This window comes from Argiope bruennichi, chromosome 11, assembly GCF_947563725.1.
Source record: "Argiope bruennichi chromosome 11, qqArgBrue1.1, whole genome shotgun sequence".
Classification (NCBI taxonomy): domain Eukaryota; kingdom Metazoa; phylum Arthropoda; class Arachnida; order Araneae; family Araneidae; genus Argiope; species Argiope bruennichi.
In genome coordinates, this window is record NC_079161.1 from 91333436 (window position 1) to 91399536 (window position 66101).

General features: G+C 30.5%; 2 protein-coding genes across 2 annotated transcripts; both read left to right on the forward strand.

Moving 5' to 3' along the window:
- Positions 1–6265: 6265 nt before the first annotated feature.
- Positions 6266–29456, forward strand: LOC129956461 (uncharacterized). Its single transcript, XM_056068346.1, has 4 exons — positions 6266–6558; positions 9055–9298; positions 12286–12418; positions 19745–29456. The coding sequence occupies exon 4, from the start codon at positions 22376–22378 to the stop codon at positions 28736–28738; it is 6363 nt and encodes a 2120-aa protein (XP_055924321.1). The 5' UTR covers positions 6266–6558; positions 9055–9298; positions 12286–12418; positions 19745–22375; the 3' UTR covers positions 28739–29456.
- A 17643-nt stretch (positions 29457–47099) lies between these two features.
- On the forward strand, positions 47100–60686 carry LOC129957148 (uncharacterized). The gene is made up of 3 exons (XM_056069316.1): positions 47100–47329; positions 48323–48365; positions 56552–60686. Exon 3 carries the CDS (start codon positions 56822–56824, stop codon positions 58295–58297), a length of 1476 nt encoding a protein of 491 aa, XP_055925291.1. The 5' UTR covers positions 47100–47329; positions 48323–48365; positions 56552–56821; the 3' UTR covers positions 58298–60686.
- Positions 60687–66101: the final 5415 nt, after the last annotated feature.

The following is a 66101-nucleotide window of genomic DNA, read 5'->3' on the forward strand; positions in this document are numbered from 1 at the left end:
AAGATTGATAAGAATCGAGATTTTTCGAGAAGAAAAAAAAAAAGGATTGATTTGGAACTTCAGCAGATTAAAAAAAAGAAAAAGAATTTGATTGTTTCTTAAGAGTTACTAAACAAATTAAACAAGATCAGATGAACTAATCATCTATTGACTGAGAAAAAATAATTTACACAAAAAAAAATTACGTAGGAAAGAATAATTTGTAGATGAATCACTGGTATCTCTACACCATTTAAAATCGTTCTACCTTAAGATATCGTCGGTATTCAAGGATTACTTTTTATAGCTTTGGATATGTCAACTCTGTCTGAAAATATCTGGTTCTTAAAATAAAAACAAAATCGAAAAACTGTAGATGAATAAGTTTTTTCCCCCATTGTATTTACTCTCCTTATTTGTATTTTTATTTTTAAAAAATGACTGTTTGAGGAATTAAAATTTTATTTGAATCGGAGTACAGTTTTTAAGATTGTTAATAAATGAAACCAAAGAGGAAAAACATTATTCATGAAGCACACGGCTCTATATCATGGAATTATTTCGATGCGAAGTGAGGCCTTGAAACGTTGTGAAGCAATGTGGATAGCCTTATGAAAAAATTAATTTAAGCTTCGAATGAAATGTAAAGAATTCATTTTAATTTATATTTTCCTGAAGATTTTATTTCTTCAGAATATCTTCCTTTATTCTTTGTTTGGACTGTTTATTGGCGGAAATGTTTGGTAATCTGTCGCTTGAAATTAAATAAATTTGAGGTCATAATTTAGCTAATTATATTTCTCCAAAGAAAATTGTTAGAAAAAAAATTAGGCCAAAAAATATTTTTCAATTATTCCGAGAGTCATATAGATTTATTTTTGCTAATAATCTGAATTCAGTTTGCAGCTCATAAAAAAAATTATATAAATTGTTAAATTTTATTGTATTTTTATTAAATATTTTCTTTATATCAATTTAAGGGAACAAAAATTTCAATTTTCTGTTCATTTGGTTTCTGTTAAATAGGATATAATAGTTGAATAATCCATATTTTTTCAGAAAAATAACATTTTCGTTAATTATTAATGAAATATTCGTCACTTTGTTGGATATTTATTTAGTTAAATTAAATGCAAGGAAATATTTGCATTCATTTAAAAGAAAGCAATTGTTTAAAATGTGTTTATTTATAAAATAATGGATAAAGAACTAAAGTTCTCTTCTGATGAAATGAATAAAGTAATGTTACTAATTTAATCTTTGAATTGAAATATTTCTTCGTTTTTCATAATCATTCTAGAAAACAGTTTAAACATAAAAAAATGTTTAAAAAAATGAAATCTGCTGTCGCAAGTCACGTAGTATCGTCTCAAGGCCAGATTTTTTTGGCGTGAAAAATTAGTTTAAAAACCGGTTTGAAACAATCACCTGATTATCACAGTACGAATGTGCCGATATTTAGAAAAGCGATGAGGTGGTTATTTTTTTCTCCCATCCTCGAAGTTAGATTTTGAGGGGGGGGGGGGGGAATTCAGTTTTAACTTGTTTAGTATGATCACTTGAATATTGTATTGCTCAATCGTCAACTTTTAGTAAAGCAATCTTTTTTTTTTTTTTTTTCGTCCTAAAATCGTTGGAGCTCCCAAACTTTTTTTTGCCAGCTTAAAAAATTGAAAAATTCTTCTCGTGGAGCTCTGGGACGCACCATATTCTTTATTTTCTGCCCGTGCATTTTGTGGTTTCGAAAACTTCAAACCAAAACAACATCATGTTCTTACATAATAATTAAAAAATACTATATTTTCCTCAGAAAAAAATAATAATATTGAAATATGAACTTGGATGAATTCTTTAAATAAATTTCCCTCTGCATAATTAGAAACTCCTAACAAACAAGTAAGAAAAAAGAATGAGAGACATTCTTATGAAAGCCATCCGCAGTCAAGTATAGACTAAATTAACTCTTTGAATTTTATTGAAAGCAGAAAATAGTTTATTCATTGGGGAACTCGTATTGCTTTATAATATACCATCCCACGTTGTGTATTGTAATAACTCCAAGATATAAAGATACGTTTTTAATAAAAATTTTCTTTTGATTTTATTTATTAATAGTCTCAAAAACTGTAGCTGGATTGAAATAAAACAGTCATTTTTCTAATATATAACATACAAATGAAATGAATAAATATAGAGTTAAAAAAATCGATCCATTACTTATTTTCGTTTCTTACTTTCTCGAATACGTATTGTAGAGAAAATAGAGTAATCGTCAAAAAATTCGAACTTTAGATTTTGATGAATATCCACGTTTTAGATCTCCCTGTATTCGAAAAACCCATTTTTTTTTTGGGGGGGGATATCTATTTGTGACAAAGATAACTCAAAAACTCTTTGAACTAGACGGATGAAATTTGCTCTTCGTTATTTATTCCAAATTTGTAGATTTTCCTATCACATTTTGAGCAAAATTGGTTCAGAGAAAGTCTTTCTGTCCGGCTGTTCGAATATAATTTAACACGATAACTATAAAACGAAGAAAGCTAGATAGATAAAATTCGGTATACATATTTAACATCTTAATATAGACTTCTTTCAAATTTTGAGCCAAATCCAACAATGACTTAAACATATCAAATTTGGTATAGGATTTTGCGATTTCCAGTGCAAATTTCCGTTAAATCTTTGTTCTAATGGATTGAGAAAAAAAATAAGTATTAAGCGCAAATTAGACTTTCAAATAGTATTAACAGCATGCCAGATATTAATCAGAAAAAAATAATAATTAAAAATAATAATAATAAATAAATAATTAAATTAATAATTAAAAAACTCAATGACTTAAACATATCAAATTTGGTGAAGGATTTTGCGATTACCAGTGCAGATTTCCGTTAAATCGATGTTCTAATGAATTAAGAAGAAAATAGGTATAAAGCACAAATTAGATTTTTGAATAGTATTAGAAGCATGCCAGAAATATCGCGATTTCGTGATTTTATTCGCCAAAAAAAAAAACTCGCCAAGGATAACACGATAGATTCATTAAAAACGCTGAATTCACGCCAAAGGTTAATATTTCGTAAATGCCATGCAAGGCGTTCTCTGGAATAACTAGTTTATGAGAGAGTATGCTGGAAGGTTTTGTGGAGACCATGTTTCTCCATTGTAAACGTGATCATTCAAAGACGCAATGACTTAAATATATAAATCGAATTTAGTATGAGATATTGTTACTGCAATTAGAGTTCTATATCAAATTTTTGTTTCAATCGGTTGGCGAAACTCGTCTAAACCGCAAATTCGATTCTCGGATATCATGCTTGGAGTTGATCGTCTATAAAATCGCCAAATAAATTCAGTAAAAATGCTAAATTTAAGGTTAATGTTTCATAACTATTGTACGCCAATATCAGGAAAGGCGTTCTCTAGGATATCAGCTTTATTATTAAAGATAATGCGAGAAGGTTTGGGGAAGGCTACGCCGAAAGTTCTGTTTTGGGAACCAGATTATCTCCTGCTTAATTTGACAAATATGAAATTACAAAAAAATTATTTCTGGTTGTTGACGAAATTTTAAGAAAGAGTCACTTTAAGAGGTGTCGAAGTTTCAAATGCGGTATTGACCAGTTATTCGATCCAGCGTGAATTAACCTTTCTTAACCAATAGATGACGCTTTAATTACATCCTGCTTATCTCTCTCTCTCTCTCTCTCTCTCTCTCTATATATATATATATATATATATATATATATATATATATATATATATATATATATATATATATATATATATATATATATATTGTTACGAAATTTCTGGGTTCGTTCGGATAGTGGAAGTTATATGGTGTGGAGAACGCTCAACCAGCAGGCGGCAGTAAAAAAAAATAAAACAATGACGTTTATTTACACGAAGACAGGACAGCACAGCACAAAGACGACAACTATTTACAGCATAGAAGACAATTATCTTCAGCCGAGACGTGCACACAACGAGACTCTACTGAAGACAGTAGCGCACAGCTTGGTTCAGCACTAGCTTGACTCCGTCGCTGCTCTGCTAAGCTCTGGAAGATCCGTTGTTTACCGTCGACTCCGACTACTCTCGCAGCTGCAGACTGCCTCCTTTTATAGGTCTCAGGAGGCGGGGCTAGAAGCCTCTCAACCAATCAGGAACGTTTGAGGCGCATCTCGGTTCCTAATGGACGGATCGGGAAAATTCTTGATGCTTCGGGTATAATCTACTTCGGCGCCAAAGTCGCCAAATTCGTTGCCAAGCTCTGGGACTTCCGACGCGACACCCGGACTCCGTCCAATACAGATGAATGTAAAACAGTCTTACTGATGATGGAACCAACTATGCTGGGAAGCAGCATCACAGATTCGTAACTATATATATATATATATATATATATATATATATATATATATATATATATATATATATATATATATATATATATATATATATTATAGACTAATTAGTAATAAATACCAAGATAAAAGGAAAAATTGAATCAAAATTAAACCAAATAAAATGAGAATCCAGCCTGACGACTTTCTCAAGGGTCATCCTCAGACAGGTATTCATAATAAGGGATTTCTTTTGTGAGGTATCAGCTTTAGTCTAACAGTATTGACCCCTCGTGACCCGAAAATCACCTGAAATTAAGGCCTAAGAGATACACCAGTTTTTACAGAAAAGAAACAAAACAATAAATTAAAAGAATATGACCACCAATTAAGCAAAAATACAATAACATAAAATAAACTGTATAAGAACACGCATAACCAATTATTAAAACAAAAAGGAAAGAACATACCAACAGCAGGTAAAAAATTTTTTACAAAAAGTGCCCCAACTTGTTCATTATGGTTCCCCGCGCCTTATACTGTTTCTGCTAACACCATTCAATGTAAAAATAATTGAAGAGTCTCAGCGCCATCTATTGAGTTAGTTAATAAGCAACGGAAAGTCTATTTTTATATTAGGCAAAGGATTCATCCCAAATCATCTCTTTTTTTTATTAAAATATCAATATTGCAGTAGTTTCTGGAAAATTCATAATTAGTTAAATTTTTAATGAGATTATTTGTTGCTTCAATATAGGAAATTTTGTTATTAAAACTCTTTTAATCCTGTTAAATTGTGAGAAAAAAATTATATAATATATAATACTATTGTACATGGCACAGAAATTGAGATTATTACTAACTGTCAAATGGCAACAATCAATTACAAACAAAACATCACACGAATTTCAGACCGCTTCATTTATTGAACATTTTTGCAGCTGTACTTAGCTAGTGAATAGAGATTCAAAGTATTATTAGAAAATTTCTGGTTTGCCATGTCACCAAAGAGGACATTCACTCAGAGTAAAGAATACATTAAAGAAATTAAGAAATAGGCTTCAAACAAAAGTTCAATCGAGTGTAAAAATATGCTTAATCGATGCCGAATAAGTTATCATGGTAAGATTTAAAATGAATGTACGATTTCTCACCATGCACGTTAAAATCGCGCCTGTCGTCCAAAAATACTCTAAAAGTTTGCAATCCTGAGTATATAACAGAAACGACTTTTTAAGTTGCAATAAAAAATTGCCACGATTATGTTTGACGAGAAATCTCTCCAAAGTTTTTAAATTTGGTGCTTGTATATCAATATTAAGCCTAGCCGTAATTGTCTTGTCTTGCCTACGGAAATTGATACTCATATCTTCCAAAACAATTAGCTTACAAAAAATGCTTTTCGTATTATCTTAAGACAAAAAAAAAAAATCTTTAACTATATAAATTTCATTTTCGTGCAATTTTTCATTTAACTTTAATAATATTTTTAATTCAATTTAATGCACCATCTGAAATAATATTTTCAAATGCTGTGATGGGATTCAAACTCTCCATCAAAACATTCAAGCACGTGTTTTTCCAATTATAGTAGGACTCTCACTTTGAAATTTGAATTTAACTGTTTTAATCTGTTTCATGTGTTTTAATCGTATTAAATCGCAATGTAAAATGTAATTTAATAATCGAGGCGCACAAACTAGTCGCCAAAGGCGTCAATTTTATTTAATAATTCTTAAAAAACAATAGAAATTCATTTTTTACCTGTCAAAGTCTCAACTCATTCTTTCCGTTTCTTCCACAGACATCTCGAATTTTATCAACCACTTATGTTATCGGTTTTCCTAACGCTTTCTGTTTTTGCCTCTACTCGAGAACTGATAGCAAGATTATATGCACATATCTTACAACGCGAAAAAAACATCTGGACCCTGTTTTCAAAATAAAATGGCTATAATTTTAACAAAATAAGACGAATTATCTTAAACTTTTGCATCTCAGCCATTTCTTCGGGATTTCAAATTTTGAATATATTTTTTAGTATTAATATTAAAGGTGTTTTAAATGCTGTTAGACGTTGCATGGTTTCACTTTCACCATTGCCATTTCAGAACCTTTGTCCCATTGGAATCGAGATATCAAATAATGAGGCGACTTTATTTTCCATCAGTACGTTGGAAGTATAGGTTTGAATGTTACAGAACCGATGTGATGAAACTTCAAGGTAATGATATCTGTTATTTTTAAAAATCTTCTTGAAAAGAGTTTAAATGCACTCGAATTTAGCATTAATTCCAAAATATTATATAGTACATTCTTCTCTTCCGATTAATGTAAAGTAAGTGACTACTTTAAAAATACGCAACTACGCAAAAATAGCATTTTTTTTTTTTCAATTTAATATTCTTAATGTTTGAACAAGTTCTTTTTTTATATATATAAAACCGTTAGAATTTTGTTTCTACGTCTATTTTCTGGGAAGTTAAACGGATTTTATATTTGCATTTACATACGGATTTATGTATATTTAAGGTAGATGAGTAGGTTAGAAAGTCGCCTTTTTGTGAAAATGTGATTTTTTTTTCAATTTAACATTCTTAATGCTTGAACAAGTTCTTTTATAAATATATATATATATAAAACCGTTAGAATTTTGTTTCTACGTCTATTTTCTGGGAAGTTAAACGGATTTTTATATTTGCATTTACATACGGATTTATGTATATTTAAGGTAGGTGAGTAGGTTAGAAAGTCGATTTTTTGTGAAAATGTGATTTTTTTTTTCCAATTTAACATTCTTAATGCTTTAACAAGTTCTTTTATAAATATATATATATATAACACCGTTAGAATTTTGTTTCTACGTCTATTTTCTGGGAAGTTAAACGGATTTTTATATTTGCATTTACATACGGATTTATGTATATTTAAGATAGGTGAGTAGGTTAGAAAGTCGACTTTTTGCGAAAATGTGATTTTTTTTTTATTTAACATTCTTAATGTTTGAAAAAGTTCTTTTTATATATATATAAAACTGCTAGAATTTTGTTGCATTTACATTGCATTTTAATGCTATTTTGCAACTATAGATGTTGTTTTCTCAAATTGTAATCTTTTGTAGAATTTTCTTTCGAAAAATCTCATAATTAAAATCTTATGCCTGTATTTTGTTTAAATTGGGTATAATAATTTCTCAATATGTTCTCCAGTTTCTCAACAAGAGAATAAGTATTCTGTTAATTTAAAAATATTTTATGTTTGTTTTAATGTTTCACAATGTGAAAAAAATTGAATTTTTATTTATCAGTTGAATCTCGATATTTAAAAAATGATTAGAAATACGATTTATTTTTTTAGTTCAGGAAGTAGATGATATATTTCTTAAGCTATCCGCAAAGTTTTAAAAAAAAATTTCGGAATTCGAAAAGTTTTGCTTCATACCATGTTTTAGCCAAAAACGGCACTTTTTGCCAACTTTTAAAAACACTTTTGCCATTTAACTGACATAATTTTTTTTTCATAGATGTTTTCACAATCTCTTTTATGTAAGTATTCAAAAATATAACCATTTTTGAAGGCTTTTCAAAAAATTCATCCCGGATGTAGACGCATAAAAATCGGAGTGAAATGAAGTTTTAAAAGCACACTGTTATTAATATATTAAAATACAGAAATTGATATTTTTGATCAAATATCTGGAATTCAAAATAAAAGCATAAAAGTGTTATTCACTGATAGAAGTACTTTAAGCAAGTTAAAATTATAACCTCATTAATAATTTGCTATAATTTCTAATAAAGGATTAAGAAACTACTTTCTTTATATATCTATTCCAAGTTAATTTTTTTCTTAATTTAGAACACTTGAAAAAACTAGCTCTTTAAAAACTTCTTCGTTTATTTTCTACCTTTTAGTCTTTATTTATACTTCAAAATGAATTGTTAAATTTTTCTTAAATTTATAAATCGGATTTCGCTTCTTATATTAAATCAAAATTTAATTAAAATTAATCTTTTAAAATTATGATTGAATTTTGAGAAACATTTATTGGGTTATCATCGGAAGTATGCACTTGTTCAGAATTTTAGCACATACGAAAACAAAAAAATCAAAAATCCATTTTTTCCATCATGAAACTTGTCAATAAAGGTGTGTCAAAAGTGGCGTAACGAATTAAATTATTGGTAGTTAAAATTTCTTTATTAAAATTCGATTTCTCATTTCATTCGAAAAATCATTAAAAAAATATATTATCGCCGAAATGTACAGGATTCTAAATTAATCATTGAAATCTAGAATCCTGTATATTTCATCAGTTATATAAATAAATGCGTGTCGAAATTAAATCTTGAATTAAATAAAAACATTTCAAAATTAGTATAGTCCTTTTAATTATCGATTGTTAGGAGTGCTCCATTGGAGATTCAAATCCATTGGCACATTCTTCAATTATCCCATTGGTACGTTTTATTAAAAAAACAAATAACTGAGAAATAACCATAGTTCAGAAAATATTAAATGAATTCTCAAATCTAGAATGTTGTACTTTCGCTTCGCCAAATCGCCAAAATTGATAACTTTTCATTGCATTGCACAGCGCGCGCTCTATTCAACAGTTTTTATTCGTAACATATTTTTGTAAATTTCAAACAAATAAACTTTAATTTAATAGTGTTAATTCATTCTTTTTAATGGAATTATTGCTTTATTTTCTTTTTAGATACCTTTGGAAATATGATAAGTCAACTGGAACTTTGAAGTTGATGCCTACATGGAGATAACTAAATAAATATTGATTTATTTCTCCTGGAAAACCATCTAAAAGTATTTTCCAGGTTTTAGTGGCAACGTCGGAACTTTCAAGGAATCTGAAATGGAAGCAACAAAGTCGTCAACAAAGATGAAATGGTGATTCTTCGTTGCTGCATAGACGAAGACTCGACTGAAAAACGAATATAATAGAAGTATTTTGAATTTTCATTTCGCTTCAGATATTTCTGTATGCACATTTGGAGTTTCATAATTTTAAGAGAGTTAGAGATATTGAGAGAATTTTGTAAATTTAGTTTAGATTCTTCTATATTATGTGCAGTTGAAATTCTTTTTCTTCTTACATTCAATATTTCTCATTTTAAAATACAATACAGACGTGGAATTCAAAATAAAACTAATAGCAGAAATGAGGTTAGTATGGATTCTTATTCGAAGATAAACGGGAAACAGTTTTAAGAAACCTTTCAAATCTTTCACGTAACTGAAGAGGTTGTTTGTTGGTGAACCGGTTAAACCAGTTAACTAGTAGACTTATCACGCCTCAACCATCATACCCTTGCGAATCGAATTATCGCTCTTCAAACTTCAAAGCTAATAATCAAATCACTCGGTGACACTATAATTTGATTCAAAAATGGCTCTTAATACAAACACCTCAGTTGTTCAATGGATTCTTTATTTAATCAGTAGAACAGAATATTTTGGAAACGGAAAATTTCGTTTAATTAGATAGTAAAAAAAACAAAGCAATTAAATCCCGATACTTTTTAAGATCTCATTTGCGAATAAACATTTAAAAATATTGACAGTGACAAAACGGTAATATTATTATATAGAGACAAAGATAACATTATTATTCCAAGGCAATATTTATTGCTTATGCAATTTATGCCCACGTTGCAAATATTTTAATTGCAATATTTACATTCCAAGAAAATATTCAATCCCCTCATAATTTTAAATCCAATCTATTAGGAATTTTCTCTTTTTCTTCCACATCTAATAACTGTAGATAGAGATGCTATAAACACTTCTTCATTTCAATTCCTACTATTAGCTCATGCTCTCTCTCTATGTATCTTGTTCAAATTTTCAATCGTTAATAAAATACTTTTTATTCACCCACTCAAGTTCAAATACATTTGTTTAAACTTGTAGTGGATGACACTTGATGTTAATACAGTTTTTTTCTCAAATATTAATTAATTAATTAAATTTGTTCAGTAATTTCTGTTTGGTTACCAAAGTCGCCAAATCCCTCGCCATGTCACCAAATGGTCGCCAAGCTCTATTTTGCCACTTAATATTGCAATTCTGTCATATGTATGTACATATTCATATTAATTGTAATTATTTAATGAAAAGTAACTAAAAATAAAAAAAAAATTGCTAACCTAATTTGTTGACTTAACCCTTTAAAGGGCCATTTCTTTCTAGTCATATTATGTTAAAATATTTTTAGGCTTGAAATTAGAATAAGAAAAGGGATTCATTTAGCTTAATAGATAAAATTAATTTGTTTAATTAATAATTAAGTAACACATCAAGACACATCATTTTGTCTGAGATATAGAACAGAAGCATCTAAATTTCTGGCTTACTAAAACAAATTGCCAGAACTTATGCCAACCTACATAATTTCATACAAAAATTGATTAATTTGGTGGGAAGCATACTTCCCACGGCCCTAGAAAGGTTTAAAAAATTTATATATATATATATATATATATATATATATATATATATATATATATATATATATATATATATATATATATATATATATATATATATATATATATATATATATATATATATATATATATATATATATATATATTTTTTTTTTTTTTTTTTTTTTTTTGAGGAAATTTACCTTATGTTGCAAACATAGTAAATTCTTTATATGCTTTTGAAATGGAGGACAATTATTCATTTTTTTTTTTAAGAATGGCAGAAATTTCTTGATCGGATTGAACCACCTACAATTTGTAAAGTCTGCACTAGGTTTAGTCTTTCTCTATCTGCTGTTTTGAGTCTAGTGATTTGTGAGTTTAAAACAAAGATTTTAAAAAGCTCAACCAGGTCCAAAAGTTACTACTTTTTTTACTTTCTCGTAAAAGTAGAAAAGCATAGTAATCGTCAGGGAAAATATAGTAATCGTCAAAAAATTCTACTCAAGATTATGACAAATCTACACATTTTAGACCTACCTCACTTTGAAAAACATATTTTTAGAAAATATCTCTCTGTCGATGACAAAAATAACTCAAAACTGCTTTGAGTTAGAACGTTGAAATTTGATACACGATCTTTAAAAAAGATTTGCATATTTCTATGCAATTTTGAGTAACATCTTCAGAGGAAATCCATTTGTCTGGTTGTTCGAATATAAGTTAATACGATGATTACAAAACGATGACAGATAAAATCAGGTACACATAATTAACATATACAGTGCAGACACATATCAAATTTTGAGCAAAATCCAACTCTGACTCTCTGTACGGGTGCTTCCAGAAAGATATAAACGCGGTAATTCAAAAACACAGTGATTTAAGTATATCAGATTTGGAATGGGACTTTGTGACTACAAGTATAGTTCCTTGTAAATTTTTGGTTTCAATCGGTTTGGAAAAAACGCGTCTAAAACACAAATTCGATTTTCGGATACTCTCAACCGCGTGCTAGGGATTAATCGCCAAATAACTCGCCAAGGATGATACGATAAATTCAGTAAAAATGTTATATTCACACCAAAGGTTAATACTTCGCAACTATTGTATGCCAATGTCATGCAAGGCGTTCTCTGGCATAAGAGATTTATTAGAGAAGATGCGAGACCCCTCCAGCTAGTTTTAATTTTAAATCTTCAACATAGCCCTGGTAAAGCAGTTTCGTTACATAATCATTATGAACTCCAGATCCCAACCTTTCCCGCTATTTCAGTAAATGTGCATATGTTTTACTGTAATTTGTATCATAAATAATATCCAAAATCAAAATATAAAACTGCATTCAACATTATATTTATTTATCGATGTTATAAATATTTGGTACGGGAATTTTTAATTGCGGACCAAAAGTAAAAGTAAAAATAAATTCATAAACTACTTTTCATTATTTATGTCTCTTCCAAATATGATAAATAATGCATTTCATCTTCTTTTTTTAATAGGCTGAAATTCACCGGCTACGGCTTCAGGAAAATAAAAAGACGACGTTGAATTCATAGAAATTTACCAAATGCTGCTAGAGTAATGCTAACAGTGCCTCACTTCTCATGCAAAAAAAGAAAGAAAGAAAGAAACGTAAGTACTGCATCGGCCACTGTATTCTCTGCTTAATGATTTTTTTAATGCTTTTTAAACAATTTATAGGAAGAAACCATTTAAAAAATATTGTATTAGAAGTGTGCTGGAGTCGAATTCTTTAGAACAGATTAAAAGAAAATGAAGATGAAAAGAAATGAACTATAGTTTAGGGCTAATGTTTCAGTCTATGTAAAGTAGACTTTCTGACATTTTTGTTGCTGAGTTTTAATTATAATTGAAAGGATCTTGAAATGTCTCACAAACTTTGAGTATTTGAAAATGCATGATAATTTCTCCGAGAAAACATTAAATTTTTTATTCTCTCTCAAGACCTGTATTTATAGTCAGCGAATTCCATTCCTACAAAAGGGGTTGACATCCACATACCGGCATATGTTTCACTGTTGAGGTTTAAAGAAAGGCCGAGATTTGGTTGTACTGTCCCAATTGGCTATTCACCTCTCATCATGAATATTTAATATTAAAATGATATTCTAGGGTCTTAAACTTTTGTTCGCTTAAGAATTTTAGGAATTTTGCTTACATCTCGTATTTTTGAGCCTATGCAAAAACGTAAGTAAATCGGGAAAATTTCACTAAATTTATTTTGAGGTGTATCAGATGCACTGTCGAGTGTCAGAGTTAAAACTAAGAAATGAAAATGCAGAAACAATACTTTTTCAACGAATCCAATATTCAACGAATCGACAAATATTTGTTGATCAGATTTCTTAAAGGTAAACAAGAACACAAAATCAATTTAGTTTCCAAGATGTCGAATTATTAAATGTGGAAAATATTTTTATCTTTTCCAATTTCAATGAACTTTAAAAGGGTCCCTTTTCCACATAATTGAATGTTTAAGTCTAGAGTCGCAGCAAAATATTTTGAGAAAATATTAGGATTATATTAAATATATTTATATATTACTTATTTTGATTTTAATAATCTTAATACATTAAACTCCGTAAAACTGCCAATTATATGTTCAAATACGGATTCTTGTGGATCATAAAGAGACTCCATTAGAAACTGAATCAGACTGTCTTGATTTTATCAATCAGCTATACAATTGTTCGGAAACAACAATAAAATTTGCTGCTGTTTTCCATTCAACGAACATGTATTACGGGCATTGTATTTAGCCTGCTGATCTACATCCCTGCTCCGAAAAATGATTCTCGCCAAAACAAAAAAATATTTCCAGTTTTAAAGTTGGAATTCAGAACAGTTTCATCAAGTTTGAGGTGTGAAATCATGTTGATTACAATACAAAGATCCTAGATTTTACTACAGAAGAATAACAAGATTTACTACAGAAGAAACAATATTATAATTGTTTTTTAAACGAAGTAGGCAAACATTATAGTTGAAGGAAATTCGAAGACTGTAAGAGTATGAGCTATTAATTCCAAGCTAGAATGTGTCATATTCACCTAAAAAGCTTGAGAATGAAGGTGGTATTGAAATCAAAGTTCCATTTCTAGTTATAAGTATGGGGATAAATCAGTTAGATTGGTTTATGTCACTTCAATAGAAGATCTTCCAAGATCTTTTAGATGCAGGTTTAAAAAGAAGACTGTAAGAGTATGAGCTATTAATTCCAAGCTAGAATGTGTCATATTCACCTAAAACGCTTGATAATGAAGGTGGTATTGAAATCAAAGTTCCATTTCTAGTTATAAGTATGGGGATAAATCAGTTAGATTGGTTTTTGTCACTTCAATAGAAGATCTTCCAAGATCTTTTAGATGCAGGTTTAAAAAGAAGACTGTAAGAGTATGAGCTATTAATTCCAAGCTAGAATGTGTCATATTCACCTAAAAAGCTTGAGAATGAAGGTGGTATTGAAATCAAAGTTCCATTTCTAGTTATAAGTATGGGGATAAATCAGTTAGATTGGTTTATGTCACTTCAATAGAAGATCTTCCAAGATCTTTTAGATGCAGGTTTAAAAAGAAGACTGTAAGAGTATGAGCTATTAATTCCAAGCTAGAATGTGTCATATTCACCTAAAAAGCTTGATAATGAAGGTGGTATTGAAATCAAAGTTCCATTTCTAGTTATAAGTATGGGGATAAATCAGTTAGATTGGTTTTTGTCACTTCAATAGAAGATCTTCCAAGATCTTTTAGATGCAGGTTTAAAAAGAAGACTGTAAGAGTATGAGCTATTAATTCCAAGCTAGAATGTGTCATATTCACCTAAAAAGCTTGAGAATGAAGGTGGTATTGAAATCAAAGTTCCATTTCTAGTTATAAGTATGGGGATAAATCAGTTAGATTGGTTTATGTCACTTCAATAGAAGATCTTCCAAGATCTTTTAGATGCAGGTTTAAAAAGAAGACTGTAAGAGTATGAGCTATTAATTCCAAGCTAGAATGTGTCATATTCACCTAAAAAGCTTGAGAATGAAGGTGGTATTGAAATCAAAGTTCCATTTCTAGTTATAAGTATGGGGATAAATCAGTTAGATTGGTTTTTGTCACTTCAATAGAAGATCTTCCAAGATCTTTTAGATGCAGGTTTAAAAAGAAGACTGTAAGAGTATGAGCTATTAATTCCAAGCTAGAATGTGTCATATTCACCTAAAAAGCTTGAGAATGAAGGTGGTATTGAAATCAAAGTTCCATTTCTAGTTATAAGTATGGGGATAAATCAGTTAGATTGGTTTATGTCACTTCAATAGAAGATCTTCCAAGATCTTTTAGATGCAGGTTTAAAAAGAAGACTGTAAGAGTATGAGCTATTAATTCCAAGCTAGAATGTGTCATATTCACCTAAAAAGCTTGAGAATGAAGGTGGTATTGAAATCAAAGTTCCATTTCTAGTTATAAGTATGGGGATAAATCAGTTAGATTGGTTTTTGTCACTTCAATAGAAGATCTTCCAAGATCTTTTAGATGCAGGTTTAAAAAGAAGACTGTAAGAGTATGAGCTATTAATTCCAAGCTAGAATGTGTCATATTCAACTAAAAAGCTTGAGAATGAAGGTGGTATTGAAATCAAAGTTCCATTTCTAGTTATAAGTATGGGGATAAATCAGTTAGATTGGTTTATGTCACTTCAATAGAAGATCTTCCAAGATCTTTTAGATGCAGGTTTAAAAAGAAGACTGTAAGAGTATGAGCTATTAATTCCAAGCTAGAATGTGTCATATTCACCTAAAAAGCTTGAGAATGAAGGTGGTATTGAAATCAAAGTTCCATTTCTAGTTATAAGTATGGGGATAAATCAGTTAGATTGGTTTATGTCACTTCAATAGAAGATCTTCCAAGATCTTTTAGATGCAGGTTTAAAAAGAAGACTGTAAGAGTATGAGCTATTAATTCCAAGCTAGAATGTGTCATATTCACCTAAAAAGCTTGAGAATGAAGGTGGTATTGAAATCAAAGTTCCATTTCTAGTTATAAGTATGGGGATAAATCAGTTAGATTGGTTTATGTCACTTCAATAGAAGATCTTCCAAGATCTTTTAGATGCAGGTTTAAAAAGAAGACTGTAAGAGTATGAGCTATTAATTCCAAGCTAGAATGTGTCATATTCACCTAAAAAGCTTGAGAATGAAGGTGGTATTGAAATCAAAGTTCCATTTCTAGTTATAAGTATGGGGATAAATCAGTTAGATTGGTTTTTGTCACTTCAATAGAAGATCTTCCAAGATCTTTTAGATGCAGGTTTACAAAGAAGACTGTAAGAGTATGAGCTATTAATTCCAAGCTAGAATGTGTCATATTCACCTAAAAAGCTTGAGAATGAAGGTGGTATTGAAATCAAAGTTCCATTTCTAGTTATAAGTATGGGGATAAATCAGTTAGATTGGTTTTTGTCACTTCAATAGAAGATCTTCCAAGATCTTTTAGATGCAGGTTTAAAAAGAAGACTGTAAGAGTATGAGCTATTAATTCCAAGCTAGAATGTGTCATATTCACCTAAAAAGCTTGAGAATGAAGGTGGTATTGAAATCAAAGTTCCATTTCTAGTTATAAGTATGGGGATAAATCAGTTAGATTGGTTTTTGTCACTTCAATAGAAGATCTTCCAAGATCTTTTAGATGCAGGTTTAAAAAGAATCTTTCTGAACTACTTGATTTTAAAAAGATGAAAACGCAGAAACAATACTTTTTCAACAAATCACTTAAAAATATTTTGAGACCTTGGATTAGATTCAGCATATTCATATATTGTTTATTTTAATTTTTTAATATCCCTTACTAAACTCGCTGAATTGGATAAACTTTCTTAAGGATCATTAGAATGCTTTACTGCAAGGGAATCTCATGAAAAAAAAAAAAAAGCACAAAGTCTGTCAGCTGTCCGCAGATAATCTACGTCCTTGTGGTGGAAAGTAATTATTTCAAAAAGCTAGGGAATCTTGAAATTCTGAAGTAATTTATTCTGAAAAGAGTTTCGTCAATTTTGAATTGTGAAAACATTTAATCAACATACAATCCGATAATACAAGATCTTTTAACAGAAAAACCGTAGGAACATACCGTTCTACACACATATCAACTGCCTTGGTACCGATTGATTTAATGCAGCCATATTGTTTACTTATTTTAAATTGGTTTCATTCCACGTCGATTTGATAAAATCAAAGCATCTTATTTATTAAAAGAATGAATTTGTTTCATGGTAAATGTATGTTCTTATTGATTAATATTTGGGTAAACCATATAATCGTGTCATTTTCATCAAAGATCCTTACTTCTATAGAATCCAACAAAACTTCAGATACAGAATTTAAATTGTCCCGGTGCCATCCTACACCGCCATGAAGTACATATTTTTTCCCCCCGTGAAAACGGTTTTCGAATTAAGATCCGAGTGTAGAACTCCATATTTACTTTTGTGCATAGCGAAACATCAGAAATTGGTTCGTAAAATGTTGAAGTACATTCGAGATCTTTCAACTTCAATCGATTCTATTGTGCTTTCAGATTCTGAAACTTTTTGCTTCCACTCAGGCTATAGGTAAATAATTTACAATTGAACGTTTCGACTCATTTTAAAATAGGTAAAGGAAAAAATTTTTTACTTTTATCTTTAAAGTGTTATTCATTCTTTATGATTTTTATTTAAATTTAATTATTTTAGTATTTCTAATTTACTATCGTCTATTCCTTACTTCAAAATTAAACGCAATTGCATTGCCATTGGAAATAAGATTGCCATTGCAAAATGACTTTCAATTGTATTCCTTTTTAAAAAATCGATAATCATCTCTTCCAATAAGTTACTGTTCTGTAGTTTTCAAATATTCATTTTTCTCAATACCCATCCAACAGCTTATCCATCTGTCCGGAACAGTGTGCCCCTTTTAACAAACATAGCCCCCATACTTGTAAAATTTCGGTCTTCGCGCACTTTCTAAACCAACAGCTTATTTCTGGATCCACCGGTTAAGTTACACTTTTGATGAACATGAAATTGGGATTTTCTATGCATAACTGTGCACTTCTTCCTTTAGTATGTGTACGAACTTCTTTCTCCCCACAGTGTGTGTAGTGGTAACATCAAAAGCCAGTTAACAACTTCCGGAGAAGAGAGTACTCTTTTGTCTAGTGGTTATGTTACTCGGCTATGAACCCTAACGTTGCGAGTTCGAACCTCAACCCGCACATTGGTGACCCTGGTTCTGAATAACCGCATCCTTCATTCAGCTGTCGTGGTTCCATCTACCGGCAGCAACCACTCACACACGCTCGCCGTCACCCGCCATAACACTTGGCGCGATAACAACGTTCGTCGCTCGCCATAACGCTTGGCGCGATAATCACGTTCGTCGCTCGCCATAACTGGCGCGATAAAACTCTACCGACTCACTGGTGGGGGACTATTGTAGTGGTAACATCAAAAGCCAGTTAACAACTTCCGGAGAAGAGAGTACTCTTTTGTCTAGTGGTTATGTTACTCGGCTATGAACCCTAACGTTGCGAGTTCGAACCTCAACCCGCACATGTGTTTCGAATTTCCCCCCGGCGTTTGTGCGGATTTCTTCCCCTGCCTCCCCCGATGTGTGTGCGGATTTCTTCCCCCGCCCCCCCCCGATATGTGTGCGGATTTCTTTCTTCCCCCCCCCCGGTGTATGTGCGGATTTCTTCTCTCTTCTTTATTTCTTATGCTTAAAAAAATACTCTGATTATCTTAGCTAACTGAAGTACGGGCTGACAGTTTGGGAAGCGTGTGAAGGCATGTATTCTAAAAGAATAGCCATCTTTTTTTATGTGAAAGACAGCTCAGAATCGCTGAGAGATGGGTATACCATTGGAAATCGTGATTCTGGTTCAAGCGCGCATTTGAAAACTACATAATTCAGAAAAAAAATTCAAAGAGACAGCTACCGATTTCTTTAAAAGATATGCGACTTCATTCCATAACACGCAATTAAAGATTCCATAGTTATCCACGAAACTAATCTGACTGCAATCTCATTGTCAATAGATTTTTAATAATTCATTGCTGGGTCACAAACACATAGATAATTTTTGCTTTGCTATCATCTATTTAATTTTATTTAAAGTTTAGAAGGAATGTATAGCGTTTTAACAATAAAAACGAAGTTAAAAATTTCTCTCTGCTTTTGCTTTCTAATGAATCGAATTGTTCAACGTTAAAGTGAGCTATTAAGCCTAAACGGAAAGATGCAAGTTACAGAATCTGGAAGTACTTTGAAAGATTCCAAAATTGGAAGATTCATAATGCGCTTTAACATTTTGCAAAAATATTTGGGGAACTAACTCTCAAGGGATAGTTGCCGATTGTTGCTATACTCGAAATTCATAAAACTAAATATGGAATTTTGTACTCTGACTTTATAGTGCAAAATGCCTTGAGGAGGGGGGGGGATATGTACTTCCTATGGGAATCAGGGACAATTTAAATTCTGTATCCGAAGTTTTGTTAGCCCCTATAAGTAAGGTCCTTATTTATTGAAAATGGCGTGATTATATGGCTTGTTCAAATAATAAATATTATGAACATACAATTACCGTGTAACATGAATGCATTCCTTTAACAAGAAGCTTTGCTTTTGAAAAATTGATTTGAAATGAAATTAGTTTATGATTAAAAAATATGGTTGCATTTAATTAATCGGTTCGAAGGCAATTGATATAAGCGTGCAGAACGGTATCGCATACCAGGATGATTCTTCTGAAAAAAGATCTTGAAGCGTCGGATTTTAGGTTCATTGCTGAGTTCTTAGTCTTCTACATTACATACTAATGCATCAACATGAATATAAATTTTAAATTATACTTGAATGTTATTTTATTACAATAAATTTGTGTCATAAATGTTTTGTATTTCATTTTTTAGGGTTTGCTCTTGCTTTTAAGTGCTTGGAAAAGGTGTTTGGTTCCTGTTTCAAATCCTGATACCTAGAAATGAACGTTGTTGAAGAAAACTTCTATCCTAAAACAGATATAAAAAAAGGCATTAATTGGAAAATTCAAGTAAAAATTTTATCCTTGAAATTTCCTCAGATTAAATTTTTTATGGAAGAGATTAACTTCGAATATTCGTTAGAATATTTTTATACAAATTAATTGAGTTTTCCATTAAAAAAAAGAAGAAATCACTATTTAAAATGTTATATTAATGCCCTTGCCGAAATGTTGCAAAATTGGCATAACTAAATCAGAGAGGAATATTGGATGTGTTTCTAAACCTCCAGAGCATCGCGCATCTCTCGCTTGTATATTTGGAAAAAGTCTCAAACGATACATCAACAAATATCAAATAGTTTCACGGTGATAAATCTCGGCTGCAAACACGATCATGAAATTGGCGATATACCACAGATCTGGAACCAGACGGCTTCTATCATGAGTGAAGTGCATAATTAAAGAACATTTGTTCTTCTTGCAGATCCGATGCCATCAGATAAGACATAATATCTAAGAAAATTCTTCAGCTTACCAAGCGCTTGGATATTGCTTATTTTACCTAAATCAGAAAACAAGTGCAGCTACGGATTAATCTCAACCAGGTCCGTCTGGTTGCAAACACCTGTGACTGCATATATGAAACATAATGAAATTATTCAGTCACGTCAGTTCGAAAGATGCGCAGATTCCTGTGTAAGGCAAGTTATATATTCAGAAGAATCGTTTTCTTTGTGTAATCCATTGTAGTGTGATGGTAGCTTCATAAGCCAGTTAACAGCCTCCGAGCAGGGGCGGTCACTTTTGTCTAGTGGTTATGTTATGCGGCTACGGACTCTCATGCCGCGGGTTCTGTCCTCGGGAATGCAAGCACCACAGTAGTACATTTCAACACGTAGATTGCATTTCAGTGTTTTGTAAGGGCATTTTGGCGGCCAACTATGGTTCACTGATAGGTGACATACTTAGATAAAAAGCTATGGATTTACTCCCATATTAGATGGTAATGTCATCTCTTGCATGGACTTTCTGAAAAGAGTTCGTCTGACTATTTCATTATCACGGTTTAAATCGTATTATACATTGCACAGTTTGTGTCAGATCGGAGAACATGAAATTAATGTCCAGCAAAACATAGTGGCAGCACACTTGAATAAACCTATTGATTTTTCCTGGAATGTTGTCTAAAAAAAGTACATCCGTTTAAAAATACTGTATATAAATGTGAACTAAATATTCATTTGATTAATTTCAGTTGACTAGTGTATATATATAACTGGTTGTAAAGCAGTCTTAATAATGATTTCATATTTCAATTTTTTTTTAAATAAGTACTTTCTATCTGAATCTAACCTTAACCCCTCAGGGGCTCGTCTTCTTCAGGCGAGTACGGGTTTCACGCTCCCGAGGTACCCAAGTGATCTGTTCTCTTTTCCTCTTTCTAATTGAGATACTCTATAACACACTTTTCTTTCCCTTTCTTTTCTGTGACCAAATAAAAAATTATCTGTCCCCCTCCCACCCAGTGGCATACTCAATAGTCAGTCATAAAAAAGGAATGTTTTTCGGACTTTGTTTTTGATTAAAAGGAAACTTATATTGCAATATTGTGTTCTTAATAACATCAGAATTTATATGGCTAAAATATGATCACCTATATTGCCTTTTATTATTATTTCGCAACATATTTGTTTTTCCTTTAATCTGCAAAATAAACTCTCAGGCAATCTTACTTTCCTTTTCCCTAGACAATTTTTTGAAGAACTTTTTTTCCAAGATGACACAATTTTAATAAATAATAAGTAAATTCATCCAAAGTTATATTAATTTTTAGAACATCTTAACTGAAGCAAGAAAATAATATAATTTCAAAAATTAAAATAATTTAATTTAATTTCTGAAAATAAGTATTATTTGTTTACGAAAGTAATGGCCATTTTTATTCAATATATAGTAATAAAATTTACCTGCATTTTACGGTAAAAGCAATTTGATTTTATACTTACGGTCTTCAGATATTATATATATATATACTAATGTTACTCCTTATTTTATTACTTTACGAAATTTTAAAAATTAAAGTAATTTAAGTTTAATTCGTATTCTCAAAAATGTCGCTAGTGTATTCTCAAAATTACTTGTGACGTCAGCTAAACTGACCCATACGTTTGCCGTGTATGGCGTCCCGTAAGGAGGAAAATGGAGTCCTGGGGCTCCTGCGGCGTTCCATATCGGGCTAGGATGTCAATGTCCGGGAATACTGCTGCGTGCCCTTTGGTCCAGGCTTCTCTGTAGACGGGCGGCAGGAGTGAGCCCGTTCCTGTCAATCGGCTGGTGGCGTGCCCTGTGGGGATCAGAGACTGCCGCTATAGGGCTAGTGCTGCAAACCAGGAGTGCCTCGGGTGAACCGACGGATACACACTCCGATCTTGTAGCACTATATCCTGGTGTTACCTCTGGGACAAGTGCCGAGGCTGGTAACTTCCAGAGCCGGTAACTGTCCCCCCTTGTTGGGCTCCGTGGTGGGTGGAGGCGCATCGGGACGAACAAACATTTACCCAAAATGGATTCATTTCAAACTCAGCGCCCTGGCATAGGCCTATATTTGCCAAAAAACGCGCCAAAAAGCAAAAACGAAGCATTCATTAAAGCTACTTTCGAACTTTTGGACAAAGTAGATAAGGAAGTCAAACTGAACGATAATCATAAGAATATCATATTAGTATTCAGTAATTCGGGGAAAGGAGATAGCACCATCCCGCAGTGGATGTCTGGAGAGAATACCAAATTAATATCTACTGAGACAAAAGAGACGGAGGAATATATGAGTGAAAACAGAAAAAAAATTCCGAATTCGAACAAGGAATCTTTACCCGATTTAATTGTAGATACAAGGGCAAACATCGCGTATTACGAGTTTCCCGGTGTTATGAAAGCAGAAAGAAGTATAAGTAATCGCATAGTAACAACCTATTTTACCAAAAAAGTCTTGGATCACGCAGAAAACATTAAAATTATTTTATCTTTTAGTTACTCGTCTCTTATCAAAAAGGACAGACAGAGTTTTTTGCAATTAGTAAGTTATATTATCGAACTTGTTAAAGACATCGAAAAGTTTCGAAATAGTATCGCCATGATAGTGAGCGAAGTTAACAATGAATACGAGAACAAAGGCAACGATTCTCTTTCAGTGGATTATAACAAAATTAAAGAAGGTGTTGTCGATTTTCTTCTTGAAGCAAAGAAACTTTGCGAAGAAATCTTGAAAAATCCAGATATATCTGAAAAAGACAGGAAATACTATTCCAGCACAAAAACAATTATTGATATAATTTTAGAGAAAAATAGCGAATGTTACCCAAAGATAGAATTCCTCCGAACAAAGGCTGAACCAAAACATATTGGCAAAGTTACTCTGATACAAGAAGGTGAAAGAAATTTGGAAAAATTGTTAGTCAGAAACCTTCAATATACAAGAAAAGATCAGAGAGATTTTAGTTATAATGCACCTGATAAGTCTAAGAACGAAATTACTGACTTAGTGAGAGAAATAAACAATAATGTTTGGTTTTATTTTAATGAAGTTTCGCATCATATTCTAAAACATTATAACGATTTAACGGAACGAATACGCAGAGAGATAAAATTAGTGACCGACGATGTATTTCTTGACGACCTCAGCCTATCGACTTCAAAAGAACTGTCGACTGAATTCTATAATGCGTATAATCTAATGTCAAATTTGATGGAAGAAATTAAAAATTCAACAGACACAGGGGATATAGCAATGAAAGTCAAGCATAGTGTTTCCAGTTTCAATATAAATATCTCGAACCAATCGGTAATGCAGTTAGCAAAACAAGAAAAATATTTGAAATTCTTAGTCACACTAACGGGTGCAGAATTAAACAGAAATCCACTAGAGGACGTATTCAAAAATACATTCACACATCTTGCCTATTTAAGAAATACTGTTCAAGGTGAAGTAAGAGAGGCAACTGAAAAATTAAACTTTAGAATAGTGTCGAGCCTTAATGGAATTGCGGAAGCTTTTTACAAACACTACGCCAACAAGGTGAAATTGTCAGATATCCAACAACTTCCCGATGAATTATCAAAGGAATATAACGTCATAATGAAAATGATAGGAAAAATTGGGAATGCAAGGACTACAAATGAACTAGTGAAAACAATACATGACTGCGCAAATATGCTGGATATTACTGTGCTTAAAGAAAATATGCTTAGCATTACAAATCAAGGCAGGTACCTTGAATTTTTAAAGAACGCGAGCAAAGGAGAATTGACGTCGCATGAGTCAACTGCATGGGCAAATCCTTTTGAAGCTGTTTCCAAGTATCTTCAACAAGGTCAGAAATGGTACACATTTTTAAATGCATTGTATGATAAATTTTCAGAGTACGAGATACAGAAAAACAAACAGTTGTACGATGTCGCAAATCTAGATGACTGGGGAAAGACAAACAAGCCACAAGGAATAACGATAACAGCAACATCATATCATGAGTTTTTAAACAAAATAGACAAATTTAATATAACTGAGCAAGATAGCGTCAGAAACATCACACTTACAGATACGCAGCTGGAAGAGCTCAACCATGCGTTAAATTTAACATTAAAGCACACAGTTAGCGCAAAATGTGAAGATTCTATGCTTGTATTCAGAGGAAGTTACATTGTAAGTGGAGAAAGCGCTAGCAATGGAGACATAGATGAGGACTGTTTAAAATCTTTATTTGCCAAAAATACATATCCTTGTGGTTTTGTTTTAAACGCACTCTACATTGATAGTAATGACTTTCTTGCACCATTTATAATTGCGCCGAAATGGGAAATTGCAGATCAAGTGACTATCGATTTAAGCGGACCTGAAGGAGAGTCCCGCATGACACCTTTCAGTTTCTTCGAACCAAGAACTAGGTTAAAAGCTGCAAATGGAACTCAGCCTGGAGCTAGAGGAGCTGACGGAAAACCAGGAGGGCCGGGCGGCCCTGGCATAATCTTTCTTGGCATCGCCGATAACATCGTTAACGGAAAGAACCTAACCATAAAAGCGAATGGTGGTGACGGTGGTGCAGGTGAGCATGGAGGAGACGGTTACAGTAAAAATAAAGCCTTTAGTGCCGTATCACCTTGGGACTCGGATCGTTGTCAGAAGAATTGCAAGCCAGTGTTTGGTTTCAAATGTCAAACGCTTTCGTACGAATTCAAACCAGGGCAATGTTCTGGTTCCGGGAAGCAAAAGAACTGCACATCTGATGAATATTCTTGCAAGTACAAAATTTTCGGTCGCACTGGAAGTGGAGAAAAGTGGAAAAGTGATGGTGGCAATGGAGGAAGGGGAGGCAAGGGAGGCCCTGCCGGAAAAGTAGCATTATTTGAGCTAAGTGGTGATTCGGGAGTTGTGAAGGTCGCAAACCGAGGCAAAGAAGGGGAAAATGGGCTGGGTGGTTATCCAGGATGCATTGATTGCAACGGAGACGATATAATTGTGTCTTTTGATTCGAAAGTATCTTCAAAGTGGAAACTGGAAGAAACAATCAAGCACGGAGGTAAGAAGGGTGTCGACGGTGGAAATACTGCTGGCCTGTTGGATCCTAAATCACCTTATACCATGAAAGATCCGGCAAAGGTCGTGAATAAATATAAAAGTTTTTTAAGAGAAAATATGATAGATCGTTTTACAAGAACTCGTCACTTTCAGTTTCTTGAAAAAATGAACAGTAACGATGAAATCAACAGTCTTTATGACACAACGGGATTTATAGATGAATTTGAAGAATTAGAAAAACAATTTCATGCCTTGAATAAAAAAATTAACTTCATTCCTTTCTATCAGTCACTATTATCACGGATAAGTGAATATTCCAAAAGTCCTAAGAGCGACGAAAAGTCCAATCAGCACAAAAAGGTTCTTAATTACTTGTATACCGCTATTTTAGGAAGGATGTCTGATCTGAAAGATGATTCCGAATCTAACCTAATTATAAACATCAGTAGTTATCTGGATATCGTAAAAAGAGAGGTCGAAGCTCTGAAAGATTTACAGAAATTAAATAACAAGGCCGAAATAATTAACAAATACCAAGAAAGATACAAAGATAACCTTGATAAGAAGATAGAAGAAGCTAAGAACATTATAGAGAAGATGATAACACCAGAAATGGAAACCATAAGCAAGGCCATGGACAGCAAAATAGATTTGTTGATCGACGAAACGATAGAACTGCAGAGAAAAGTAGAAAAAGATAAAGAGGCACTGATTAAGAAGAAACAAGAGCTGGAGAGAGCAATGGCCTTGAGGGGACTGTTTTCTTGCCTTAGCATATTTGGTCAAGTCCTGAGTTTCTTTGGTCCAGTAGGAGCTGTCGTAGGTACAGTGATAGGAGCAACATCTTCTGTCGCCGAATCTTTAGTTCTAGACAATCAACAGCAAGATTTGCAAATAGCCCCTGATATAGTGCCTAGCCTCAAAATATTAGGGAATCAAATCAAGAGTATCAGAGAAAAAAAAGTTAACTATCTCAGCAAATTACTTGAAGAAATAACTCAAGAAATCGGGAAGAATCCTAAGAAGTTAGGCGATATGTCAGAAAAAATAGCTGACCTAAAAATCAGATTAAACAAAGTGAAGGAAAATAAATATGACTTTAAGGAAGTCAAAACATTAGAAAGTGAGCTAAAGCAGGAAATCAAAAATAAGGAAGGGCAGTTGAAAATAGAAGGAGTCGTACCCGATGACAAGACAAAAGGTGCTTTAAAGGTTGTAGAAAGGATGACTCAAGCAGTTCAGCTCGGTTCTTTGTTGGTCGACATTTATAACAAACACAAAAACGACCAAGAGAAAGTTGACACGATCACCGATGCCATACAAAAAACAGATGAAAAAATTAAAAAGTTGAAGGAATATGAAGAACAGATTTATGAGGTAATATCACCAACCCTGCACAGTATGGAAAACAATCTTCAGGACGTAGCCAGCAAACTGGAAGCAAAGTCACAGGCATCTCTAGAAGTAACCAAGTGGAAAGTACAAAGTGCTTTGAGAGACATGAAATTACAGATGCAGCAACTGACAGAAGGTTTTCAAGTCAAGGATAGTTTGGCACGTTGCATCGAAAAGTTAGAAGAGGTTATGACCACGCTCATCAACGTGTACGACCGCATACAGAACTATCAGGACCAACAAAATCTGGCCAATTATATCGCAGATATTAGCTCTGCTTCGGCAAGTAGCATCAACATTAGCAATCCAAATCTTGTTAAAGCTGTGAATCATTTAGAAATGGTAATCAGATCGAACGTTGTTTTGACTCAGTACAGAGCAGCAGTGAATGCCTTCAAGCAGTGGGTTTTCCCCTTTGCCAGTTATTATTTAGAGCAATCCATGCTACCCTCCCAGCTCCAATTAGAGAACGATTTTGAAAATCTAGTTGACGGAGCCGTAAAACAAATAGACAGCATAAAATCGAAGCTGGATTTGTATAAAACATCTGTGAAAAAAACTGATAAGTACATAAACACAGGAGAGTTCAGTAGTCGGTATATGTCCACTGAGCCGTTTTATGTCTGGAAAAACCAGGCATACAGAGACACAATTTCAAAACTGCTATCCGGACAAGAAGTGGTGCTTAGAGCAGATGTGAAAAATTCTGCACCTGATAAAGAGGCTATTAAGTTCAGTGTGGTGGAGCTCTATTTCAAAACAAATAACGAAACCATGCAGTCTGGAATAAACAATGTAATAAAAGGCTTTGATATAATGGTCACTCATCTTGGTAATTCTTACTACAGATACGCTGACAAGATTTACGTTATAACATGTGACAGTCAAACTATCTTGTACTCTTGCGAAAAGAACACTGCTGGAGAACCCGTCAGTAAAAATATGGTATTCGACAAGATCAAAGAAGGCGATTTGATGTTGAGTCCCTACACGCTATGGGAAATAAAAATGATCAATTCTACGAGAAAAGTCACATTCCGAGATTTAGATATATACAAAGACTATGTTGATATAGAATTGTCAGGATACGGCAGTTACGTACTCAGTAATGTGAATGGATTTAAACCTGCTGATAAAGAATATAGATCTGTGGGAAAATTTGACGAAGTGGACATATGCATAGATTCTGAAGTGAGAAATTCTAGTGATTGTACCGATGTGATTGGGCGCATGATTCGGTCTGCCCATCATGTTCAAGGGTACGACGGCTACACCACAAATGGTGCTACGCCTCGCTTATGGTCTCCCATAAACTATGCTTGCAACTTCCTTAAAATGCACATCGCGGCAAATTTTGTTCAGTTTTTTATTGATGAAATGAAACATTTAAACATTAATATCAATGGGGACTTAGCCGTAAAACCATCTACTAATTTGAAAGGCATCGAAAAAATATCAGAAAGCAGCAATGCAGGTGGTTCTAAGTTTGTTGGAAATACATTAATCAAAGAGAATGAAATCAGTAAACATAACTGCATTGTTCGCGGCGTGAGTTTCAACGATTGCAGTCGTTGTTTTAAAAAGTCATTTTTATTGAATGCAACGAAAGAGAGAAATAGCTGTTTTAGTTTAAGTGATTGCCTCGAGGTAAACAGCACGCTTTTACTTGCTGATGTAGTAACCAGAAAAATTACGGAAAATAAATACAAACGGGCCACTGAAGAATGCTTGCTGTCCCCCAAAGAAAAATTACAAATAAGACTTGAGAATTGCGCCATACGAAACGACGAGGATGCCAAACGTCATCTGCATATCTTATCCCGAATGACAGACGACAGTGAAAATTCATGGTTAAGTGGAGCGAAAAGATACGCCAAATCCATTTTTCAGTATTTTGGACTAGATAAGAATTCAGGGCCAGATGAATTTGTCAAAGATATCAGAACTTTATTCGCCTAAATGTTAATTGAGATTTTAAAGAAGAATACATTTAATCGTTATTATTGACTTTAAATTCGATAAATATTTATATCAGATGATTTCATTGGTGATGTTGAAATTATATACGGCATTAAGAAATTTTACCTTATTCGCAATAATATATTTAGAGTAAATAGTTTGAACTTGAGGCACATAAATATTAATTTCAATTTCTTTTATTTGTTAATTTTTGAAAAATTTAATAGAAATAAATTTAGACATTCTGACGTCTTTTAACAATACGACTGAGAACTGGTGTACAAGAAGATATTTTTATTTCAGACATAAGTAGCTATTAATAAAAAATTCTTTGATCCAAAATCTATTCTGTGATTATCTTAAACAGTAAAATGATCATTCTGCTTTTAAACCCATTGACTATTTCTTTAACAACTTTTTCTTCCATATTCCTTACCATTATCTTTTTTCCAACTCTCTTTAGAAAGGTGTTTTCAATTTATGTGCGACACTCCTTTCACAGATTGTCCATAAAATAATCCCTTAATTGCTTCTGATAAATTTCAAATTTTTTTCCCAGGATAAGAATTAATGTGAACTGTCTAGTTTAAACATTTTTTTTAAAGAATTGTTTGCGGGTTTCCTAAAAAAATATTTATGACATTCCTGAAATGGCTCATGAAAAACATGCAGTATTGACACAAATTCAATATTTCATTTCAGTTTAGTCTTAATTATATGAATATTTATTTTATAATTGATTGAATGATATAATAGATTGTTTTGTCTGGCTAATGTGTTGGCTTTTCGAAATTAGTATTATGAAATTTTGTTATTTGTAATGATGATGGTGATTTGTTCAAATAAAATAATTTTTTTGCAAATTATGAAGTTTGAATCATTTTACAGAGTATGAAATATTTCCCCACCTTTTGCCAATGATGTTTATTTATTTTGCGTCTCACAATTTTGCTAAACATTCGCAATACCTACTTATACCATGATATAAAATAAAACTTAAATTGTGAGTGCATATTTATTATATTAATTTTCATTGAAACAAGAGTATGTATTCCGAATGTAAACCCACAGAGTGTAAACAGTTGGGTGTACACTCGGCCCGTTGTAAGACGGCCATTAAGTAGGCAGCGCATGCGTAGAAAGATGAAAAATGCTGTTGTTTGTAGGATTTGCCGAGTTTTTTTTTTGGGGGGGGGAGGGGAGGGAATCATGAAAAAATTGATTACTTGTCATAGATTAATTCGGCATTTTTTGCTCTTTGTTCTTTCTTTCTATCTCTCTCTCTCTGTGATTTTATTTACCATCTTTTTTCTATTATTTTCCAAATTTAAGTATATTGACCTTTTTTTTTTATTTCGTCATGTATCTTTGTGTAAATATCCATCGTTTTAAGAAACTTATATAGATCATTTCTGTGAAAAGAAAAGTTCAGGGACGCCAAAACGGCAATTTATAGAGAAGCGCGGAATGCCTGAATTTATCTTAAGAAATTGTGGCAAACATAAATCAGTCCCTTTCTGCTCATGCGTTGTCTTGCTAGCCGTCTTATAACTAACTGGCTGAGTGTAAACACACCTTATCTGATTGAGTTAGCTTTCTATAAATGGTATTATGAGAAGATTTAAATGATAATTCTAGTTTAAACATTGAAAATTTTCACTTATTTGAAAGCTTGTTACCAGATATTTTTTCGTATCAAATCAAAACTTAAACAAAATGAACCAATTCATTGCTAATACATTTCTTTTAAAATCAAATTCTATATTATCTTTGAAAAATCATTAGGAAAAGCTTATTGCAAATATTCATTTTCAAAAAGAATGAAATTATTTATTTAGTCAGTTAATTTCAGATCATATAGTTTTAAATAAAATTAAAGAGGTGCTATCACTTGTGATAATTTAATAAATTTCGTTTCTTCACTTTCATAATTTGAATTGTTCCTTTCGAAAAATAGCTGCATCTCGACAGTGCTTTTTTATTTTAGCTATATTATGAATAGAGATGCACAATCCACGATTTTTTGAATAACAAATAATATTGCTATTGTTATTTTTAAATATTTGTTCCAAATATCTGTTATTTCAATCATATTATTAATTAAAAATTATTAATCAGTATTAAATATAAAATTTATTAATTGTAATTAATACTTAATTTATTTTAAGTAGCGTGTGATTGAATTAATTTATCTGTTCCAGCTAACTTCTTAAATTTGATTTTTTTTCAAAACTATTTATTTAATTTCTTTATTGGAGTAAACCATTTTCTGAAAAATTTGAATTAAATATATATGTCATTTCTTTAAAATGTTTACTTTAGTTCTATATTCAACCAATAGATCCCGCCAGCAGTAAACAGAATATATGAAATCAAGGTCATGTCACAAGCAATTAAAAATTATCTTTATGGAATAATGCATCTTCAAAGGCGAATAGCGGAAAGTCAAGGTCACTCCTATGAAGTGGAGCGGTGACTTTACACTTTCCAGTGAAATCACCACTTCGATAAATTTCAGTGATATGCAATTCAATGATACGATAACTCCAAGAATAACCGGTCCGTTCACTTTTTCCGTTCAAGGGACTTGCCCTATGAATGATCGAACTCTTGTTCAAGAGCTTCCATTGGAGAGATCATATCGATTGTTACTTTCTATCGTGATCCAAGACCTGTAATCGAAATATCACCAGTAAGATCGTATCAAGGATTTGAATCACACCCCTCTTTGAAAAGTATTGATCACTGGTATTTATGACTTTTTGATATTGGTTACGTAATAACCGCTCGTAAAATATTCGTCATCCCTAATCACACCCCTCTTTGAAAAGTATTGATCACTTGTATTTGTGACTTTTTGATATTGGTTACGTAATAACCGCTCTTAAAATATTCGTCTTTCCTAATTAGGAAATAAACTGCTTCTGAATTCATCAAATGAAATTGAATTTCGACTAAATAGATATTGCCACTTCATCTGTTTCTCTGCTTTTCATCAGAAATGCTTCGTGGAATGCAATTTACCTTGAGAATCTTATAGCAAAATCCGTCGCATTCATTTCAAATCATTGGGAATAGTTTCATAACACTTTCTCTCATATTTTCTAATAAAGGTATTGTCCCCTGCTAAAAAAGACGGACCTTGAGTAAGGCAGAGAACGACGTGCATAACATTGTTACACAATAGTTACGAAATATTAACGTTTGAAGTCATTTTAGCATTTTTACTGAATCCATCCTGCCGTCCTTGACGATTTTTTTGGCAATTATTCTTTGGCATGCGGTTAATAGTATACGAGAATCCAATTCGTGCTTTTGTAGGACTTTTTCCCAACCTATTCAAAAATGGGACACGGAATTACAATATAATCACAAAATCTCATTCGAAATTCGATGTATTTAAATCATTGCGTCTTTGATTTATCGCGTTTACATTCTTCTGAAATGACAGACCGACAGATGGTTAACCTTTTGCTAGATTCGGCTCAAAATTTAACAGGTCTTTACACTATAGATCAAATTTTTCCTATCTTGCTCTATTCGTTTTATGGTTATCACATTAACTTATATTCAAACAGCGAGATAGACAGTGAATTTAGTATTTTTACAGAATTCATCGTGTCATATTTGGCGATAAATTCCTAGCATGCGATTAACAGTGTTCGAAAATTGACTCTGGGCTTAAGACACGTTTTTCTCAACCAATTGAGACAAAAAATTTACACAAAAATGCACTTGTAGTCACAAAATTACATTTCAAACTTATTTTATTCATTTATTTGAATCCTTCGGTTTTTGAATTATCACTCTTACGCGCGTTTGAAAGTACAGGACGATAACGCCGAAATTGGATTTGGCTGAAATTGTGACAGGTGTCTACACTAAGAATGTTAAATTTGTGTTCCGAGTTTTTTCCATTTTACTTTCTTCGCTTTGTAATTATCGTGTTAACTTATATTCGAATAGTCGGACAGACAGAATTCCTCAGACGAATTTTGCTCAACATTTTATAGAAACATAGAAAGGTGTGAAGACCATATATGGTCTTCATATGGTCATGGTGTTTCATATATGGTGTGAAGACCGTATATGAAATTTCACCCGTCTAGCTCAAGGTTTGTTTGAGTTTGTTGAGTTGAATTGTCATAGACAGACAGACATGTTCCAAAAATATATTTTTCGAAACTGAGGAAGGTCTAAAACATGAAGATTCGCCAAAATATGTAGTTCGAATTTCTTTTATATGAGTATAATATATACTTCGTACACATATATATGAATATATACTTCGTACACATATATATGACGAGTGTAATATATACTCTATACTTTGTACACGAAAAAGTAAAAATTCGAATTCGAAATTTTGCCGAATCTCCACATTTGGAATCTCCTAAATCCGAAAAAAAAAAAAAAAAAATGAAATCATGTTTTTTTAACACAATGAATTGAAAATGAGTTGATCTAGAACTATATGATCTTTATATCAAATTTGTAGATTTATATAAAATTTTAACGTAAAGCATTCGCAAGAAGTCTGGCTGTCCGAGTATCAGTGAACGGAATATGTGAAACTTCTAGATATGCATCTAGAAAGTAGATCTGTCAAATTCCATAAAATCTATTCTGTCTATCTGCCTTATTAATTTAAAAAACTCATCCACTTATATAAATGAAATCTAGTAAACAGTATTAGAAACTAAATGGCAATTTTTTAAAATCAAACTGAATCAAATACAGCAAAGTAATGGCCATGTGTTTAACAACCCGTATAATGAAATTAGTGTATTGACTCGTCATGGAAATTGTAGTTTTGTGTCAAATTGTGATTCCATTCAGTCGTGAAACCAGGCATATTGGTCTGTCCAAAATTTTCTCGTGTTCTCTATAATAAAGATTTGTGGTGAATAGCTTATAAGCTAGTTAACAACTACGCTGCACGAGCAATTGCTTTTGTATCATGGGCATGTTACTGGACTGCGAACCACAAGGTCCTAGGTTCTATCCTCGCTCATCACAATCCGCCACATTGGTGACATTGGACGGTGAACCTTCAACTTTCGTACAGCTGTTGTGGCGCCATCTACCCACAGCAAACCGAAGTCGTCAGACTCACTTGACGCAGCAACAGCAACCACTCACACACACGCGCTCGCTCGCCATAACGCTTGGCGCTATTCAAATGGGTACAGGCGCATTATACTCAACAGCCAATAAATACATCACCATTCAACAGCCATATCGTTCGTCTCACCTCCGACTCACTGGAGGGAGAGTCTGTGGTGAATAGCTTATAAGCCAGTTAACAACTACGCTGCACGAGCAATTGCTTTTGTATCATGGGCATGTTACTGGACTGCGAACCACAAGGTCCTAGGTTCTATCCTCGCTCATCACAATCCGCCACATTGGTGACATTGGACGGTGAACCTTCAACTTTCGTACAGCTGTTGTGGCGCCATCTACCCACAGCAAACCGAAGTCGTCAGACTCACTTGACGCAGCAACAGCAACCACTCACACACACGCGCTCGCTCGCCATAACGCTTGGCGCTATTCAAATGGGTACAGGCGCATTATACTCAACAGCCAATAAATACATCACCATTCAACAGCCATATCGTTCGTCTCACCTCCGACTCACTGGAGGGAGAGTCTGTGGTGAATAGCTTATAAGCCAGTTAACAACTACGCTGCACGAGCAATTGCTTTTGTATCATGGGCATGTTACTGGACTGCAAACTACAAGGTCCCAAGTTTTATTCTCGCTTATAACAATCCGCAACAGATTCTATTTCCCTCTTCATCCGCTCATAAAATCCTACGCAATGCTGATATTTCAGTGTCTGGAACATGGGGGGTTTTTTCTTCGCGGTATGATAAAGAAAACCAATACTTGTATATTATTTGTATACCATTCTTGCAATCTTGAACAATTATTACGAAGCGTCTATTAGCGTGTGATCTTTGTTGATTTCTGTTTTGTGTGTGTTCTTTTGTACTTTTGTGCACTGTGTTTTTTTTGTTTTGTTTGTTTGTTTGTTTGTTTACTTGTGTATTAATCTCTGTCTTAAGGTTAATATACATATACGAGAAAATCGAATATGTATTTCTCCAACCGACTGAAATAGAAATCTGACTCACAACTACAAGTAATAAATTTGCATACCACATTTTACTTATCTAAGTCATTGCGTTTCTAAACCATCATGTTTACATGCATACGATAGGCGAACAGTTAAATAAAGTATCCAGCAAATTCTCTTTGAGCGCTTTATGGTGTTGCAATTGTTTAAAAGTGCTTTTCTGCTTCTGTTCTGCTGTTTATTACCAAGTGCTGCTTTTGTGTATGCTTCTGCTATATTTTACTACTGTGTGTCCGTGTTTTCGTGTCGAATAAAGCGTCCTTATTTGTTACAGTGCCTTTTAAAGTTTTCATCAATCCACCACTGGACGGATTTCTGATTTTATTTTCCGTAACAAAATAAATAAAAAAAATATTTTTTTTAAATAAATTGGTTGAATTTATAAAAGAAAACTTCACATTTAAAATTAGTTCATTTTTTTTTCTTTTAAGGTGTGTCAAAATTGTTTTCGTAAGATAACATTTTTAGTACTTATCGGAGAAAAACCTCACCACTTCGCTTAATTTTTAATTATTTAAAATTTCTAAAAATCACTCTGTTATGCACATTGCTACAAAATATTTATTTATGCTACTCTATAGAAAGCAATAAAAAAAATAAAAGCAGCATTTTCTTTTATTTTGATGGATTTATATACAGTAGAAATTACAAGACAAATAGAAGAAATCATTAAAAAAGTTGACCAGTTATATATTTTTCTCTCTATGTTATAACGTAGAGAGAAAGGATTTTTTAATTTGTCATCAGATTGTTTTAACTTGTTAAACCATCTGATAACTTGTTAAAAATATCAGAAACATCCAATAGTTTTTGTGATATAATGCATCATAAACTAGAAAAAAAGCATATATATTTATTTAATCGTGCCTTGTATCAAAAACATATTTATTGCTTTCAAAATTGAAAAAAAATTATCAGTGAGATATATCAAATTAATTTCTGAAAAAAAATAAAATTCTTCTTCCTTCCTTTTTTTTTTTTTTTTTTTTTTTTTAAGTGGAAGAAAACATATTTGATTGAAATTCTAAGATGGGGGAACACTGTTGGTACTATATCAGTTTATTTCAGTTCCTAGTCTTTCTTTAAATCTTTTCACATCTAGCAGAGTTTTTTACCCAAAAGCTAAAACCCCATGAAATAAAAACAAATATTTTCAAAAGAAAAAGAGGTCGAAAATCAAATTTGTCAGCATTTTTGTTGAATAATAAACGATTGAAGACGTCATAGTAAAGCCATCTATAATCGGTAGACTCCTATTCCGCAATGGGGTCAATTCATGTGACGTAAAAGTCACATATCATGTACTTGCACATGGCATTTAAGTTTCATCCGCACAGCTTTCATCGATAAGTCTGCCATTAACGGTCTCCGCCAAGTATGAAGCGGATTTTTTGTTTACATTTGAAGTTATAATTTTTGAGTCATTTTCTTTCCTCTTATTATGTGTTAACAGAGGAAATACTGGTGTGCTGATGGATGCATGCTTTAATGCGAAACACAAGAGTGATGATAAAATGTTTTCTTATTTTCCTTTCAACAATCCTGACTTGGGTTGATAGCTTTGGTATAGATTTTTTCAAGCTTTCGAAGGCGGTGATATGTTCCGATCATTTTGAAGAATTCATTCAGTGTGTGTCCATTTATTAAATATAACTGCTCCAGTAATTTGTTAGAAAAACTCTTCGAAGAAAAAGAAATCGGTAAGCGATTTGCCGTCAAAAACAATCAAACAAAATCGTGAGTGCATTTCTAATTTACATTATTTACATTTGATGAAATTTATGATAATTTTGAATATGCTTAGAAGGTTTTAAAATGTTTACATGAATATTACATTGCATTGTTTTACGAAATTTTATCTAAATTTTTATTAATGTAAGTAAACAAACTCCTGTTGCAAAAATAACAACTGCTATAATGCTAAACTTAGATGGAAGTGAATATTACTAGTTTTCTAATTACATTTGCAGATTTGTGATGGATTCAAAGTGAATTTATATCAAACAACTTTTCTATTGTTAAAAATGAAATGTCAATAGTTTATTGTATTTAAACTGAAATTGACTGTTATCATAATATCCTGTTATAACACTGTGCACTTCAGTGATTTCTATTTTAATAAATAAAGGTCTTTTTCATTGAAAATCAATTTCCATATCAGCATTTATTATGTAATTTTTATTCCCAACTTCATTGCTACATGCATGTTTCACTTTTTTTTTTCTTCTATTTCTTTAACATATCAATTTTGAATTATAAAATTCTGTGAAAGCATAAAATTGTTTCTTTCAACTTCTCTTTATATCCTATTTAATTTCTCTCTCTGTATATATATATATATATCATGACCTTATTCTTGTTTATTAAATTTACTGTATTGTATGTTTTTGTTTTATTTTATGATATTCATTCAATGTAATTTTTATCAATGTAACTTTAATATTTAAAAGATTTCATAAATGTTCTGCTTTAAAAGTATATTGTTCAACATTATGTTTTTATTAGTGATAAAAAAACTGTTCCTTAGTATCTAGGATGTTTCTATTGGGTAAAATTGATTTCATCATTTACATTCACATTCTTGCCATACTGTGTTTATATTATTTCTAAGTGTCTAGAAAAATAAATGTTGATAAATAGTAAATAGTTTTTTAAATTAGTGAGTATATTGAAACATACATTTGATCATATTTTTTCAAATAATTATCACATATATTTTATCTCTCTCTCTCTCTCTATATATATATATATAATATGGGTACAGTTCTAGAGACGGGTACCATTTGGCGATTTCCCGCCAAATTTTTCTCGCCAAGCCCCGCGGACGCTGTAATCTTCAGAATTGTATTTCTCAATATTATGACTATTTTCAAGAGATTTTTTTTCTGAAGATTACAGCGTCCTTGGGGCGATGGCAGGAGAAAAATTTGGCATGAAGTATACAAAAAGAACAAAAATAAGAATAATTATATTTAATAGAATATTATAATATTATATTTATATTTAGAATATTATAGAATATTATAATTATAAAATAAGAATAATTATATAAGAAATAATTAAAAATAGCACAATTTGAACAATGTTAAATTTAAAAAAATGCACAAAAATAACAATACAAATTTTTTTTTAACTCACCCGATGTAACGATGTGAATTTCGTTAATTTACAATAATGCCCTTCTCTTCTACAAACCTTTCCTTTCTGTTAATACCATATCCTGCCTGCATTCACCACACTTCCATCAGCAATTAAATCCATTTTCATGCACCATTCAACACACGCTTTCGCTACCAAACGTTCTAAATCGAAAAAAACCCTCAATTTAAGGGATTCCTCATTTGTTACATTCATACCAGCCATTTTACACCACAAGAAAAATCGACGAAAGTAAGAAAAAAAATACTTAACAAGCAGAAGAAATCAGAATAAATCCAATCGTCAATAAATTGAATAGAAAATCTTGAAATTCCCCACGAAAAGCTACCAGCACAAGAGAAATCAAAGAGAGTAAGAAAAAATACGTTACAAGACTTGGGGAGCAGTAGAAATTAGAAATTCCCCGCGAAAAGCTGCACTTATACCTAATTGGTTGATATTCAAGGTCAATTCATACCTGATTAGTTAATAATTACATCACCCCATTCTCTTCACAGGGTTGCCATACATTGCATGCGTAGAGGGGTTGCCATATTGGCAACTTTAGCTTTAAAATTTGGCGCCAAACTTGGCGGTACCCGTCTCTAGAATTTAGCCATAATATGTAATGTGTAAATAAAAATTATTAAAACGTGATTTTGTTTGTTTTCCTTTAATGATTTCTACAAATTAAAATGAAATTATTTATTCATAAGTTGCATAGATTTAAAAAAAAGGTATCCATACCTTTTATATTTCATAATTTGAAATTGTAAACATAATTTATTCAATATATACTAATTTGAGTTTCATGTTCTTTCCTCTGAGCAAACTGAAAACATCAAAGTCTCAATGTTTATAAAAGTAATTACATAAGAAAAAAAAAATATAATAATTTTATTAGTAAGCTTTAAAATAATAACTTATCTAAGAATAATAATTATTTTTAAAAAGAACTAACTGGGGAACATTCATAAGATTCAAGATTCAATAATATTTAAATAATATGTAAAAAAGTACATATCTAATTTTTAAAAAACACTGCCATAGTCATTTGTCAAAATGTATCCTTCGGATAAAAAGGTGGGGGGGGGGGAAAGATTATAGGAAAGGAAAGAATAAAGCGGCACCAAACGAATTAAAAAGCGATGTTAATTAATTATGCAAAAACAATAATTCCATTGAAAATACTAATTATAATTTTAATATAAGAAATAAAATTATATAACTACGAAAATTTGGAGAAAATAATTCAAAATAATATCTTTAAAAAAAATCAGAAGTTTTTAATAATTGATCGACTAGCGTAATATTTACTAAACAATGGTTTCGTCAACGTTATCGGCAGACGTCACGACATGCGCAGAACAGATGAAAATTGAACAGAAGCAGTTAGTTTGGTATCTGACACATGACCGTGAATTGATCAAGAAGCGGATAGCGAGAGAACAATCATGTAATGTTAACGGACTTAGAAAATTTTTTCGGGAGAAATATCCACCAGGCAACTTTAATCGATAATATTTCCCTAAGGTGCTTAAAACTGCTTAATTTTTGCATCCATTTCACACTACGCACCCTGGATCAGATACAATATTATTTAAAGTTTATTATTGTATGCAAATACTTTTAGACTATTTCTTTTATTAATTCTGTAATTTTTTTTTCCTTTGATTTAGATTTTTGTTTAACACTTTAAATGTGTCATTATCTAGAATTATGCATATATATGTATAGATAGGCATATAAATAATTTTAATTGAATTATTCTATGCAATGATTTAAATTAAAATTTTAATTATTTGAGTGATTAATTTTATCAAATTTTTGAAACTGCAATTATTAAAAATAAAAATTTACACTATTATCAATATCAGCTTTGTAAAAAAATGTCTTGTTTTATTATCATTTTCTCCTATTTAATCATATATATTATCTTACTATACATTTATATGTGTGTGTGTGTGTGTGTGTGTGTGTGTGTGTGTGTGTGTGTGTGTGTGTGTGTGTGTGTGTGTGTGTGTGTGTGTGTGTGTGTGTGTGTGTATAGAGAGAGAGATAATATAAAATTCTTGATGATTCTGTACTATTTTTCAATATATGCTTTATTAATCACATACTTTCACAATTACATATATCACTTTCATTGTTATTTAATTTTTGTATATTTCTGATTAGTGCATATCCAAAAGCAATATTTTTTTTTCTATTATAACACAAGGAATATGATGATAAGGTTTCATAAGGAATATAATAATCTTACATATCTGATTTTAAATTCATTTATAAATTTTACATTATTTTAGATTCTCTATCAAGTCACTCATGTATTGCTTTAATCCTCTATATTTTGCAATTTTTTTAAACGTATATAATTTTAAATTTTCATTATATTGTAGTTTGAATTTTTGTATTACTAATTACTTCATGAAAAATAGCATTGATTTTCAATAATGGCACAATGTATGTTATATTTTATGTATATTTGGTTCTAAACTTTATTTTGAACTTTCTATCTTGTCAATCTAGATTTCTATTACTATTCTGCAATTTTTTTCCTCAAAATCTCTTCAATTATATTGTTTGAGTTTTTGTATTATTAATTAGTCCAGAAGATTCAGAATTTGTTATGCTTTTTAATTTTTATAATTTGTATACAATGGCAATTATATTTATGTTATGTGATTTTCAGATATTTTAGAGAATTAATCTTTTTATTTTCCTTACCTAGATTTTTATCTTTTCTACCTATACATTGTAAAACTTTTGTAAATTCTACATTAAATTATACTCATAATAATTTACTTTATAATTTCAAAATTTGTTTCGTGATTTTGATATTTGAAAAATGTTTATATTTATAACTTAGTGCAGTATTCATCTTATATTTTGTAAAGAGTAATCAGATGCATTTTGTAGTTCTGATATCTGTAATAAAAATTTCAAAATTGTTATAATTCTTCTAATTTATTATTCTCATTCAGTTTTACCTTTCAGTACACTTTTTCTTTCATTTAGCTTAGAAGAATGTCAAGTAAAAATATCAAAATATTTATTGCTTAAAATAAATAAAATGAATATGATAATATAAGAAATCTCTTATAATTTTTCTATAAAAACACTAACATTTTGCTGTGGCAACATAATATATCTTATCAGATTTTTATAAAAATATAAAACTATTAATATTTATAATTTCAAACAAAAAAATGAAACTTTTATTTAAATTAAAATGTTCGGAAATAAGTTTTTTAAAACATATTTGTATTATTTAAATATATCTGAAAGAATGAGATAGTAAATTAAATTCTCTGAATTAAAAAAAAATGCTGAAAAATCTTGGCAGCTACACCATTAGTCCTGGATGGACAAAAGTTTAAATCATATGAGTTATTAAGATTTTTTTTTAAAGAAGAAATGGTTAATAGTTATTCTTGGATTATTGATTAATTTTATTTTTGATAAATGCATATCAATCATGGTGGTGAAAACATGTAGATTTTCTATTTTATCTTACTTGCCTAACTACAGAAAACTATTTCAGCAAAACACGACCAAGATAGTTATTCCATGATTGACTCCCTTTTGAGTATATAGTCATGTTAAATTTTATCTAAATATTGTTTTTTTTTTTAAGAATCCAAAGAATTTGGGGAGGGGATCTTATTAAATTTTATTTTTGTCTCTTTTGATAAACATTTTATTATTAATTTAAACTGATGATTTTTTTCCAGTTATCTTTCTCTGATGCTACCATAATAAAAACTTAAGTATTCATCAAACTTAAAGTATAAAAAGTAAATGCAGTAACAAAAAGTGTATATGTTTTAAAAGAAAGTCCTTGCCACTGAAGAAAAAAAAAATGCAGATGCAAAATAGTTCTTGTTTATCGCAGTTAATTTGACAAATGGCTTTTTTTTTTCTTTGCCAGAACTGAATTTCAAAACTATAATTCATTATTATTATTTTTTCAATTATTTATTAGACTGAAATAAAATTTAAGGAATGATTGAAATCAGTAGAAGTATATCCCCTTAAATTCCTAGCTCGAAAAAAGGTTTTAGATCAAATTTTTGTTCCATTAATAAGATGTAGATGCTTATTATATTTAAAATTATTATGTACACAAAGCACTTTTATTGCAAAAATAGTTAAAGTTATTATTTCCTTAAAAAATTCATTGATTAAATGGAATTTGGATTGATTACATGGAATCTTTAAGTGGAAGATTTATTAAATTCTTAGAAAAATTAGGAAACATGATGTAAATAATCCTGTTTTTTATTAACTAGGATTACGATAATAGTTGGAATATATAATTATTGTATTTTTTATTCTCACTTCAAATTACTACAAAAATAAGATCTAGAATTTCTAATTTTTTATCAGCTCATCTTTCAATTTAAAAAAAAGATAAAATTTTTTTAGCTAAAATACTCAACAAAAGAATATAAGAAGAAAAACAGCAGCTTTAATTAATATGCTGGTTGATACTTCCTTGTTGCTCAAAAGCCCTTATTAAAAGGATTTCAAATATTATTAGAAATTCCTCAAATGAAGATACATTTCTTTAAGTTTTCTAAATTATTATATCAAATTCATATATATGGGTATTTGATTACTAACATTTTTAAATAAAGCATTTAAAACTTCAAAAAAATAAGGTTAGCCTTTATTTCACTTTAAATATAAGAAGAAAAAATATAACCATACTTTCCTAACTTACATCATCAATATAGTACTGAAGACACATTAATTTTACTGTAATTTTTCAGGAAGTCTCATTAAATATTTAAGAAACCAAAAATCAGCCCTATTTTTAAAGTTTGAATTATAAAACATTTTATTTATAATATACTTTTTTAATTAACTTTCAAAATACGTTGAAAAAAAACGTTCCTACTTTTTTTAATAGTTGTAAATGATAAAATATTTTTAACATGTTTGATTTTCTAAACACGAAAAAATTCTTCATCCCGATGATGCTCCTGATGTAAGCGGATAGCGAGAGAACGATCATGAATCATAGTGAATATCACTTTTTTTTCTCCTGTAAAATCGGAGCATGCGCAGAAACATTCATTCCTGTTCAGAAAATTTCTAAGTCCGTTACTATTGTGTTATCATTCTTTCGCTATCCGCTTCTGAATTGATCCCATTGAATAGACGGATATATTAACTAGCAGCTAAATCACAACAAGCTGTGTATGAGACGGACGATTCCATTGAAAGACGAATTTTTTTCGTAGGGACTAGATTTAAGAAGAGACTAGTTTATGTTTACAAAACTACAGGAGTTTGCAAATTGTACAGGCAAAGAATACCGACGTGCTCTAATTGGTAGATTTCTTTCTCACAGAATTTTCTGTGCTGTATTTGCTGCAACCCTATTAGTTTGGTTTATGCGTACTTTTTCGTCTGCTCTTTTTCAAAATGGAGAAATTAAATCTTCCAGAGAAATGTAAATATAAAGTAATTGAGAGTGATGAGAATTTAGCTGTTTTCTGTATTTCTGATATTATAAATAAAGAATTAGCACAGGTAGCAGTTTTTCAGTGAAGAATTATTAAAACAAGACTTGAAAACCAAGCTTTTATTTTAAGAAAAATGTGCAGCTAATTTATTATTCAATTTTCAAGTTAAAATTATTACCATAAAATATCTATATGCAAATATACTATATTTATTAAGATAATTCGATGACCTTAAAAGGAAAAGAAATCCTTATAATTCTTATTGAATATGCATGTAATATAAAATAGCACAAGGGGAGATTTATTTTTTAATTTTATATTAAAATTATTACCGTTAGATATCTATCTGCAAGTGTATTATATTTATTAAGACATTTTGATGAAATTAAATGGTATAGAAATCATTTCAATTCATACACTGAATATGCATGTAAAATATCACAAGAAGAGACATATTGAATCAAGAGAGATTCAAAATAAATAAATTAAAAATCAAACTATTTCTTTTGCTGATTTTCTGATATATTAAAATTTATCTATATTTATCTGAAAACAAAATATATCATTTTATGAATAAAAAAGAGCTTAAATTTTGATAAAATTCTTACTTTTGGCAATAAAAAAATTGCTTCACTTATAAATTGAATTCTAAAATATGAATCGTTGATGGTGTGTATCAAGAAACAGATAGCAGATAAATGTTGTAAAGTGGTGAGAACTAGCTGCTCCTTGAATATTTCAACTCTGTTATGGATAAAAATTATAATATTTCTGACTTATCTTGCAATGAAGAAACAACATTCCCGATGGCTTCATTTTTTAAGGATTGCCCAGAGATTTCTGGCTTTTCTATGAGCTCTAAACTTTTAGGAAGTTCTTTTTCGGTAAACTGGAATTTTCAGAAAACAGAGAATTGAACTCTGTTTACTTATTAACTTAATATCAAGATTCACAAATATATAAATAGTTTATACATCTCTTTTGAATACTTATTTCTTGCATTTTTGTAACACATATTTTAGGAATGGATTAAAGAATATGAATAAAAATCAGAAACAGTTAAGAGTGTTCAGAGAACACACAAATCAACTGGGTGATTTAATGTTTATAAATGTAACTTAATATGCCAGCAGAATGTGCAACAAGTAATAATTAATATTTTATTGCTTCAAATGCATTACATGTGTGATTTTAGACACTTTTTATTTTATTATTTAGATAATAACAAGGTTAGATTTAAAGTTTATTTGCATGTGGCAAGAGACATATTTGTATCTGTCTAGCTACAGATACATTTAATTGCAGTGAATTTCATTATTATAAGCATTTGTATTATTCATGCTTTTTTAATTGTCTAGTTTTAATAATATAAAATTTAAATCACTAATTAAAAATTAATTCATTTTTTAATTTTAAAATTGTGTTGGAAACATTCACTAAAGTTTTCTGATTCAGATAAAAATGAACTGGTAGAGCAAATTGTGAATTAATTTATAATTTTGAGTAGCGTTTATTTGATAAAGTAATGGAAAATATCCGGTTTCGTTTTCGGATGCAGTATTTCTATACAAAAAATTACGTAACTTGAATTCTATTATTCGTAAAAAAATGAAGCAAACACAGATGTGGAGATCCAAATAAATAGGCTTGATAAAGTATTGGAAAATATCCGGTTTCGTTTTCGGATGCAGTATTTCTATAAAAAAAATTACATAACTTGAATTCTATTATTCGATAAAAATAAAGCAAACACAGATGTGGAGATCCAAATAAATAGACTTTAAAACAAAACAATAAAAAACCCAATCTGCGGGAAAAATCAGCAGCATGGTTGCGTATGATAACCGGCCTTACCCACGAATAAAATACAATGAGCCACAAAATTGAGTATACACCTCTAAAACTTTTAGACTTCTTCCAATTACAAATTAAACATTGATTTAAAATGGATAAAAAAATTTATCCTAGATACTTTAACCTCTGCTTTACCATCCTATAATAACACAATTCTATAGTTAATTTATTTATTACGAAAAAAGTTAAGCGATTCGAAGAAAAGATAGAAAACCATGCCACAAAATTGAGTATACACTTCTTATATTTGTAAATTTTGCCACCACTTTTTTTAGTTTCACATTTTTTTTAAAGAGTTTCAGTAGTAGCTGCTGCTTACAACACGTGCTATTGCACTCCAACGCTTTTAAATAGTATTTTTTCTCATTAAAAATCGCAAAATGAGCTATCGTAGAGAAACTACTGAATCTGAACGTTTATTGGTTGTAAACTGGTCGAAAGAGGGCAAATCTCTTCGAGAAATCGCTTCGTTGATTGGTTAACTCATGGTTGTGTCCAAAAAATACTACAGAAGTATAAAAAAACTGAATCTGTGGCCAATATTCCTGAAAGAGGACGTAAAGAAATACTGAGTACTACAGAGAAGAGGAAGATCATTCACTCAGTAAAGAAAGATCCGAGGGTGAGTGCCTCTAAACTAGCTTTATCGATGTCCTCTACAATCGGGAAAAAGATCTCAGTTGAAACAATTCGACGTACCCTGCACCAATATGGGTTTCATGGCCGTACACCAATACGAAAGCCACTCATCAAGTATGTGAATAGCCAAAAGAGAGTGATTTTCGCCAAAGTATGGTATAGTTAAGGTTTTCTGGCACAAGGTCCAATTTAGGAAAAGCTTTCGCCAAAGAACATCGTTTAAAGCCTATTTCTTTCTGGAACACTATAATATTTTCCGATGAAAGTAAGTTTAATCTTTACGGAAGCGATGGACGATTTAAAATATCGAGAGAAGCTGGGAAAGCACTGACACCTTAAATAAGACAGTCAAGTTCGGAGGTGGATCTGTCCTCGTTTGGGGTTGTATGTCGGCTGGAGGAGTTGGAGAGCTTGCTTTTATTGATGGTATTTTGGACAAACATGTGTATTTGGGGATTTTATATGATAACTTGAAAAAAAGTGCCAGTAAGTTGGGGCTTGGGTCAAGCTTCATATTCCAGCAGGACAATGACCCCAAGAATACAGCGAAGATTGTGCAGTTATACTTGCTGTATCATTGCAGGAAGCAATTACATACTCCAGCCCAGTCTCCAGACCTAAACGTCATCGAAAATTTGTGGTTGCAATTAGAGAAAGCTGTACATGAGCACGAAATCAAAAGCAAGGAAGTTCTCAAGAAGGTTCTGAGAGAAGAATGGGCTAAAATTTCTGTTGAAACCACTAAAACACTAGTAGAATCTATGCCCAGAAGATTACAAGCTGTAATTCAAGCAAAAGGTTATGAAACAAAATATTAATTTGTACGTTAAAAGGAAATTAATAAAGATGTATACTTATTTTTGTGGTGTTGTTTTTCCTCTCAGCTCAGATCTTTTATTTTTTTTCGTAAAAAATAAATAAACGTAACAATTTTATTAGTATAGTACGGTAAAGCATAGACTAAAGTATATAAGGTAAAAATTTCAATAATCTGAAAGCAATATTTAATTTGTAATTGCAAAAAGTTTCTAAGGTGTATACTCAATTTTGTGGCCCACTGTAGATTCGCCATCCAATCTACAACCGTGTTGTAATTTGCCGCTAGCGATATATTATGAGTCTTTGCGTAACGCTACAAGCTAACTACTTTGTTTTGGTGATCAAGAAATAAGCGTCTGTTATTGCTACATACCCATTGCTCTTTACATTTGAATTAAACAAACGCCATACTGTTTTATACCGACACTGTTTATTTTTTTCCCCTTTGATAAATAGCTGAGTATAAAATATTCATCATCGCATTCCCATAAATTTTGTATGAAACAATGTCTTCCGGACTGGTGAGTGCATTTTAAAGCAAATAATTTAAGGAATTTTGATACAGAACTGTGGAATAATTAAACATAATAAAGCTTTTGAGCCTATAATGATTAATTTGTATTTTAACTTGCATACTACGTAAGAAAAATTTAAAGTAGCATTTCTTATTTAGTTTCTTTGTCCTGTCATTAGATTTTTTTTCTTTTATAAAAATCTCATAATTTTGTATCAAGTTTTAAAATTATAATTTATACCTAGAACATTATGAAATAGCAAAAAAATAATCCAAGGAAAAAGAACATTAAATAATTTTTATATATCAAAAATAAATTGATAAAAATTCATACAGATGTTTATCATATTAATTGTCATTTTGCCTGAGTTTTTTATAACTGTAAACTTAATTATTTTACATCACATTTAACAAGAGTAAATCATTCAAAAAACTAAATAGCAGTTTAATGATCAAAATTATTATATATATATATATATATATATATTTCAATTAATGTGCTTTGATTCCATATTTGTCTTAAAACAGAGTTTATATTTGGTTTTTCATTTTTAGAAACTTAAAACTTCTGGTTGTAAGTTAATTATATCATAAAAGTTATTTTTAATTACTCTGACGGAATAACAAAATTTAACCGATTCTTCATACTTGTTACAGGTCAAAATAAAATGAAAAGGCTTGAGAATTATTTAAATTTTATATCTTTGTAAAATTAATGTTGGATAATTTTTCTATTATGCATGAGTCCAAGGCTCTAAAATAGTTATATAAAGAAATAACAAAAAGATTTACAAAATCTTTTAGAGGTTATAGCTATATCAAAAAGGTTCAGAGGTTATAGCTTTTTGTTAATATCACATATCATATTCTCTTATTTTTGTCAATCATTCTCTATATATTTGTATTTTGCATTTAGCAAGTTCTCATTTTAACTTTTAAGGCTCATTCACTGAAATATAGTGTTGAGAGTAATTATATGTATATATTTTTTTTTCAACAGCTCCAGTACTAGGAAAGAAGAGCAACTTTTTTAGAGAAAGCGAGTAATTATATATTTCTTTAAATTATATTTATAAATGTGAATTTCTGACATAAATTTAAAAATACTGAATTTGAGAATTATTTATATGCTATGAAATTTGATTAAAGTAATAAAAATGAAGTAAGATTTATAAAGCATAATCAATGTAGAAATATATATGTATGTTCTGCACACAGTATATGAATTTCAACACCAACTGCTCCAATAACCAAAACTCTTTCTGGCTTATATTTTTATTAGATTTTATTGTACAAAGTTTAAGTGCTATATTTAATATAAAAATCTGTCAAATCATATTGTTAATATATACTATTATTGTTACTTAATATATTGAGTGGTTAAAAATCTACATAGGAGCTGCCATCATTTCACAATCTTCATTCCTAGTTGCACTTTGTATTTTCACCTAGTATTCATTACAACATAAGTTGTAGAGGATTAGTTTATTCAAAATATTAAAATTTTATAAGGTGTTTCCAAATTAAAAATATACAAAATCATATTTTTTATTTCATTCTTAAATTTTTCTCCGTAATAATGACCGAGAATTCTAAATAAATGCTTACGTTAAAATATTGGCTTTTTTTTTCTCTGAAAATAGGAAATTTTTACATCTAAAGTATCATTTCTCAAAAACTTCTTCTTATAGATAAGTTAGACCTAGTATTATGTTATTATTAGACCTATTATTTATTTTATGCATTTTCTTCCCATTACATACAGTAAAAAACTTTTCTAAAAGAAAAAAAATTATATAAAAATAGATGTAGCATTGTTAGCATAAAAGATAACAATTGGGGGTGCAAATAATAATTTAGTTTTACATAATTGAAACAACTTGAAATATCAATATGAGCTTCATTTTAGGAAAGGACAATAATGATAAGATGCATGTTTTTTTTTTTTTTTTGAAACATAGTTTTTATATAATGAAAATTAGTTATTTAATGAATTCTCATAGAACAAAAATTTTATGTATCTACTTCATAATATTTATGAATAAAATTTAATGAAAATCTGTTGACTTGGATTGCTATTGTATTAAAAACTGTTTTTAAATTTTGTATTTTTTTTTAAAAAAATATTTTGTAACGGAATATGGTATTGCTGTAATTTAAAAACAGTAAACTTGTTAACTGGTTTTTGATAAGAGAAAAAGAAGTCAAAAGCATTAGACTTTCTGACAGCAGCAATGACTGATAACAAATTTATTAATGTACTAAGAAAATGATCTTGTTGGGTGTTATTTCCACAGGCTTTGTTATTGAATAAAAAGTAGGTATTTATTCATCATCAAATTATATACAAAACTAGGTATCTGAGGATTTCAAGCAGATGTACTTAATTTTACAAAAGTTTACAGAATTAGGGTAGAGTTATTTAATTTTTCGCTTATTACTTTAAAAGCAGTTACAAAGTAATCTATAAAAAAAAAATTTAAAAATCACATTTAATAAAAGAATTTGTCTACTCCTCATGAACTGATAAAACCAACATTTCTTTGGGTGAAAATATTTTCTGACCATTCATTGATATAAAAAAAATAATAAAATGAAGTTTTTGGACTTTAATTAAAACCATTATAATGTTTTAGCATTGGAATGCCAAGCTTAACTATATATAAGAAAAGCAACAAAAATTAGAGATTTCATATATAAAATATATTTTTGATAATCAATTAGTGAAAAAAAAACAATATATACCAGAAAATAAAAATTTGTTATTTAAAATTTGTATTCAAAAAAAATAATAATAAATCGATCCATTATTTGACAATTAATATATTTTGCTCTAAAAGCTTTTATGAAGTATTTTAATTCATTAAAGCATTTCATTATGCAAAAATTTGATTACAGAATGTTTCAAATTAATTTTAAAAAATTGTTTAAAGTTTGTATATTCTGTATCTATTAAAATATGATCTTCACTCTTTTATGTAATATTAGAACAGAATTATTCACGAATTTCTAAAAATCTGTTTCAAAGTCAGAAGAAACAGTACTTGTTTTCCTTTTCATTTTGATATTTAAATCAAGGATTTTTTTTTTTTCAAATATTTTGACTATATGAATGTTAATTTGTTAAGTGCTTTTATTACTTGTAAATCTACTTTCAAGTACTGTTTCTAACTTTTATAATAAACAGCATATTTTTATTCATCATATGAAATTATTAAAAAATTTTCTTGTTTGTCATCCATTTGGTATTTTTTTAGGAGTTAAAAATAAGTCTGAATGATAAAAATAATAATATATAATAATTTTAAATCAACATCTAATATAAAACCAATTCAATCTTCGATAGGTTTTGATTGCTTAAATATAAATTATTAATTGGGTAAATATTGATTCATTGACTACCCATAAAAATTATTGGTATTGAAAATGCATCATATGATAATTCACATAAGATAATTTGATTCTTAATTTTTATCAGAATTTTCCAAGTATTTATTATATGCATTTATATAATATAGCATTAAGAAATGTAGAATTTAATATTTTTTTGGTATTAAAATTATATCATATTCATTTAATTAATTCTAAATTTCTGTTCTGGTTATTCTTGCACCCTTTCCCTAAAAAAAAAAAAAACCCTGTAATTATATAATATTGAAAAGGATCTAATTTATGTGTTATAAAAATGTCTTAAAATTTTTCAAAAATACATTAAAATCATAATATCTGATTTAACAAAAATTTTGAATGTACTAAATTTTTAAAATTAAAAACTTTCCATGTATTTTCTGCACAGTGATAATTTCTCCAGTTTGGATGGATCTGCTGTCAAAATAAATGAACGGAATAAAACCAAATTTCATATAAAGACTGTTTAACACATAGAGAAATAAATTTGCTAAAAAGAGATTGGTAAGGAATTCTGGAACTGTTTAACAAAAATGGGTTTCAATGGAAACACAGTAAATGGATTATGTAAAATTTCATGACATATAAGGATGACAAAATATATAGATACAATTTGAAAGTTAGAAAGAAAAAAAAAATTAACTCAACATTTTTAGCTGGTACAATAACAATGATTATCTTTCAAAATTTCCTTTTTTTGTGTTTTATATATCTCAGCAATGGATTGAATATCTGTATACAAAGTGTCCACTTTATTGTGACCCAATGGCTAATTTTATGTTGTTTGAATCAATAAATGTATAACTCAAAAAATTGCAAAATATAATTTTTTTTATACAATTCCTCGGTCCTATCAAACATAATTAGTAAAATATTCTTGACACTGAAACATTTATTTAAAATCTGTGACTGAAACTGGTCAAATTGTGAATGTTGAAACTCTTGATTGTAGACAAATTGTTGCTGAATTGTCTTGGAAGTGGTCTTAAGGAATCATTTGAAAATTAAAATTATGCATTGTTGTATGATTAAATTTGGGTCTTTTTTTAATGTTTTACATGAGAAAGTATTACCCGTTAGGATTTAACAGTTTTTCGGACCCAGTTTTAAAAAACAGGTTTTTTTAAAGTAAATTTGTCACATTTGAAAACCTGTTTTTCGGAACTTAGATTTGTTATTTGATGCCATAAAAACTATAAAACCAAGCTCAGTAGCTAGTGAATGAGTATTTTCAATTTCAGGCAATATTGTGTCCAAAATAAGAACAAGATTTAGCAACCGTTCAGGGGATTGTTCTGTTTTTTAAAATCCTATTTTCTTAAGAGAAATTAAAATTAGGAGAATAATATAAATATTATTTGGAATTTTTGTTTGAGTTTTCAATATTTTGCGTAAGTAATATGTATATGTAATCCTTAATTTTTTATTTATATTTAGACTTTGATATTTATTTCGTTTTTTGTTATTTTAAATAAATGAAATAAAATATTTTTCTCTATTCTATTTTTTTGACAAAAATTCGAAAACTGGGTTTTTTAGAAATATTGAATTTGAAAACTGGTTTTTCAAAATGTTGGTTTTTGTATAAACCCTACTACCCATATTGAAAAATTTTTAGTATATAATTATTTTTTATTCAATTTTATCTTCTGATTCTTATTTTTAGTCACTGTTTCACTTAAAAAACTAGCTCTAATTTGCAGAATTAGGATTTCATAGGACTATGAATACATTTTGTACTAAATTGAGCAAACAATTTACACTTTGAGTTTGAAATAGTGAAATATTTTATATCAGTACGAAAGTTAGGAAAATTCAACTACTCACAAAAAGGAAAGAAATGAAGTGTTTGTTTCGAAATGAAATCAATAATTGTGTCTAACAGGTTGCAAATCAGCTGCCAATTGACAAGTGAAAATTTAAATCCTTCTTCAATGAAAGGCAAAATTTCAGTTGGTTATAGCATTCTGTTATTTTTCATTTTTCTTATGTTTTCATTTATATAGTAAATTTTTGTTTGTATGTTTGCTTTTAAATTAAAAAGGCATCTGTGAGTTAACATGTTTGTTACTGTTATTTCCATTTTGCCTATATGGCTGTATACCTGGGCCAGAAATGGAGAAATTAAGTAGTCATTAATGTAATACTTTTATTACACATCTTAAGAATCATTGATTATAATTGCATTTTAAATATTACTTTATTTATAATAAAAATGTTTCGGATTTTCTTCCACATTTTTTGTCAAGCAAGATATTTCTTCATGTATATATATATATGTACACATGTTGAATATTTATTTTATATCTTTTAGTAAATATATTAACTTGTAAATGATAACAATGAACAAATGTTTTACTTTTTCAAAATGTTTCTTAAATCAAGTATGTATATGAGTTTTATTTAGTTGGAGAAATATAACTAAATCAGTTTTAGACATAAAATGCTAAGAGTTTTTTGTTTTTTTTTTTAATTCTATGTTTTAGGTTATCAAAATTTTTTTTACTAAATATGACTTATTGACTGGTTGACATTTAAGTTAGAATTTGTAGCTTTTTCAGAAATACATTTATATTGACACAAATTGTCTAAAGTGTAATTTTTCCCATCATTTAAAGCATTTATCCAACTGGAACCATATGTCTATCTTTAACAGTTTTGAAATTAGTTGTTGTGGTATGATCATAGGAGACTCTCTATATACTTTGTGTGTGTGCACGCACACACACACACACACAAACTGCAAAATTTTTCAGAGAAGTTTTCCCGTGATAACTTCCAAAAATATTACAGTAAAAAAAATTATTTTTACATCAAAAAATTATCTTTCCAATGATATCATTTTTTTTTCTATATTTCATCAATTTTTAACAAATATTGTGTTCATATTTTCCAGCAAAAATGCAAAGGTACGTAAGAATTTTTATTGAATATTAATCCTATCATGAACAATAATGCAGAATCATCAAAATTCTGAAAAAACACCAAAGTCATTGTTGAGGTTGCTGATATTTTTTGTTTTACAATTGGAATTAGTATCATAATTAATATAAAAAATGAAATGTGCAAAATAGTATTAAACTTTTGTGCTTAACACAATCATGTTTATCAAAGTAGGTTATAAGAAAGCAAGCGATATATTTACTTAATTTGTGAAGAATCTGTAAAGGATTGAAATTAATATTTAAAATACCATTCACATGAAAAAAATATGCCAACTTTTATATTTTTTTATGTTAGAAATTATATAACATTTTTAAAAACCTAGATATAGCAGAATGTATTTAATTTTTTAAATGAGTTTTAAGGAAACTGATAGAAAGTAAAAGAAATGCTTAGTAAAATGAACAGAAAAGCATAAAACTTTTGAGTTAATATGAATCCATCACAGTTTGAAACTTGAAAATATTTTGCTAAAAAAGTTATTTAGACAAAGCTACATAAAATATTAAATTGTAAATTTTAGTGATCATTAATCCCAGTGAATCAACTGGCCACCAAAAATGGTTGGTGTATAATATATAGTTTCTTGAGTGAGTCTTTTGATTTTGATTTTTTTTTTCAATCATAATTTAAAATATTTTTTAACTGAATCTGTACTTGAGCAAAAAGTTGATTCTTTAAACTTATTATGATTTATATTTTTTATATTTTAATGTAATAAAATTCACTTGCAACATACCTTTGGTATTTCTTTTTATATGATGAAGCATTTATCAGTCTGACAAGTAAGGAATTTTCTTGGTGAATTTTTGAAATCTGCATCATCTTGGTGAATTTTTGAAAATAGCATTCTCATAAATGGATCATAATTTTTTATTAATGTTCCTCCATCTTTTTACATTTAAATTTTTACAGTATCATGATTATTATTTTTTTTAAATTGGATTAAAACTGTTTGAGACATCTGTTTTATATTGAAGTTAGAAGCTTGGACATATTTTTAATCTAACAGTGTAATAATAATATATATATCATTATTCCAAATGGTAATGATATTTTTTCATGTTTATTTATTTCTAATTTATTTTTATTTAATATTAATAGATAAATTGAAATTTTCAAAACCATATTTATTATTCATTTTTCAAATGTTTTAATGCCATCTAATTAATTAGAAAATTTGATTCTTTTGAAATTAATTTTTTATGCTTTTATATGTTTCATTAAACAGATCACATAAAACATTTATTGTTATTTATTTATTTTTTGTATTGGTTATAGTTATTTTCCATTTTATTATTTGTGTTAAATTAAGGTGACCATTTTTTTTTTAACCTGAAACCAGGACAGCATGAATTTTGACCAGCCACGCCCAAATTTTATAAATTTTTATCAAAAATTCACCCAACGGCCAACCTGTATACCTAAGTAAATAAAAAACTTTTAGATATCAAAAAATGTTGCGTTTATTTAAACACAAGAAATTTGAAAACTAAAATATGATTTTACAATATAAAAATAAAACATAATAAACATAACATAACATGATAAGCCATTTCTAATATAATAACATAATAAAACATAAGGAGTTATTTAATTTAGTTTATATATATATATATATATATATTTCTGAGGAACGAATTGCTTTTAACAAATTTTTGAATTTCCTGTATATTTTCATAGAATTCCATACAGGTTGCATTTAAATTATTTTTGACAATCAACAAGGATTTCAAAGTTTCCACTTTCAATTGGGTTTTCTCGCTAGTCCAGATGCTGTTTAATAAAGAAAAATCCCGTTCGGTCGGTGCATTAGTTCCTGGCATACAGAGGCAATACTCTACCAATTTGCCAATATTATTGGACACATCATTTTCTTTAAAGGCTTTAAAAATTTCAATCCACCTATCTCGTGGCGGTCCTGCTCATGCGACACTTGACGATATCACATGGAATTATCAGGGTTGCCAGTTCTAATTTTATTATTTTTATTTTATTACTTTTTTTGTTTTAATGTTTTCTAATCTAAAACCAGTACTTTTCGTGTACTGGTTTTGTTTAATGATTAACCAGGACTTATGCCCTTAAAATCAGTACTGTACTGGTAAAATCAGTACGAATGGTCACCTTAGTTAAATCAAATTGGACTTCTTAAAGGATTGCATTTATTAATTAATGATTCTTAATATACTTTTAAAGCATTGAAACTTTTTAAATTTCCTTTTTAATTCTTATTTATTAATTTTTATTTTATTCCTAACAATTCATTTATTTCATAACTATTCTTCCATATTATCAATATTTTATAAATTTTATATATAATTTTCATTTAATATATTTTTTCAACATTAATTTTCTTCAATGTTTTCAATATTAATTGTGGTTGCATTTCAGAATTTCAAACATTGTAAATATTATTTTTCATAAAAGTTTTTAAAAATTTCTCATTTTATTCGAGATTTTTCTATTTATAATTTTAAAAAATAAACATGTTTTATAGTGCTTTCTTTGCAGGTATTTGCTGAATAGAAATTAAAAAATATATGTCTATATTTATTCTGATATAATGACACCTTTATGATATAAGGTATTTCTTATTGTTTAAGAAGCTTTCAGTTTCAAAAAATTAAATAAGTGTAGCCAGTCTTTTCTGAAGAATAGAACTCATATATGTGTTTCAAAAAGCGATGAAACAACTGTTGATAAATAAATGTTAATTCTGAAAATTTTATACAGTTGTTACTTATACAGGATTTATGGTGGATTTTTCGTGTTTAAATAACGGCCATATCGTTCCATTGCGTATTAGATGTAATGTAATACAGTGTTCCTTTTAAATACATAAAGAGTGATTTTTTTTCTTTTTTTTCTTTTACAGAGTGTGATCTCAACACAAATAAAAACAGAAAGAAGAATTAGCATCCTCTTTTTCTGATAGTGTGATAGAAATGATAGACCCTGTGGAGAGACAAAATATATTCTGTTCTACGTTTGTATTGTGAATGAAAAGGAACAAACGATATAATTGAAGATTTGTATGATCTCATATACAAGTTCGATTAAAAAACTGCAACGTTAAAGTAGCATAGCGGCTACTTTAAATTATTATCATTTAGGAAAAACTTTTATGTGCTGATTTCTCAACAGAATGGGCGATTTGAAAATGGACTGGACAATGACAGAAAATCAGTTGATGTTAGGGCCCAAGTTGTCACTCGGTGAAATGGCTTTAAGAATGGTGCTGAGCAATTCGTGGCATGATTTTGATATTTTAACTTCGCTTCAGAGCATTCAATTCAGGTCAATTTATGATGGAAAATTTGAAGACGTTTGCCAGCCATTTGTTGATCAGATTAAGGAAAAAGTGTACGGACTTGGATTACCTGAATCGCTGAAGCAAAAAACTACGCACTTGTTTAAACCTCTTCTTTTAGATATATTAGAATGGAAAGTATTCCACGAAAGATTTTTCTTCAATTCAGGTGGACATTTCGATGTGAGTATTTTAGAACAGATGTGCTGGACATCTGTAGGATCTGTTGATTATCAAAAAACGGCGGAAAAGCTTGCACGTGTTGAAACATTAGACGTTGTGAAACGGTATGAATTGACATGTTTGTATTGTTTACTGGATTACATTCCAATTCTCTGGGAGGAACTACCCGACGAGGTTAAGAGAGCGGAGACAGCGAGATTTCCTACGCTAGGCAGAGATACCTCTTTGGAGTACTACTGGGCTCAGTGTGTGAAGGGAAAGGATGCTGATATCAGTCCTACATATTTAAAGGAGATCTCCTTTTTGAAGAATGCCTTTGAATTTGCAGCGTGCACAGGCAATGTAACCGCAACTACATATTTTTTTCATAAGTTACCCGTTGAAAAACGGGACCCGTTCCTGTATAGAACAGTCCATTTTGTCATAGCAGAACGAGACGGAAATCCATTTAGTAAGCGATTTCACTTCCCAAAGAAAAAATGCTCTGAAGTCTTACGGTATTTATTGTACCTCATGCGACCCGATCATCGGAATCAAGTTTTGAGGGAGCGCCCTGCCGCAGTTTTAACATGCTTTCTGGACTGGCCACTTCAAGATTATTTCTTGGATGTCGCCGATTTCATATTTGGATTTCTCCCCGTAGGTTTGTATTCGGATGTGGAATCCTGCATTTCAAAGAGAATTAATGCTACTGGGTACTATTGCCCGGATTTGATCCAAAGCTTGTTCCTCCGCTGTCCTGTGCGTTTCAGAGAAGAGATTGTCTGCGACTTTGATTTCTTTCGTTTTATCATTCGCAATGACGATACCGAAACTCTTCAAGTAATACTGAGAAACATAGATCTCGGAAGCAGACCACTTAACTCTGCTCACTGGTTTGTGGAACTTCTGAGGAGACTGTCGGAGTGGGAGAAATTGGATTTGGTCGAATTGTGCATCCGGGAGAAGGCGCTGTCCAAAAAGCGTCTGAAGGAGGTGAAGGAGGCTCTGAAGAAATTCCATCCAGATAATACCTCAAGGGAAGATACACTTTTTTTCACCGCCGAACAGATACGGAGGTTGGATCTTGAATGGAGACGATTTTTTGATCTTCTCGACAAACTCGAAGCAAGTGTACCTGGGAAATGAATAACTACTAAAACTGTGGAATTTCCAGCAATTAATCAAGATTCTTGGAAATCTCAAGAATAATTTATTCATGGAATTTTATTTTTTAGAAGAAGTTGTATGCGAATAAAGGGTGGCCCAAAATTAACCAAGATTTGAATTTGCCACCATTCCCTATTAAAAAGCCCTATTAAAAAAAAAAACACATCTGGAAGTTGATAGACTAGGGTTAGTAATAATGGAGCGTTACACGTTAAAACATGGTGTTACCGCAAGATTTGAATTAAATAAAAGTTTTTTCCCTTAAAATTGTTATATTTGTATTGAATTATAAAGTACACAGGATAGGATTATCTATGGAATAATACACAGGGCAAATGGTCTGCATGGCTTTGCTAACTCATGCGCACTCTTTGTCGAAATTTTCCATGATATTTTACATAAATGTGGCTTAATCTTGTTGATGCAGCATTAAATTTCCTCCCATAATGCACGCGTGCTTGTGGGCTAGTTGGCATAGACCTTTGATTTCAAATTACCTCATAGAAAAAAATCCAATGGTGTTAAATCAGACGATCTAGGAGGCTAATTCCCAAATTTTTGAACTGTGTCCGCCTGACTTTTATTTATTTATTTATTGAAATATTGTTCAGCAATGAAAACACGTTGTTCTATCGTGTAACTCTCCATTTTAGCTGTCCGATTTAATTTTTTTTAAATTAAATTAAATTGCAAACACTTTATTGCATAGTTGGTTGGAAATTCAAATCTTGAATAAATTTTGGGACACCCTTTATAAATGATCAATTTTCAAAATGAAAAAAAAAAAAAAAAATCGAAAAAATGTGTTAAAATTCTTTGGTAAAATGAAAAAAAAAATCGAAAAAATGTGTTAAAATTCTCTGGTAAAATGAAGGAAAAAAAAAATCGAAAAAATGTGTTAAAATTCTCTGGTAAAATGAAGAAAAAATAATCGAAAAAATGAGTTAAAATTCTCTGGTAAAAGGAAAAAAAGACCGAAAAAATGTGTTAAAATTATCTGGTAAAATGAAAAAAAAAAAATCGAAAAAATGTGTTAAAATTCTCTGGTAAAATGAAAAAAAGATCGAAAAAATGTGTTAAAATTCTCTGGTAAAATGAAAAAAAAAATCGAAAAAATGTGTTAAAATTCTCTGGTAAAATGAAAAAAAAAAAAATCGATAAAATGTGTTAAAATGTTCTGGTAAAAAAAAAAAAAAAAAAAAAAAAAAAAAAACAAGAATGCAAACCTTGAGTAATTCGTGATCAAACATTATTAAAAAGTAATGACAAATCCATTTACATTTTTCTAAAAAATAATGATAAAAAAATTCTAAAATTAAATTTTAGGTCTAAATTATCAAGTTAAGATTTCTTCATCATAGAATTGTTAGTGTTGAAAATTGAGAGCTACGACTTGTATGTGATTTATTTATTTAGTTAATGCATTGCTCAAAATAATATTTTTAAAAATAAAGTAAAATTGCATCACACTGCTGTGTGCTATTAAATCAGAAATACCGTTGGGCTTCTCACAGATTCCCTGTATTGTTATTTAAATCTCAATTTCTTTAAAGAATATTTGAAATTTTTTTTCGAGAAAAAAAAAATAACTTTTTTTATGTTTGTGCCTGTGAAGTAGCAAAATTAAACTAAGGAAATCACGTGAACTTTTGTATTATGCATAAGAAAGCTTTTTTCTCTTTTTTTACACAAGTTCTTCGAATTATTTTTTATTTTATTTATTTACATTTTTTTAAGGCACTGAAACCCATGCTTAAACTATTATCGAAAATATATGGTAGAAGAAAATAGCAAGATAAGGAATATTTTCTGTAAAATGTATAGAAAAGAATAAAATTCGCTTACAGCCACAAGTTAGCATGTGACAAATTTAAAAATATTTTATTGCAAAAATTTGAAGTTACCACTTAATGAAATGACATGGAAAGCTACATACATATTTATCAACGATTTACTATGCAAACGATGTGTATCCTAAATTATTTTATCCGTGGGTCATATTTTATTATAAAAATCTTTCTCCGTTGATTTACTTTTTTCTTTGTTTGATTTATGAGGACCAGTACTTAAAATTCTAGCAACTACCATGGTTATTTTTTACATTCTTTTAATGTAAAACGACTTTATGCAAGAAAGTGTCGCACTTTAAAAATACTTGTAGAAGCTCTGAGATACTTTAACTATAACTACTGGACTGAAAATTTGAATGTATTGTGGTCCACCCAACATGTTAAAAATTAAGCGGTGTTATTGCGTATTTCACAACAATTGACCCTGTAAGCGATGAATATCGTAAATTCTTTTCTGGATTGATCATATTCTACTGTAAACTTCATTTTTTACTATTAATAAAGTTCATTATTATTTATTGGTCTGTTTGATGCCATTTTTTAAAAAAAAAATTGTTTCATTTTATTGGGACTAGAGTTTAGTGAACTAGCAACTTACATAATCTGTTCAGTAAAAAAATGATCATAAATGAATCTAAAAAAATTACTATCATTACTTATTCTACAAATTTTTAAAGTCTTTCTCAAAATACTTTGTATTACATGCAGTGTTTTTGTCTCAACTTTTTTCTAGTCTGGCTGAAAGCTAATTTTTGACAGACCCATCGATACAGCCTCCACGTCTTTTACTACTCAATTTTATAATAGGAACCCGCTAATGTGATGTAAAAGTTTGGAGAGGGGGGGTTACCAACTCAGCTGTCGTCCTCTTCATCTGACCGAGGCTCAGAAATATAGTCCTAGCCCTAGTGTCGCTTTAATGAACGGAATCTTAATATAACTAAACTAAATTTCATAATGCGCTTATAAAATAGGTGTTTCACCTAATTCGGGAAAATGAAGGGGGGGAGGAAGTCACATATTTCTAAATTAGGGCTATAAAGAGGAAGCAGAACTGGAAATTAACTATGAATATATATATTTGAAAAATAACAATGAGCAATCGAAGTATACAGCACACGCTAACACGTGCAATTTTTATATAAGCAATGTGTTAATAGCGCTCATTGCAATCATTTTCTGAAAAATCTCTTAATGCGATTCGACTGTTTTTCCCAACAGTAGTGACATTGGTGTTTACTCCAATAGATCAGTCTGTAATCGGCGCCGAGTCCATTTTCCTTATAAATCTATTGCCTTGTTCTCTAAGTACCTTCTAGCTGAGTTACAGGGAAAGACACTCTCATCATAAGTTTATTGTAACAACCTAGGCATCAATAGACGAGTTTTTAATGCAAAAATAAAATTTCAGTGTGTTTATCGCGTACCAAATAATTTTAGGCGTAGGCGAAAGTGGAATAACAACAACTAGGCTGGTTGTCGACTTCTTAGCCCTGAAACATGCATTTTTCCAATTTAGTCTTACATGTATAATATACAATTTTTTTTTCTAATTACTTTTCAAAAATTGTTCTCATTTTTTTACTGAACAGCGCTTCTATAATGTAAAAATTACAATTTATTTTATTTCTGTAGAGCAAAACGGCTTTATGTAAGAGATAGTCTCACTTTACTGTCATTACAAAACTGCTCTCTGAGATCTAAATTACGCTAATGTTTTTGAATATCTAAATGAGAAGCCAGGTTTTTACTTTCTCGTATTATACAAAATTTACAGATTTGTATCAAATTTTGCTCAAAATCCGCTCAGAGAAAATCTGTCTGTCCGGCTGTTCGAATATAATTTAACATAATTAATTTAATATTTCTATCTATAATAAATAATTAATTATAGAGTTCATCTTCTTACATTCAAAAAAGCAAGATCATGAATCTCGTCATCGAATTCAATAATTTCATGGAATTCGATTCAGCGGAAGTCTGTCTATCCGGCTGTTCGAATATAAGTTAACTCGATAGCTATAAAACGAAGAGAGCTAGATAGATAAAATTCAATACATAGAATTAATATTTATAGTCTAGACACCTATGAAATTTTGAGCTAAATCCAGTAAAGGTCCGTCTGATGGTCTATGCTTTTAAAAATATGTAAACGCGATAATTCAAAGACATTGCGGTGAAAGCTTATAAGCCAGTTAACAGCTACGCTGCACGAGCAATTGCTTTTGTATCGTGGTCATGTTACTGAGCTGCAAACCACAAGGTCCCAGGTTCTATCCTCGCTCAATTCAATCCACCACATTGGTGACCTCGGACGATGAACCTTCAACCTTCGTACAGCTGTTGTGGCGCCATCTACCCGCAACCAAAGTCGTCAGATTCACTTGACGCAGCAACCCAAAGTCGTCAGACTCATTTGAGCAGCACATCAGAGAACCACACACGCTCACCATAACGCTTGGCGCAACTCAAATGGGTATAGGCGCATTAGAATCAACAGCTAATACAATACTTCAAATCACCACTAAACAGCCATCGTTCATCTCACCTCCGACTCGCTGGAGGGAGAGTCTGTGGTGAAAGCTTATAAGCCAGGTAACAGCTATGAGCAATTGCTTTTGTACTGTGGTCATGTTACTGGACTGCGAACCACAAGGTCCCAGGTTCTATCCTCACGCATCACAATTCACCACAACATAATATCTTAAATATATCAATGGTTTTAGTATGCAATTTTCATGACCACAAGTGCAGTTTTGAGTCAAATTTTGTTGCACTCGGCTAGGAAAATGACATCTAAAATACAAATTCGACATTCAGATCTATTAATCTTATGTCAGAGATTAAAAACCAAGGATGTCACAACAGATTGAATAAAAATGCTTGCTTGGCGCCATATTTCATAACTATTGTACGCCAGTGCCGTGCAAGGCGTTGTCTGGCGTGACAAGTTCATAAGAGAACATGCGAGAAAGTTTTTCGGAGATCACTCCGGCTGGTTAATAGAGGTTTCAAATATTTACCATTAACAGATTCCACTGATTTTATTTACAATTTCTAAAGTAAAAACGATGCATTGTGTGTTACAAGAACATTATTATTTAAATACTTGTACAAAAAAGCAAAAATATTTTCGATTTGATTCTTCCGGCTGGATTGCTCTAACCGTAGTTGTCTATGCTTATGGAGAGGCACTCACTCACTATTCGGGCAAAATGCTCAACTCAAAAGCATTGTCGTGCAAATACAAGCCATTCTGTTTGAGAATTTATGTCTTAAGAAAGCTATCCTTTTCATTATATCTATGCCAGACTAAAGTACATAAGTGAAGAATGAAATTTTATGAAGCAACGCAATGTGTTTTAATTTAATTGCAAAAAGGAAAAGCGTTACTGCAAATTGTGTTAGAATTCATTTATTAAAATTAAAGAAGACAATTTCGAGAAAGTAAAATTGCATTAATGAAAAGTAATTTTCTGAATTTTAAAGCCGCATAAAAATGATTTTTCTAAAATAACATGCTCCGAAGCTATTGATGTAGAGGGGAAGTCGAATGATGATGATGTCGTGTCCGCGTTACCACGGAAAGGAGGTGCAGTTGCTTCTGAAGGTAAAGATCTCTGAGCACCCGAGGGCAGTAGTCTTTCTTGCTCATATGAAGATGAAATTCACACATTCGCTTGCACAACCCCTTTTTACAGGGGGCACATTCACACACACCTCACAGATAAAGAACAACCATGCCCGAACCCGGGACGTCCAGATCACGGGGAAGATGCGCTACCCCTATGCCAGGATGCCGGCTGGGGGAAGTCGAATCTAGGGATGACGAATATTTTCAGAGCGGTTATTACGTAACCAATATCAAAAAATCACAAATACAAGTGATCAATACTTTTCAAAGAAGGGTGTGCTTCAAATCCTTGATACGATCTTACTGATAATATTTCGATTACAGGTTTTGGATCACGATAGAAAGTAACAATCGATACGATATCACTGAAATTTGCCGGAGCGGTGACTTCACTGGAAAGTAACAATCGATACGATCTGTCCAATGGAAGCTCTCGAAAGAAATCTGTGATTGGATTGAAAAGTGAACGGACCGGTTATTGGAATTATCGTATCGTATCATTGAATTGCATATCACTGAAATTTATCGGAGTGGTGATTTCACCGGAAAGTGCGAGGCTTCACTGGAAAGTGCGAAGTCACCACTCCACTTTACGGGAGTGACCGATATTCGTATTTGATGATGCGCTATTATATACAGATCATTTTTAATTGCTCGTGACATGATTGACTTTGATTACATGTACTCTGTTTACTGCTGGCGCCATCTATTGGTAGAATATAGGACTAAATTAAACATTTTAAAGAAATGACATATATTTTTAACTCATCTTTTGCAGAAAATGGTTCACTCTAATAAATAAATTAAATAAATAGTTTTGAGAAAAAAATTTAAGAAGTAAGCTGAAACAGATAAATTAATTCAATCACACGTTAATTAAATTAGTAAATTAAGTATTAATTACAATTAATAAATTTTATATTTAATATTAAGTAATAATTTTTAATTAATAATATGATTGAAATAACAGATATTTGGAACGCATATTTAAAAATAACAATAGCAATATTATTTGTTATTCAAAAAATCGTGAATTATGCACCTCTAACTGTGACAAAGATAGTTCAAATATGTTTTGATCTTGATGTTTAAAATTTGGTATACAGTCTTTATACCAAATTTCTATCAAACTGAAAGTTAAATCTGTTCAAAGTGCAAATGAACACGATACAACACAGTCCATTTGTTCGAATACAAATTCACACGATAAGTGTGAAACAAAGAGATCTAAACATATAAAATTCAGTACACAGATTTAACACCTATAGTATAGACACCTATCGAATTGTGAGTCAAATCTAATGACTGTCTCTCCGTCTGTGGTTTTAAATACTTGTAAATGCAATAATTAAAAAAAGCAGCGACTTAAATATGTGGTGAATACCTTATAAGCCAGTTAACAACTACGCTGCACGGGAATTTGCTTTTGTATCGTGGTTATGTTACTGGACTACGAGCCCCAAGGTCCCAGGTTCTATCCTTGCCCATCCCAATCCACCACATTGGTGACCCGGATGAACCTTCAACCTTCATACATCTGTTGTGGCGCCATCTACTCGCAACCAAAGTCGTCAGATTCACTTGACGCAGCACATCAGAGAACCACACACGCTCGCCATAACGCTTGGCACAACTCAAATGGGTACAGGCGCATTAGAATCAACAGCTAATACAATACATCAAATCACCACTAAACAGCCATATCGTTCGTCTCACCTCCGACTCACTGGAGGGAGAGTCTGTGGTGAAAGCTTATAAGCCAGGTAACAGCTATGAGCAATTGCTTTTGTACTGTGGTCATGTTACTGGACTGCAAACCACAAGGTTTCAGGTTCTATCCTCGCTTATACCCATTCGCCACAAGTACAACAAATGACACGAATAAATAATTATTAATGCATAATGTTATTTTTGTTACAGTTCTGTAGATTATTAAAAAACCTTACTTGCAAGAATTTTATATTCTCTTCCATTAATTTATTATTTATTAGTATTGAACATTGCGAATGTTTCTAATTTTTGCTTTAGAACATTTATTGGCACTTGACAGGAATTATGTTATGTTTTCTTTTTTTTTTTTTTTTTTTTTTCTAATAATGCTCTTTATTTGAAAACAAGAGTAAAACCGAATAAAACGCATTTAATAGCAAAATTTTAAAAAAAAATTGTTCAAAATTTAAATTTTTACCTGCTTAAGGTGCGATAAAACAGGCTCTATGTTTTTACATTTTGTAATTAGTTTGTAAATTGGCTGGCAAGTCAATGAAAATAAAATTTTATCAGTAGAGTTATTTGCACA

Bases quoted from the DNA above. Each gene is read 5' to 3' on its own strand.
- LOC129956461 (XM_056068346.1), top strand. From the start codon at position 22,376: ATGGATTCATTTCAAACTCAGCGCCCTGGCATAGGCCTATATTTGCCA.
- LOC129957148 (XM_056069316.1), top strand. From the start codon at position 56,822: ATGGGCGATTTGAAAATGGACTGGACAATGACAGAAAATCAGTTGATG.